Consider the following 72,089-nt stretch of genomic DNA (forward strand, 5'->3'; position numbering starts at 1 on the left):
TACTTTCCTAACGAGGTGTTTGATATGTATTAATGTTTGTAGAATTTATTTTCCAGTAGTCTTCTTTTAAGATATATCAGTTTTGATTATTAAGACTAATATTTGTTTCTCAGAATAACAACATATGCTACCCCTACCCCTTAATCTTGAGCTACAAAATGCACCATTTTCAGCCATTTTTGCCAAATCTAACCCTTTATAGAAAAAGTTCTGGTTTTAAACTTTTGTTCATATTTTGCATATCAATATGGAAAGGGTTGTTCTTTCAAAATCAGGAAGAAAAATTGGGGGTCCGCGTGCTTACTTTTTTGTCCTACTTGAATATTTGTTATTTTTCAGTATTTTAGAGTAAAAAATAAAAGTGCTCAAATTACCAATAAATGTAAAAAATAAAGTGAAAAAAGTGAATCATTTCACACATTAAGGTAGGTCCATACTTTTGAAAACCGCGCCAATTCAAATGACGCTATACCGGAAGTTTCGGAGGTTGTTTTGAATTCCGGAATGGTTTCCGATACGCCACGACATCCCACCTGGATATTTTTTCAATAGATGAAAATTGTCTACATATAATATGAAATGTTTAAAATCATCAAATAAATCAAATAAAAGCAGTGAAGTGAAAATTATATGCTATCTCAGAGGTTTTTGCGTTCCCTGTCGTAAATGGGAATGGATTGATTTCAAACACCGGAAGTGCAATTCGCCTCTATAAATGATAAGAGGGGATCCGGCCGGACCGAAATTCCGGAATTCTAAAAAAAATCGCATACGGATTTCCTTTAAACACAAAATTTGGAGAAAATCATAAAAACAAACAGACATAAACCAGATATACTATCACAAAAACATATGAACTGATGTGGAATGTTTTTTTGCTGCATGATTTTCAATTTTCAAAAAATAGTCAAATATGACCCATCTTAGCACTGGATGAAATGGGGGTAGGGTTGTGAGTTACAAACTTCAAGCTTACAAAATTGTGAAATTTTGATCGAGGACCCCATGTTTTTATATGATATTTGAAAAATATATTATCTTCGGCATATCATATACAAATATTGTGAAATTGACATGGGTTTTCATTTCCTTTTTGGCCTATTCATTGATTTTTTACGCGCGAAAATATGGCAAAACATGATAATTACGTATAGAAACGGTCCTGGAAAATAACAAAAAATAGTTAGCATTTGTAAAAATACAAGAGTTTTGTATATTATTCTATCGTTAGAAATTTTGGACAAAAAATCAACAGGATCGAGACAACATTCACCCTTATATTACAGAAAACATAATTTTATGAATTTTTCTATTTTCGGCCAACAAATTTGCATTGATGGTATATTTCAAGCTTAAATATCTCAAAAAGTAGTTCGAGAACACCCATTTATCTTTACAGAATTGAAATCTACATGAAAAATGCAAGAAAATAAGACCTGTTAGAAAAAAATGACATGGGTTTTCCCAAAAGTATGGAGCTACCTTAATGCTCAATATTTTAATTACCACGAACCAAGTAAAGATTTACAGCAAAAAATAGCTCGATACAGCTAAAAATGCTGGTGCAGTGATGATTTAAGTAAAATCAATTTCAGTAAAAAATGGTAAAACTTTGGCTCTACTCAAAGCGAAAAAAGACACAATTTCAAAATGGCCGCCAAATGGGCCGTTTCTTAAAATCCCCGTATAAAAAATCTGCTAAATTTAGAACTGTAATATTTTGACAAAATTTGCAACTGGCAACTTGCTACAGGTATTGATAAATTGTATTTGAAAATCTTAGAACTTCTTTGATCTTTGTCGAAACGAGACTTCAACGGGACTGAAACCTGAGAAGAATACACCCTTAACATTTTCAAATATAAATTAAACGAGCACTGGAAAAACCACGCCATGAAGTATCGACCATCAACCTAGGACTCAAGTTGTATATCATATACAAGCCTAGGGCTTACTATTAAGGTTTTAGCCTCTAAAATTTATTAAATATTTATTTATTGTTAGATACTTTATCATGGTGACAGCAAGGGCCAAACAATCGTTTTTCAGTACCTTCAAAAAATGAATGATTTTTTTTCTTCAGTTTACCAAAAAATAAACAAAAAACATTTACCGTGCCCCATGTTGGAGCTGGAAGTAAACATGGCACATGATCTCGCGCAATATACGCTTACTATATAATCCAATTTTAATTAAGGTAGACCGTCCCTTCTAGTTTCCTCTCAGGGATTTCGTTCATTTTTTGACATATCGATTTTAAGTATATCGTGATCACAAACACCGCATAAAATAATATGTCACCGGGTAATTTTTTCTTCCATGGTTGCTTAAAGATATGTATTAACGACTTGATATTCCGGATTTTAAGGATTTTTGAAAAAATAATATTTCCTCCTTGAAACATCACTTAATATATCAAGCATATGCTCGTAACATCTTCATACCTTCAGTAGGTGATATATACTTCATATAACCATATCAAATCAGGGTTTTCCACGATAAAACAATATATCATTATTTTAAAAGTAATTCTAGACCCAATTTAGTGAAAAAAAATTGTCACAAAATAGTCATGTTTTCTTTTTTCTGGAAAAAAAATGATCTTAAGAAAAATCGATTTTTTTAGAATTTCTATGAAGATTGACCTATTTGCAATAAGAAAAGCCAATAAAAACTATACCTCACCGAATTATTTTTCAAAATATGACCGATTTGCTTTCTAATACCCCTTAAATTTTGTCCAGAATAGGTTAAAAATAGGCGAATCCTTAACACTTTTCAACGTTTTATGATGTTCATTTACTTAGATAGTTTTCTATATTTATTAAATTTTGAAGCATACAAAATAACATAATTCAATTTTGCTTGTAACGAGCATTTTCATTGGCTTAAAAATTTACTTTATCAGCCCATAAAGGAAAAAATGGCGTCGCCGTTTATAACGTTGCTTCTGATTGGCTGATATGACGGCGTAATGATTTCATAGACAAAAGAGTCCCATAATGAATTTTGAATATTGAAGAGATTATCTTTAGTAAATTGAATTATAAGGATTAATTTAAATAGATTTTTTATGTTATGGAGATATAACACAAAAATCTGAGTGTACTCTCATCATAAACCGCTTCGCGGTTTATTTAGAGTACACTTAGATTTTTGTGTTATATCTCCATAACATAAAAAATCTATTCAAGTTAATCCTTAAATAATTACATATCTTCATGATTTTTTTATCTATTATATAAAATATAACAAACTAGTAAGCTTTTTCTGAGACAAGTATTTTGCTCTGTGTGATACTGTATTAAAATGGATTATTTTCCGTAATAGCATCTTTCAAATCATAAGTATAGATTTTAACAAAAAATAAAGACGTAACGCGCGATGTTGGTGACATATTGCGTAACACATAAATGACGTCGTTTTGACGGTGTTTTTCTGACGTGTTAACATTATAATTCATATATTACCGTTATCCAAAATATACATGTACCATTAATAAAAGAATGATACACTATTATACATATCGAACATATACAGGCTAGGCTATGCATATACATGTAGGAGTGAATTTCAATTTCCTCATGACTATGTTCACTATTTTTATTGAGGCTTACTGGAACTTACGCAGCCGCGATGACCGAGTGGTTAAGGTGTACCGATCGGGACATACCTGTAATATCATCGCGTCGTCGTCGCGGATTTGACTATAAATATTAAAGCACTTATGACCGATATTGATAAATTTTCTTTCAATTTTATTGCAGATCGATTTCTAATCACGCTTTTTAAATGGCGTGCCTGAAGTTATGAATCACAAAAAAAAAAATCGGTAAAATTCGTATTCTACATGTACTCTGTACTCGTATAATACACCACGAAGAGAAAGAAATTTCCTGATTTTTATCTATACTCCTACACATCTAAAAAGGGAGTGTGGACACTCTGGTGTGTCTAAATATATGTATGTAATAACTGTTACTATATCTCAGATCCCTGTGTTATGCATTGAACGCTAAAATATACTCTTTTTATTCGCAATCTTTCTCTAGAGTTTAACACATTTCTAGTTTTCAACTCCAGACTCTCAGGTTTATCTTCTTCTTCAAGGCCACTTACATTCGGACAATCAAAAATAATTTTTACGTTAAATTGAATAAATGTTCACTGGCAAACTACACCGTTATGTCGCACCAGAAATGCAGTCACAAGGACATTTTCCAGCATTCATCACGCGCTTGGCAATTTTGTATATATTCTAGATTTCTTTACAAGTGAAATGATTGTGTTTAGAAGAAACATGTACCTGTATGACAACGCATATTTTTTCTACAAATCTAATAGTAGAATTGAGTCTTCAAATGTTAAGTAATTGTTTTTATGCAATCCGAGTTTAGCTAGACCTAGATGTAATTTGACATGTTTCAAACTGACGTTACGTAACGCGTCGTCGTGACGTTTGATCTTACGTCGTTTTATAAGTGGACAATTTACGGAATTTTTAAAATACGCAATTATTTTTTATTATTGATCGCACAATCAAAATAAAAAGTGTTATACAATTTTCAGTTGGGACATATTGCGAATATGATTTTATATCTATATTCAATATTTCCTAATATGCTGATAAATGTCCCTAAAATCGCTATATTTGCAAAAAGTAATAGAAAATCACTTGGTGGACAAATTACGGAATTTTTTAATTTTCTCTGTTTTAAGTGAAAGCGTCATTATAGCTGAGCTATATCATATGTGTGATAAATTCAATAAAAACACATATAGTACATTATTTCAAATACTTGAAATTACGTACAGTTTTCTCTCAATATTACTATGAAATTGAACATCGTTTTCTCTGGGTTAAGCGTTACATTTTGGCAAAGGCGAATAATGACGATTTTACCACATCGTAATTATCTAACACCATTGAAAGATCATAAATGTCATTTGACATATCATACCGCATCTTTGAATCATGTTTATTTATTTTTGCGTATGTTTTAGTGCGATTTTAGATCATTTTTAGAAACGACCACTCCGGTAAATGTTACGCGTTACATGCCGTTATTTTGGTGTTTTGGAGAAACTAAACATGATTAAAATGTTTTTATGATTCGCTTTTCCGCCTTTATTGCCAATAAAATCAAAGTACGTTAAAAACCGTTTTCAGTGATATATAATACGATGCAGTTATTTGAAAAGAAAAGAAAATCACAACGCTTTTAGTAAAGGATATGTGTATTTTGAGACGACGTCACCAATACCGCGCGCTACGTCTTAATGAAAATATGTTTCAGCAATTTTAATTCCGAAAATACATACCGGCATGTTACGATTCGTATCTATCGAAGCTCAAAACTCGAATGTTTGCATTTAAAACATCGCTAACTTCCTTCAGCATTGATATACCGTGGGAATTAAGATACAGCGCCATGACAAAAGTATTCGCGATTTTCCAAGATGGCGGACTTCATTTCATTAAGCATCGCTGACGGAAAACGTTATATAAACAACATTAAAATAATTGCACTTACCTAGTATTTTGTGAGGTGACCTTTGGACTTGATAACTACCAACAAACGGCGAGGTATTGAATTATATAAAGATCTGACGTATTGCAGAGTGAATCAGAGATTTATATAATTGGGATTACTATTTAATCTCTGAGTGAATGAAACCCATATATCGGAAATCGCTAGAAACAGCTGGTCTGCAGATCCGATGTTCCGGGCGTTGTTTTGCAAAGTCCTTTTGATTCTAAGCCACAAATTTTCAATAATATTAATGTCTGGTGATTGTGCAGGCCATATAATGGTTGGTATATTATTTTGCAGCTTAAATTCGTTTGTAACATGTGCCCGATGTACGGGGGCATTGTCGTCTTGGAATCTATATATTTTGTCGGCGAAATGCTGAGCGATAACAGGCCAAAGATTATCATCTAGTATATTTATGTATTTCTGGGCATTTATACTTCCGTCAACTTTACAAAGAGTTCCTACACCATAATATGTGATGAATCCCAACACCATAACAGATATCCGGCGCTGACGGGGAGGGCACATGTACTCTGGTAGAAAAGATTCACGGGCTGTTCTCCACACATATACACGGTGATTATCACCTATTACAACCTGACTTTCATCAGAAAATATTATAGTTTTCCAATATTGTTCCACACTAAGTCGTCTTTTTTCTAAACACCAGCTTAAACGTTTTTTACGATTTATTTCCGAAACAGCCATCTTTTTTCTGACAACTCTGCGCTTCAAATCCTTTTTATGAAGAAATCTTTGAACAGTTCGACTATTTACTGTATTTTGTACATCCAATCTTTCATTTAATTCATTAGTTATTTCTGTCAATACTTTGCCTCTGTTTATTTTTGTGTAACGAAAAAGCCATGTTTTGTCTCTCGTTGACAACTTGGACGGCCTACCTGTTCTTGCTTTGTTTTCCAGAGTTCCACTTTCCAAATACCTATTCCATATGGATCTAATCGTAGATTCTGGTATTCCTGTTGCCTTCACCAACTCTGAAGTTTTTGTATGTCCGTATGACTTCATTTCTATTATAACTTTTTTTCATATCAGACGAAACTTCCGCCGATTTCTTCCCCATCTTTACGTGGCTTTGTTTACGTTGCTATTTTAGTAAGCTGACGTCTGTCTTTGACAAATGACGTCAGTTACGTCATCTGCGCCTTCATATAAAAAAAATAGCCAAAAATATACATTTCTGTACGAGTTATACCCCTTTAATCGCCCGAAGCGCACAGCGGCAGAGCCGCCATTTTAAAAAATCGCAAATACTTTTGTCATGGTGCTGTATATCCTGCAAAAACATAGGTACATAGCATGACGGTCAATCTGGTGTTCAGTTACTAGGCCGAACTGATGCGGAGTTTTTCGTTTTGGGTTCCCGTCAATCCGTGTATTCCATGTGCTTGTTTAGCGACCATTATGATTCTTGGAATTTACTTCATGCACGAATCTTCAAAATTATACTATATTTACCGATAAGCACACAGTTCACACTTTTATATTGGTACACGTCAAGAAAACCCTCGGAAAGCTGGCAGATGAAATATTTGCGGATATCAGAAGCGAGTTATAATAGGTGGGAACGGAGAAATAAAATATGTTTGCCGGGATCCGGAAAGCGAAGTTACAAACGTATGACGTCACAAAGGGACGGTCTACGTTTATAACATTATGATATTCAATTAAACACTATACGTAACCACAGGAGTTTGACGTTCTATCAATAAATATAGTATAGTATACATATAAAAAATACCCCTATATTAACTATACTGTCGTACAATCATAAAAAAACATAAACAATAGTCCATTTTCCGTCATGACGGAATCGGACTCTCCGGTTTGGTTTTCACCTTTATAATCGCCAACACCAGACACAAGACACTTCCGGAATTACTTTGTTTACAAATGGCAGCGAGCAATGACTTAATATATTTAAGCTTTACATCAATGTACCTATCAGTTAGGGATCTCTACGTACAATTTTTAAAAAGTTGAGCTTAATGAACTGTGTGAGGCAGTGAAATCACCCGATCTATTATAACATTAGATCTAGATTTTACATCTCGATCACCAACATTTATCTTGTATGATATTTTTGACTACCGTTTATACACAATCGTCTGATTACTGACACAATGAGACTCGGAGCATATAGGAGTTGTGAGGTCTGCCGATTATTTGTTGACAGCCGGCATGCTAAAAGTTTGATCTTCAACATATACTGGCAACATTTGTATAATGTTCCTGGCTAAGGCGATATCAGATCTTCATGAACTGGAAGTTTTGCCATTTATGGTTTTCCATAAAGAAATCCACGGGAGAGGTCATGTCAGCCAACTGCATTTTTATTGACAGGTTAGTAAAAATGTAGACCAAAATAAAAAAAATATTTCGATTATCTGATAAAAACAATCATGTCGTTTTATAAACAGTAATAAAGTATATGTTTAAGAAATCATTTGCAAAATCAAAATATATGTTTATTAAATTATCAGCTTGGAAAAAAGCTCCTTAAACATAATAATTTCCTCAGGATGACTTTTGAAACCAGGCTGGAGCCTCTATTGCAGCCCCTTTTGTTGTATAACTTTTCCCAGTTGGGAGGTGTGGTGGTATAGTCATATGGAATTAGGTATTGATTGTGCAGACAACAATAGCAAAATAAATTATTGGTATATATTTCTTTTTGTGTTAGTTAGATGTAATATAAATACACATTTAATCTTAATTTTTTGTCCAAATGATAATAATTATTTACGCTCTGTCGGCGATGAAGCATCTTTAGTAATCAAACTTCATTTTCACTAGATTTTTTTTTTATATAGGTCATTGGTTGAAAGTACACATACAAATTTACAACAAGTATATTGCTGAAATGGATTAAATTACATCACTACTGTACTAACTTGTACTATAAATATATCTGTATTTTTCTTGGGTTTTTTTCAATATAAGAAAATGCATTACAGATGCATTTGGAACTGAAAAAAAACCATAAACCTGTAGAAAATGTATGCATAAGGTATGTGCTGAACTTATATTTATCATACTTTACAGGTATTCTAGCTGTATTGAATGATCTGATCATCATGGGGTGAGAAAGAATACTTTGGACACCTACGATCCATGTCTTGCCTGTGACAGAGAATCTTTGGACATAAAAACTTCACTGCGAAACTGAAACAGGTACAACGGCGGTATATGCAGGATTTTTTTTTATGCTAATAAATGCTAAGAAACAAGTTGCTAATTTTTCAATATTTGTTTTACTAAGGTTTGGATTAATCAATCAAACCAAAAGATTTGGTAACCTTATATGAAATCTTTTCATTATCAATGGGGAGGAGGGGGGTTGGGTGCAGTGGTCGAGTGGTTTATGTCTCGACATACTACTACAAGCCCTCTACCTCTGGTTTGCAAGCTAGAATCCCATGTGGAGCAATTGGTAGGAACTGACCACTTATCAGTGGCTTTCCTCCACAAATAAACCTGACATGTCGTTACATGACCTTGGTTATTAATAGGGTGTCAAACTAATAAAAACCAACTGTGAAGGAATCACATGATCAAATCTATAAATCTACTAACATGTTGTTTCATGGAAATTAAAGTGCTCTTATAGATAATTTATATATGTAATGTAAAACTAGCTATTCCTTACTGTATTGCAGTAAGTGTTGTTCCTACAAAAAATGTTTGTATGAAAATGTGTTAAGTAGTGAATGTACAGATCTAGAAGGACAGCCTAAAATCAAGTTATTTTATTCATATTTCAGCTGCATCCAGACACTCAGAAAATGGATATATTGTATGAGAATATGGATGAATCATTTGAACAGTCACAGAGGAATTAGACCACTTCATGTCTTGCCTATTCAATTGACAATCAGATTAAGAACATGAGTGATTTTAATTCAACCTTAGAACAATTGATAGAGAATTTTGGAAATTATGCACCAAAAATTGTTGAGGATATCGAGACCAGCCCCTGTGGGAAGTCTGGAAATTAAGTCTGGAAGATGATGCAATATGGCCGACTGACAGCTTTTAACTTCCACAAGATTTGTGAAGCAATAGATTGTCATCACTGTCCACAATCATTGCTGGAATCTATCATAGCAAAGTATGAACCAGGTGTCTCTGCATTTCAATGGGAAAGAAGAAGGAAAAAAGTACCTAGTTCTTCAGGACCTGTATATAAAATCATGTAGGTCTATTAAAAATAGTGCATATAGAGCAAAAAGGTCTATATCTGATGTGAACTTCCATATATATTGGTTACAGTGTAGATGGGATTTCCTCATGTAAATGACACAGAAAGAAAGTGATTGAGATAAAATGTCCATACTCAATGAAACACATGCATTCAATAGAGGTTTCATTGCATAAAATCGCATTAATAAGTTAACAATAAATCAATTATTTCTGAGAAATCTGAATATTACCGTCATATGACCATGATATTTATAATACACCCAAACAGGGATATACTCATTGGATTTGATAGATCATTACCTTTTTTCAATAGCATTTATTTAAACATTTAGTGTATGCTGTTACAAATAAGCAATAAAGCACAAACTTTTTATACAAATAAGTGAATAAAATGACAAATTTATTACAATTGAGTGATTTTTTATTTTTCCATGAATTGCTTCTCAAGATTGCACAAGACGTATTGCACCGCAAATTCAATTAGTTTGGTCCAAAATTGGCTTTACTTTAAAGGGTACAGCTCCTTCAAAATGTGAAAGTATTGAGATGTCACATTGTCTTTTCAACATGTACTGGATTCTAGTTTGGGCAATTTGTCATGTCTAAGTAACAATAGCACTAGAAAGTTATTTATTCAATATAAATTGTAAATGGTACTATTTAAATGACAACCACTAGCTAGAACCACAGAAGGATAAGGATGTAGACTTGGCATTTTGCTTGATTCTTAAAATATATTTTCGGACTGAAGAAGGCCCTATAGTGGCTGAATATATATTCCATAGAAATGATTTTGATTTTACTTTGAATTTATTTATTTTGACCTTTTATTTCGGATTATTAATATACTAGCTTTATACCGTTTTTCCTCATTATGCTTAAAATATATATACAGTAGTTTGACATGTTATAATATCTAGCACAAATGTATATTTATCACATAACTAATCAACTGGCCCGTTTAGCAATGCCATTAATATCACAACACACCTGTAAATTAAAAATACTATTGAGACATCATAGGTACAAATAATGACGTCATGATCAAAATATGATGTCACACAAGTGTCTCTGTTGACAAAAATGTCAACTCCAAGCTTGATTCCACCACTCTTGAAATGGAAAGTTGATAAGTTCTATCTAGATTTCCATAACACAATTGTACTGATCTGATATAGAATTGAATAGAATCTTACACTCATGGCTTGATAATATTAAATTTATTAATCTCCTTAAACGCTTTGATATGCCACTTTCCACAGTGTTCATAGACACTCAATCATGTCCAGAGAAGGGCATCAAAACTTATTCTGGGACTCAAAAACCTAACATACGAGGAACGCTTAGAAAGACTAAATCTTCCAACTTTACAACATCAGAGAACTAGAGACGACATTATAACTGTTTTTAAAATAGTAAAAAACATATATGATCATAGAGTCACTGAGAACTTTTTCCAAATGGACAGTACAGGCAAGAGAGGTCACTCTGAGAAAATTTTTAAGAAACGTTGCAATTTAGAATTAGAAAGAAAGAATTTCTTCAGTAACAGAATAGTAGACATATGGAATAATTTGCCGCAACATATTATAGATGCAGATACTGTATACAACTTTGAAGTAATGTTAGATAAACACTGGAAAAATATTTGTTTTAAAATCTAATAGTCTATATTGTAGGATCATAGCCATTGATATACTGGAATTTATTTACTTATTTTATGAATGCATATTGTTGATATGGATATAGAGGCTTCCAGCCTGCATCCATCAATTGTCCTAATAAATCCTAATAAAAAAAAATGTAAGTCTGATTAAGATCCTCTATCTATCATACATAAAACATTGTTATATATGTTATTGAGATATCATAAGGTACTCTAAAAGAGATTAAAATAAATGCTGCAGATATTACGATGCCTTAATTCAATATGAGAGTTACTAAACCCCTGTCATAGCTACATTTGTACGTGTAAGAGCTTAGGCCTACATGTCCATGCATATGTAGATCTATGGTATAAGTTGATGATGTCTTGTTTAGGTCTCCGTTTTGCTGCTTTTATTGCAATACATGATGTTCAACATGCAGGTTGGGTATCTGGGTGTTTTGTGGTCCTAGTTCTCCTCGCAACATAATGTTGTTTAACATATTTGTGTCGCTTTATTTACACTTTGCATCGTTCAAACTGCCGATTTGTCGTAGGGAAATTTATCAACGTGACCCTGTGGATTTATTCTTTGCTACTAAACATGGATTCACTATTGCAGATGCCCCAACAAATGTGTTTTACCCTATTTTTACTTCATTTCAGGCCAGGTTTCGGATTGTCTGCATGTAGTGAAAACCTACTTTCGCTTCGCGTATGTCTGGCATATCGCTTATGTCATTGAAGAAAATAGGCGCGCCGCTTAAGACTCGTACAATTGGAAAATCGACTATTCACAATATTCATACCACAGCAAAAATATAAATCACAAAAAAATTATGAATTAACATTAGGCCTAGAACTCACATAATTCATACAACAACAACAATAAAAGTACATGTAACAGCCACAAAAATAACAAGTAAAAATCATAAAATTTATTAAATAAAAAAAAACTCTACTGCAGCAAGGCTAAATAGAAGAACATATTTCTCAAAGTGACTGTAGCATGAATATTTTTCTCTGTACCTGATCTGATGCATTCTGCCAGTGTACCACCACAACTTGTTTTCTTGTCCATCAGTTCATTGTAGATAGTCTCGGTTAAATTCTTCTTTAACAATGACTTTGAACCTTCCGCCGCCTTCAGTTTACCCCACAGCTCTTCCAAAGAAGCCATGTCGTGTTATCAAAAGTAAAAAGAATTTGGAAACTGCAGCGTTATCAAAAGCGTCTTCGTTCTACCGGATGAAAACAAAGCGACTGTTGCCGATGACGTCATCAAAGTTGTGACGTACTTCCTTTTGTGACGTCTCCGATGCCCCTTTTCCCGGCAAATATAAGTTGAATCTGAAACCATCGACACTTTCCGTACAAGAAAGTATATATATATATATATATATATATAAAATAAAAGTCAACGACTTTCCTCTTGTACATTCACCATTTCATGATGGCTCTTCAGTATATATACCTATGTTTACACGAGTTATTCCGCTTTATCCAAATACGCATAGTGCAAAACAAAATACATTACGTGTGTTTATGAAGTGTTACACGTAAATTTACCATTTTGGGATTTATGATAGGCCTATTACACAGCCTACTTTCAGTGATCAATAACTTTACATATTAACATAGTCCAGTTAAGGATGTACTCCTCTGAGAAGTCAAAATTTTCTTGTATTAAACTTTTTTTCTCATATGAATTTTTGGAAAGAGGAGTTCATACCATGAAAGAAAATGGAAGAAAAAACATATGTCCGTGTGCTCGTTTTTGAGTTATTGTCACTCAAAGATACCAAAATGACAAAATAGTGGATTTTATTGGAATTTCGCCGTTTTGACCACATACACTAGAATTTAAAGCCATAATTTCCTAATGAGGTGTTTGATATGTATGGATGTTTGTAGAATTTATTTTCCAGTAGTCTTCATTAAAAATATATCAGTTATGATTAATAAGAGTCATATTTTTTCTCAAAATAACAACATATGCTACCCCTACCCCTTAATTTTGAGCTCCAAAATGCACCATTTTCAGCCATTTTTGTCAAATTTAATACTTTATAGAAAAAGTTCTGGTTTTAAACTTTTGTCAATAGTTTGCATATCAATAGGGAAAGGGTTATTCTTTCTAAATCAGGCAGAAAAATGGGGGGTCCGTGTGCTTACTTTTTTGCCCCATTTAAATATATGTTATTTTTCAATATTTTTGGCTAAAAAATAAAAGTGCTCAAATTACCATTAAATGTAAAAATAAAGTGACAAAAGTGTATCATTTCACACATTAATGTTCAATGTTTTAATTAACATGAACCCAGTGAAGATTAACAGCAAAAATTAACTCGATACAGCTGAAAATGCTGACGCAGCGATGATTTAAGTAAAAACTATTTAAGTAAAAAATGGGAAAACGATGGCTCTTCTCAAAGCCAAAAAAGACACAATTTCAAAATGGCCGCCAAATGGGCCATTTCTAAAAATCGCTGTGTAAAAAAATCTACTAAAATATAAATGTAATTTTTTGACAAAATTTGCTACAGACCACATGCTACAGATATTGATAAATCGTATTTGAAAATCTCATAACGTTTTTGATCTATGTCGAAACGAGACTTTAACGGGACTGAAACCACAGAAGAATACATCCTTAAGATAGGGTGTTACCCCAAAATAATTGCAACATAATTTTTTCTTCGTTTTTCATACAGATATGACTGTGTTTTATGCAAGAAAAAAAAGTCGCCACAAATAAAAAAAATTGAGAAAGTGTTTTTCTTGACCCCCAAAAACTCAGAAAAATAGTGATATTTGCATAATTTGCCAATTTTGAAGCCAAATATAAACTGACATGGTTATCACGAGACACTAGAAAATTACTGTATGGCAAGAACGTTATAAGGACAGCACAGATTGCCAAAACAAGTTGAAATCAACACAGGGAAAAAGTATGACAGCATGAAAATTGCATAATTATGTCCTTGCAACAGCCAAATATGCTTTTGTTGGATTGTTAAGATAAAAAATTGTTATCATCAACAATACGATTGATACTCATTTTGGTGGAATCTTTTTATATAAAACTTGTTGATAAAAGGCTTTAAAAGTAAACATTTTACTTTCACTACCTGAACTAACATGGTTGCTATAAGTTGGTCTTTTGGCATTTTCCTAGGATATTTTGAAGTCCAAATTGAATAAAATAAATTTTCATTTAACAAAATTTTCATTCAACAATTCAGTAAGTACCGTCTCGAGTGTTTAGATAGTTATAAGTTCACCTAAAAGAGACAACTATATCAAGATATCCCCAAATATAAAAGACGTGAGTTCGGTCAAATCCTCATGTAGTGCCAATTTGACTTCTCTAATTGGCTAAGTCCTTAAGTTGAAATATCAAAAATGTGAATATCTATTTTGTGACTAATCATATTGCAATATCCTTTGGCAGATATTACCACCATAATGAAGTGTTCTTTATAAAGTGAGATTGAAGTTTCTTTTTGATCAAATATTTTAATAGGTCAGTTTTTCATTTTTCCATAATGGAACCGGATGGGGGTTACATAATTTTCAATTAGATAAAGGAATAAAATAAAAGTTCAAGTTCAATTTTATAGCTGAAAAATCATCACATTTCTGATTTATTTATTGGCAAAATTTTATAACAAACGAATAAAAGCATACTCGAAAAATTAAGATTTTTGTATTGTAGATTTATGGACTTGGACATGTTTTGGTATTCAGCCAAATTAACGTGATAGGAAGTTTTTACTACTAAATAAGATGTGCATATTTATACCGTTTTTACAACAAATGATCAAAATAACAAGTACAAAATATACAAAAAAAGGATATAACATATTTGGAAGCATTTGCACTTCAAATTGGCACGATCAGTCAACTTGACAGGTTAATATTTGTTTTTTTTCCTAGCTAATGTATTATCGATCATGCATTGATATCAAAGAAAAAGTAATCCTTTACTACATAAAACATTAACTGATATTAATCAGGGTAAGATTTTATAAATGTTTGCATCTAGAAATAACAAAAACGGTAATGCTAGCTAAATCCAAACGGTTTTGAGCCGTTTTCATCCTTCTTTATTTCTTGGATTGACTGAAAATATTTTATCATTTTAACTTATTTGTACTAACCTAAATTTTGTCTTACTATATACCCGATTTCATATTTCAAGTATTGCAAAAATAGCAGATAGTGTATTAAAAGTGGTCAAAAGTGTAATTTCTTTATATTTTCTTATTTTTCGGGTGTTGAAAAAACGACTTTCCGAAGATATGATTTTTGGCGACTTTTTTCATGGTAAAATACTAAGATCCTTCAACTAAAAAAGCAGAAAACAAATTTTGTTGCAATTATTTGGAGGTTGTGCCTCTAATTTTCGTATTTTTACTGGACTAACAGTGATAACGGGAACTTACATTTAGGATGCGCATATTGTAATATTTTGCAGTATTTCGAATTATAAAATCTGTACGTGATCTATCTTGATCTCTATGGGCGTTGTGGATTCGGACACCCACGTAAATCTGATAAATCGCATTAGTATTTACTGTAATTTTTAGATATATGTTGACCTATCCTGTAGTACTTATCACAAGTGGGGGGCGGATTAGGGTAACTGCAGTTACCCATATCCCACATGGTGACGGCACAAAAACACAAGAAAATCGTGCTGTATGTTCACAGAATAGACGGGTAGATTCTGGCATTACCGCCTTTGATCGTGTCTTCTAACAACAAATACACAGATCTAGAGGTTCACGGACGTTGGAATCAAGCATTTGGCTGAACATCTGGCTGAAAGCTGCATCAAAAGGAAGCTTGCCTGGGCTTGTGTAGATGCATCTTGATTATCATGTCTCGTAGTAGATATGGTTGTCACTTAGTGGATAACTTCTCTACTTATATGAAAAATTGCGTATGACTAGGGTAACTTAAAAAATGTCAATTTTGTCGTGATTAGAGTTAACTGCAACATCGAGAATCGGGTAACTCAATGATACATTTTTGATAGATAAAATTATAAGGTAGTCTAATAAATAGGATTAATTTTACCAACTACATATATGTTTAATAATATAAACATTCTTAATATTGGTATTTGGTATGTTAGTAAGATGAATTTACTGCTTCGCTTTTTTAATGGGACCATCCGTCTATGAGTTCTTATTTTCATATATATAATTGATAATAGACTCAGACTCGTATCCAAATCTACGAGTTTGATCATTACTGCTGTTAGGGTCAATGCACGTTTTTTTTCTCAAACTATAGCCACCACCTCACCGCGATCTCCTGAAATAAATCCTTATGATTTCATATTTGTCCGCTCTACAAACGCTGCTAAATTATGCAGTGATTATATTCCCTTTATAGTATATTCTTAGCACTCACATCGTGCATAAGTCATCGTGTCATATGATTGTGAATTGGCGATATGAATTCACCTTACTTGGTGCAATTCAAATTTTCACTTTGTCTTGGTCGTTTGATCAATTTGGTAGAAGAAAAGAAATAAAAATCGCGTTATTACACAGAACTTTGATGTTATTACGCGAAACTTTGGTGTTATTACGCGAAACTAGAGACGTTATAACGCGAAATTTTTGGCGTTATTACATGAAGCTATCGCGTTATTACACGGAACTTTGATGTTATTACGCGAAACTTTGGTGTTATTACGCGAAACTAGAGACGTTATAACGCGAAATTTTTGGCGTTATTACATGAAGCTATCGCGTTATTACACGGAACTTTGATGTTATTACGCGAAACTTTGGCGTTATTACGCAAAACTTTTTTTTTATTTTGCATAACTAGAGGCGTTATTACGCGAAACTTTTGGCGTTATTACACGAAACTTATGCGATATTACGCTAAACTGCGTAGCACTTCTAAGGTAACGCATACATGAAAATAATGAATAATTTAAAATTCAATCCTACACACTAACAGCTTCAGTTTGCGGCCGCCATTTTTTTTATTCACTGTAAAAAAATCCCATCAGCGTGAATGCGATGCTTGAAGTCAGCTAATTATATAATCAAGCGATTCAAACGCTTTTAAGATCCGACGAACGTAATCTTCATTCGGCAGAAGCTCAATGCTGTTACTCTTTATTTGCAAGCTTTCAAGTGATAGACTACAGTCCAATATAATCACCTGACCAAAAACGGCATATCTGTTACGGAAATAAAAGTTTCTTTCTTCTCTTATGTGGGTTTCCTTCTCAAATGGGGGTTTGGGGACAATGATAGAATGTGAATATACGAATAAAAAATAAACAGAAAATTTGTCTCCGTTATTTCCATACACTGAACTTTTTAACATTGCAAAATTAATGCTTACTGAAACATCTGGCGGCGCCCTTTAAGGCATTGCCTTCAGTCATATTACTATATATAATTAAAAGTATAAAAAGTATAAACTTTATTTATTTTACATCGATTACGAAACAAATTATACAACTTATGCAAATCACTCTCGATGGCCCAGATATAAGCGCGCGAGGGATCTTAGTGTGGGAGGAAACCGGAGGGCCTGGAGAAAACCCACGTAATCGGGCAGGTGACTTCTAACCTTTTGACGTCCATGCCGGGGATCGAACCCCGGACGGCTAGGCTTAACTACTACACCACCCGATCACCCGAAAAGAAAAACGATGATCAATCCGTACATGCTGTTTATCAAAACAATTAAAAACAACAACCAAACAACGCATAGGAAATGACCGAATGCACATTTTTCTAATAATATTGATTATCTGAAGCGTGTCACATGTGACGTCACCGATTGGAGAGTGTGATGTCACATGCGTGGACTGTAAACATGATTGGAGTGAAATTCCGCCAAAAATTCACCAGACAGATCGGACGAGTTTATCATGTGAGAATTCCCTGAGAAAAAATACAGCAGTTGAAGTGTTGAAGAAGCCTTCATTTCATGTTGAGGGTTTCTTACAGAACATCCTAATTGTGCCTTCCTTTGGAGGAGTTGTATTTCACCATCAGAAAGTCTCATAAAACATACAGTGTGTGAATAATGCCGTTGTCTAGTTTGCATTCACACTCACATGATATGCCAAGTGAATGCTGCTTGTGAATGTTTTATATTTGATTTTCAACACCACTAAATACCGATACCATGTCATGCAATGGGAACCTAACAATTAGACAATGGCAAAAAGTCCGTGGTGATCAAAGCACGGGACAAGTATACAGGTTTAACAATTTATGTTTTCTATAAAGAAAAAACAAGCAAACCGCAAGTAATGTATAACAACAATTCAATATCTAAATCTCACATCCAAGAATACCGCTTAAAGCTTGTACGTTCTGGACGTGCCGCCCACAAGTCGCCACAAGCCAGCGTTATACTGTAGTGGTGATGGCAAAAGACATAAATCACACGTAAGTTTAAAAGTTTCTTATTGGCACTATTACAGCAAATCTCAATGACTTTTCACACTGTCTCTCAATTTCTGCTGACACACTGTGATATATAATTGTTCAAAATGTTTATGCTTTTCGGCCAAATCTTCCAGTTGGGCCACTAGAACCGTCCAGTTTCCTCTCCTCGGCAATTACAGCCTCGACACCCTTCCTCATTTCCTGTACAGCCTCGATCTCGGTGAGACCCAGCCTCCTTTTGTTTGAGATGTCGTACACCCCACCAACGCTCTCGGTGTGTTCACCATGGATACCTGTAATCAAAACCAAATTTCACAAGCGTCTCTTAAATTCATCTCAATGAATTCAGGATTGGTAAAAATTCTTACTTATATAATAAGATTAAATCCTCTACAATAAAAAAAAAGAAATCTCTAGAAAGCATAAACCCATCGTCGATACTCCATGGCCCAGGTTACTATCTCATGGTGAAACTGGAGACAACAGAACAGAACAGGCAATCTATATCAAAAGAATGGATAACAGTACACTGTGGTTGTCTGTGAAGCTTTGAAGTTTTCAAAGGTAGTCTTTGCAGGCCTGTCATTGGTCAGATTTTTTCTTCTGAACTTCCATCAGATTTACTATAAGATAGTCCAGGGGTGGGTATAACGTCAGTAATAGTAACTCAGGGAGATATGAGGATGGTATAAACCATGAAACTAATTTCAAACTGATAAAAAGGAATTGTACATTATTTCTGTAAAGATTCCTGGTTTGCCAGGCTGAGTTTTCTGGACATGACGTGATGAAACCTACCTCGAGCCTGAAGGTTGTGTCTGTCACAGAAAGCCTTGAACTCTGGACTGTTGGACAGTCTGGGGATCCTAATGTGAACACTGGCCCTTAGAGTAGTTCCTAAGTTAGTTGGACAGAAAGTTAGGTAGCCGAGCTTGTGGTGATGGGCGAATTTCAAACCACTCTCCTCCATTGCTTTGACGGCCTATAAATGCACAATAGCACAAACTATTCAATAATAAAGTTAACATATAATCAAACTTAAATTGGGGTGATGGTCTCACCGTGAAGGAATTGATATAAGCTCCGATCCCTTGAACTCATAAATCTACATTTATGTTAAAACACATTAATCTACTGAATGAAGAATAACAACAACTAAACAAGGATTATCGCCCCTTGAACACGATATACTATGATCTCAGATTTTTAACAAATATTGTAAATTTTCGGGATTGAGGATGTTGAACTAAAATAATCATTCTTACATTGACCACAGACACATCATTTTAACTACTTAATTGTTTTTTTTCACAGCAGTACGTACATTGACTAAACGTCTGTATACGGCAGCAAGATCCCCTCCCATCTGCATAGAGATTAACCTGAGATGGTCTTCCTCATTAACCCATACCAGGAAGGTTTTCTGGGGGTTGTGGAAGATGCCACGTCCCACGGGCCAATAGTCATAACCGCTAGCTTCCTTCAGGAACCTGATAACGAAAACAAATTATAGGTAAAAAAGTATCACACAATGTAGGAATTTCTCAGATGATTTGTCAATAAGAGCGTTTCAAAAGTTCTTTTGTATTTTTTGTAGATCTAGGTCTGTCTGGTTTCATTGATCAGAATTCATTTATCCATTATTTCTTTAGAAGGTCCCCTACGATTATAGAGTGTCTTACATTTACAAAGGTTGATAAAAGAAAACCAGTCTTTCCTTTTAGTCGAGTTTAAAGTGAGATGCGGCATGTCTGTCACTAACAGTAACAGAGTTGCCAAACTTGGTCATATAGAATTTCACGCCTCACGGTTTCAAAACAACAAGTGCCTGTGGTCGGAACTAAGATATCATTATAAGTTCCTTGTGATCAATACTATTTAGATAATACAACCGGGGTCTATTTTCCCCATTACGTTGTTTTCCAGAGCGCGTTGAGACGTAAATTATCTCCTGTGCTTTAAGGCCTACCTATCTCTATCGTTGAAGAGAAAGTGGTCTTCGGTCAGCTGTCTCTGGACTTCCGCGCTCATGCCATACAACGGGTAGTAAGTTCCTTTGAGTTCACCTGTCAAGGTTTTGAACGCCTTCTTATCCATCTCTTCCATTGCTATCCTGTCCTGTAAGCATACCAACAATACAATCTCTATTCTGTTCCTGTTAGAGTTAGTATACTATCCATACAATCTCTATTCTGTTCCTGTTAGAGTTAGTATACTATCTATATAATCTCTATTCTGTTCCTGTTAGAGTTAGTATACTATCTATATAATCTCTGTTCTGTTCCTGTTAGAGTTAGTATACTATCTATACAATCTCTATTCTGTTCCTGTTAGAGTTAGTATACTATCTATATAATCTCTATTCTGTTCCTGTTAGAGTTAGTATACTATCTATATAATCTCTATTCTGTTCCTGTTAGAGTTAGTATACTATCTATATAATCTCTGTTCTGTTCCTGTTAGAGTTAGTATACTATCTATACAATCTCTATTCTGTTCCTGTTAGAGTTAGTATACTATCTATATAATCTCTATTCTGTTCCTGTTAGAGTTAGTATACTATCTATATAATCTCTGTTCTGTTCCTGTTAGAGTTAGTATACTATCTATACAATCTCTATTCTGTTCCTGTTAGAGTTAGTATACTATCTATATAATCTCTATTCTGTTCCTGTTAGAGTTAGTATACTATCTATATAATCTCTATTCTGTTCCTGTTAGAGTTAGTATACTATCTATACAATCTCTATTCTGTTCCTGTTAGAGTTAGTATACTATCTATATAATCTCTATTCTGTTCCTGTTAGAGTTAGTATACTATCTATATAATCTCTATTCTGTTCCTGTTAGAGTTAGTATACTATCTATACAATCTCTGTTCTGTTCCTGTTAGAGTTAGTATACTATCTATACAATCTCCATTCTGTTCCTGTTAGAGTTAGTATACTATCTATATTATCTCTATTCTGTTCCTGTTAGAGTTAGTATACTATCTATATAATCTCTATTCTGTTCCTGGTAGAGTTAGTATACTATCTATACAATCTCTATTCTGTTCCTGTTAGAGTTAGTATACTATCTATACAATCTCTGTTCTGTTCCTGTTAGAGTTAGTATACTATCTATACAATCTCTGTTCTGTTCCTGTTAGAGTTAGTATACTATCTATATAATCTCTATTCTGTTCCTGTTAGAGTTAGTATACTATCTATATAATCTCTGTTCTGTTCCTGTTAGAGTTAGTATACTATCTATACAATCTCTATTCTGTTCCTGTTAGAGTTAGTATACTATCTATACAATATCTATTCTGTTCCTGTTAGAGTTAGTATACTATCTATAATCTCTATTGTGTTCCTGTTAGAGTTAGTATACTATCTATATAATCTCTATTCTGTTCCTGTTAGAGTTAGTATATTATCTATACAATCTCCATTCTGTTCCTGTTAGAGTTAGTATACTATCTATATAATCTCTATTCTGTTCCTGTTAGAGTTAGTATACTATCTATACAATCTATGTTCTGTTCCTGTTAGAGTTAGTATACTATCTATAATCTCTATTCTGTTCCTGTTAGAGTTAGTATACTATCTATAATCTCTATTGTGTTCCTGTTAGAGTTAGTATACTATCTATATAATCTCTATTCTGTTCCTGTTAGAGTTAGTATACTATCTATATAATCTCTATTCTGTTCCTGTTAGAGTTAGTATACTATCTATATAATCTCTATTCTGTTCCTGTTAGAGTTAGTATACTATCTATACAATCTCTATTGTGTTCCTGTTAGAGTTAGTATACTATCTATATAATCTCTATTCTGTTCCTGTTAGAGTTAGTATACTATCTATATAATCTCTATTCTGTTCCTGTTAGAGTTAGTATACTATCTATACAATCTCTTTTCTGTTCTCGTTAGAGTTAGTATACTATCTATACAATCTCTGTTCTGTTCCTGTTAGAGTTAGTATACTATCTATATAATCTCTATTGTGTTCCTGTTAGAGTTAGTATACTATCTATACAATCTCTATTCTGTTCCTGTTAGAGTTAGTATACTATCTATATAATCTCTATTCTGTTCCTGTTAGAGTTAGTATACTATCTATATAATCTCTATTCTGTTCCTGTTAGAGTTAGTATACTATCTATATAATCTCTATTCTGTTCTCGTTAGAGTTAGTATACTATCTATAATCTCTATTGTGTTCCTGTTAGAGTTAGTATACAATCTATATAATCTCTATTGTGTTCCTGTTAGAGTTAGTATACTATCTATACAATCTCTATTCTGTTCCTGTTAGAGTTAGTATACTATCTATATAATCTCTATTGTGTTCCTGTTAGAGTAAGTATACTATCTATATAATCTCTGTTCTGTTCCTGTTAGAGTTAGTATACTATCTATATAATCTCTGTTCTGTTCCTGTTAGAGTTAGTATACTATCTATACAATCTCTGTTCTGTTCTCGTTAGAGTTAGTATATTATCTATACAATCTCTATTCTGTTCTCGTTAGAGTTAGTATACTATCTATATAATCTCTATTCTGTTCCTGTTAGAGTTAGTATACTATCTATACAATCTCTATTCTGTTCCTGTTAGAGTTAGTATACTATCTATACAATCTCTGTTCTGTTCCTGTTAGAGTTAGTATACTATCTATACAATATCTATTCTGTTCCTGTTAGAGTTAGTATACTATCTATACAATATCTATTCTGTTCCTGTTAGAGTTAGTATACTATCTATATAATCTCTGTTCTGTTCCTGTTAGAGTTAGTATACTATCTATACAATATCTATTCTGTTCCTGTTAGAGTTAGTATACTATCTATATAATCTCTATTCTGTTCCTGTTAGAGTTAGTATACTATCTATATATAATCTCTGTTCTGTTCCTGTTAGAGTTAGTATACTATCTATATAATCTCTGTTCTGTTCCTGTTAGAGTTAGTATACTATCTATACAATCTCTATTCTGTTCCTGTTAGAGTTAGTATACTATCTATATAATCTCTATTCTGTTCCTGTTAGAGTTAGTATACTATCTATACAATCTCTATTCTGTTCCTGTTAGAGTTAGTATACTATCTATATAATCTCTATTCTGTTCCTGTTAGAGTTAGTATACTATCTATATAAGCTCTGTTCTGTTCCTGTTAGAGTTAGTATATTATCTATACAATCTCTATTGTGTTCCTGTTAGAGTTAGTATACTATCTATAATCTCTATTCTGTTCCTGTTAGAGTTAGTATACTATCTATACAATCTCTATTCTGTTCCTGTTAGAGTTAGTATACTATCTATACAATCTCTATTCTGTTCCTGTTAGAGTTAGTATACTATCTATACAATCTCTGTTCTGTTCCTGTTAGAGTTAGTATACTATCTATATAATCTCTGTTCTGTTCCTGTTAGAGTTAGTATACTATCTATATAATCTCCATTCTGTTCCTGTTAGAGTTAGTATACTATCTATACAATCTCTATTCTGTTCCTGTTAGAGTTAGTATACTATCTATACAATCTCTGTTCTGTTCCTGTTAGAGTTAGTATACTATCTATACAATCTCTGTTCTGTTCCTGTTAGAGTTAGTATACTATCTATACAATCTCCATTCTGTTCCTGTTAGAGTTAGTATACTATCTATATTATCTCTATTCTGTTCCTGTTAGAGTTAGTATACTATCTATACAATCTCTATTCTGTTCCTGTTAGAGTTAGTATACTATCTATACAATCTCTGTTCTGTTCTCGTTAGAGTTAGTATACTATCTATATAATCTCTATTCTGTTCCTGTTAGAGTTAGTATACTATCTATACAATCTCTATTCTGTTCCTGTTAGAGTTAGTATACTATCTATATAATCTCTATTCTGTTCCTGTTAGAGTTAGTATACTATCTACAATCTCTATTCTGTTCCTGTTAGAGTTAGTATACTATCTATATAATCTCTATTCTGTTCCTGTTAGAGTTAGTATACTATCTATACAATCTCTGTTCTGTTCCTGTTAGAGTTAGTATACTATCTATACAATCTCTGTTCTGTTCCTGTTAGAGTTAGTATACTATCTATATAATCTCTGTTCTGTTCCTGTTAGAGTTAGTATACTATCTATACAATCTCTGTTCTGTTCCTGTTAGAGTTAGTATACTATCTATATAATCTCTGTTCTGTTCCTGTTAGAGTTAGTATACTATCTATACAATCTCTATTCTGTTCCTGTTAGAGTTAGTATACTATCTATACAATCTCTATTCTGTTCTCGTTAGAGTTAGTATACTATCCATACAATCTCTATTCTGTTCCTGTTAGAGTTAGTATACTATCTATATAATCTCTATTCTGTTCCTGTTAGAGTTAGTATACTATCTATACAATCTCTATTCTGTTCCTGTTAGAGTTAGTATACTATCTATAATCTCTATTCTGTTCCTGTTAGAGTTAGTATACTATCTATATAATCTCTATTCTGTTCCTGTTAGAGTTAGTATACTATCTATATAATCTCTGTTCTGTTCCTGTTAGAGTTAGTATATTATCTATACAATCTCTATTCTGTTCCTGTTAGAGTTAGTATACTATCTATACAATCTCTATTCTGTTCCTGTTAGAGTTAGTATACTATCTATATAATCTCTGTTCTGTTCCTGTTAGAGTTAGTATACTATCTATACAATCTCTATTCTGTTCTCGTTAGAGTTAGTATACTATCCATACAATCTCTATTCTGTTCCTGTTAGAGTTAGTATACTATCTATACAATCTCTGTTCTGTTCCTGTTAGAGTAAGTATACTATCTATAATCTCTATTCTGTTCCTGTTAGAGAGTTAGTATACTATCTATACAATTTCTATTGTGTTCCTGTTAGAGTTAGTATACTATCTATACAATCTCCATTCTGTTCCTGTTAGAGTTAGTATATTATCTATATAATCTCTATTCTGTTCCTGTTAGAGTTAGTATACTATCTATATAATCTCTATTCTGTTCCTGTTAGAGTTAGTATACTATCTATACAATCTCTATTCTGTTCCTGTTAGAGTTAGTATACTATCTATACAATCTCTGTTCTGTTCCTGTTAGAGTTAGTATACTATCTATACAATCTCTATTCTGTTCCTGTTAGAGTTAGTATACTATCTATATAATCTCTATTCTGTTCCTGTTAGAGTTAGTATACTATCTATACAATCTCTATTCTGTTCCTGTTAGAGTTAGTATACTATCTATAATCCCTATTCTGTTCCTGTTAGAGTTAGTATACTATCTATATAATCTCTATTCTGTTCCTGTTAGAGTTAGTATACTATCTATATAATCTCTGTTCTGTTCCTGTTAGAGTTAGTATACTATCTATACAATCTCTGTTCTGTTCCTGTTAGAGTTAGTATACTATCTATACAATCTCTATTCTGTTCCTGTTAGAGTTAGTATACTATCTATACAATCTCTGTTCTGTTCCTGTTAGAGTTAGTATACTATCTATCTATACAATCTCTATTCTGTTCCTGTTAGAGTTAGTATACTACTATATCTATTCTGTTCCTGTTAGAGTTAGTATACTATCTATAATCTCTATTGTTCCTGTTAGAGTTAGTATACTATCTATACAATCTCTATTCTGTTCCTGTTAGAGTAGTATACTATCTATATAATCTCTATTCTGTTCCTGTTAGAGTTAGTATACTATCTATAATCTCTATTCTGTTCCTGTTCCTAGTTATGAGTTAGTATACTATCTATAATCTCTATTGTGTTCCTGTTAGAGTTAGTATACTATCTATACAATCTCTATTCTGTTCCTGTTAGAGTTAGTATACTATCTATAATCTCTATTGTGTTCCTGTTAGAGTTAGTATACTATCTATACAATCTCTGTTCTGTTCTCGTTAGAGTTAGTATACTATCTATACAATCTCTATTCTGTTCCTGTTAGAGTTAGTATACTATCTATAATCTCTATTCTGTTCCTGTTAGAGTTAGTATACTATCTATACAATCTCTATTCTGTTCCTGTTAGAGTTAGTATACTATCTATACAATCTCTATTGTGTTCCTGTTAGAGTTAGTATACTATCTATACAATCTCTGTTCTGTTCCTGTTAGAGTTAGTATACTATCTATACAATATCTATTCTGTTCCTGTTAGAGTTAGTATACTATCTATACAATATCTATTGTGTTCCTGTTAGAGTTAGTATACTATCTATACAATCTCCATTCTGTTCCTGTTAGAGTTAGTATACTATCTATATATAATCTCTATTGTGTTCCTGTTAGAGTTAGTATACTATCTATATAATCTCTATTCTGTTCTCGTTAGAGTTAGTATACTATCTATACAATCTCTATTCTGTTCTGTTAGAGTTAGTATACTATCTATACAATCTCTGTTCTGTTCCTGTTAGAGTTAGTATACTATCTATATAATCTCTATTCTGTTCCTGTTAGAGTTAGTATACTATCTATATAATCTCTATTCTGTTCTCTGTTAGAGTTAGTATACTATCTATACAATCTCTATTCTGTTCCTGTTAGAGTTAGTATACTATCTATACAATCTCTATTCTGTTCCTGTTAGAGTTAGTATACTATCTATATAATCTCTATTCTGTTCCTGTTAGAGTTAGTATACTATCTATATAATCTCTATTCTGTTCTGTTAGAGTTAGTATACTATCTATACAATCTCTGTTCTGTTCCTGTTAGAGTTAGTATACTATCTATACAATCTCTATTCTGTTCCTGTTAGAGTTAGTATACTATCTATATAATCTCTATTCTGTTCCTGTTAGAGTTAGTATACTATCTATATAATCTTATTCTGTTCCGTTAGAGTTAGTATACTATCTATACAATCTCTATTCTGTTCCTGTTAGAGTTAGTATACTATCTATATAATCTCTGTTCTGTTCCTGTTAGAGTTAGTATACTATCTATATAATCTCTGTTCTGTTCCTGTTAGAGTTAGTATACTATCTATATAATCTCTGTTCTGTTCCTGTTAGAGTTAGTATACTATCTATATAATCTCTATTCTGTTCCTGTTAGAGTTAGTATACTATCTATACAATCTCTATTCTGTTCCTGTTAGAGTTAGTATACTATCTATAATCTCTATTCTGTTCCTGTTAGAGTTAGTATACTATCTATACAATCTCTATTCTGTTCTCTGTTTAGAGTTAGTATACTATCTATACAATCTCTATTCTGTTCCTGTTAGAGTTAGTATACTATATCTATATAATCTCTATTCTGTTCCTGTTAGAGTTAGTATACTATCTATATAATCTCTATTCTGTTCCTGTTAGAGTTAGTATACTATCTATACAATCTCTATTCTGTTCCTGTTAGAGTTAGTATACTATCTATATAATCTCTATTCTGTTCTCGTTAGAGTTAGTATACTATCTATACAATCTCTGTTCTGTTCCTGTTAGAGTTAGTATACTATCTATACAATCTCTATTCTGTTCCTGTAGAGTTAGTATACTATCTATATAATCTCTGTTCTGTTCCTGTTAGAGTTAGTTATCTCTATTCTGTTCCTGTTAGAGTTAGTATACTATCTATACTACAATCTCTATTCTGTTCCTGTTAGAGTTAGTATACTATCTATATAATCTCTATTCTGTTCTCGTTAGAGTTAGTATACTATCTATATAATCTCTATTCTGTTCCTGTTAGAGTTAGTATACTATCTATACAATCTCTATTCTGTTCCTGTTAGAGTTAGTATACTATCTATATAATCTCTATTCTGTTCCTGTTAGAGTTAGTATACTATCTATATAATCTCTATTCTGTTCCTGTTAGAGTTAGTATACTATCTATATAATCTCTATTCTGTTCCTGTTAGAGTTAGTATACTATCTATATAATCTCTATTCTGTTCCTGTTAGAGTTAGTATACTATCTATATAATCTCTGTTCTGTTCCTGTTAGAGTTAGTATACTATCTAGTATAATCTCTACTGTTAGAGTTAGTATACTATCTATACAATCTCTATTCTGTTCCTGTTAGAGTTAGTATACTATCTATATAATCTCTATTCTGTTCCTGTTAGAGTTAGTATACTATTATATCGTATATAATATCTTATTCTGTTCTGTTCTGTTAGAGTTAGTATACTATCTATATAATCTCTATTCTGTTCCTGTTAGAGTTAGTATACTATCTATATAATCTCTATTCTGTTCCTGTTAGAGTTAGTATACTATCTATATAATCTCTATTCTGTTCCTGTTAGAGTTAGTATACTATCTATATAATCTCTATTCTGTTCCTGTTAGAGTTAGTATACTATCTATATAATCTCTATTCTGTTCCTGTTAGAGTTAGTATACTATCTATATAATCTCTATTCTGTTCCTGTTAGAGTTAGTATACTATCTATATAATCTCTGTTCTGTTCCTGTTAGAGTTAGTATACTATCTATATATCTCTATTCTGTTCCTGTTAGAGTTAGTATACTATCTATATAATCTCTATTCTGTTCCTGTTAGAGTTAGTATACTATCTATATAATCTCTATTCTGTTCCTGTTAGAGTTAGTATACTATCTATATAATCTCTGTTCTGTTCCTGTTAGAGTTAGTATACTATCTATATAATCTCTGTTCTGTTCCTGTTAGAGTTAGTATACTATCTATATAATCTCTGTTCTGTTCCTGTTAGAGTTAGTATACTATCTATATAATCTCTATTGTGTTCCTGTTAGAGTTAGTATACTATCTATATAATCTCTATTCTGTTCTGTTAGAGTTAGATATCATCTATACAATCTCTATTCTGTTCCTGTTAGAGTTAGTATATACTATCTATAATCTCTATTCTGTTCCTGTTAGAGTTAGTATACTATCTATATAATCTCTATTCTGTTCCTGTTAGAGTTAGTATACTATCTATATAATCTCTTTCCTAGTTCTGTTCCTGTTAGAGTTAGTATACTATCTATATAATCTCTATTCTGTTCCTGTTAGAGTTAGTATACTATCTATATAATCTCTTTCTGTTCTGTTAGAGTTAGTATACTATCTATCAATCTCTGTTCTGTTCCTGTTAGAGTTAGTATACTATCTATATAATCTCTGTTCTGTTCCTGTTAGAGTTAGTATACTATCTATAATCTCTGTTCTGTTCCTGTTAGAGTTAGTATACTATCTATATAATCTCTGTTCTGTTCCTGTTAGAGTTAGTATACTATCTATATAATCTCTGTTCTGTTCCTGTTAGAGTTAGTATACTATCTATATAATCTCTGTTCTGTTCCTGTTAGAGTTAGTATACTATCTATATAATCTCTGTTCTGTTCCTGTTAGAGTTAGTATACTATCTATAAATCTCTGTTCTGTTCCTGTTAGAGTTAGTATACTATCTATATAATCTCTATTCTGTTCCTGTTAGAGTTAGTATACTATCTATATAATCTCTATTCTGTTCCTGTTAGAGTTAGTATACTATCTATATAATCTCTATTCTGTTCCTGTTAGAGTTAGTATACTATCTATACAATCTCTATTCTGTTCCTGTTAGAGTTAGTATACTATCTATACAATCTCTATTCTGTTCCTGTTAGAGTTAGTATACTATCTATACAATCTCTATTCTGTTCCTGTTAGAGTTAGTATACTATCTATATAATCTCTATTCTGTTCCTGTTAGAGTTAGTATACTATCTATATAATCTCTATTCTGTTCCTGTTAGAGTTAGTATACTATCTATACAATCTCTGTTCTGTTCCTGTTAGAGTTAGTATACTATCTATATAATCTCTATTCTGTTCCTGTTAGAGTTAGTATACTATCTATACAATCTCTATTCTGTTCCTGTTAGAGTTAGTATACTATCTATATAATCTCTATTCTGTTCCTGTTAGAGTTAGTATACTATCTATATAATCTCTATTCTGTTCCTGTTAGAGTTAGTTAGATACTATCTATACAATCTCTATTCTGTTCCTGTTAGAGTTAGTATACTATCTATATAATCTCTGTTCTGTTCCTGTTAGAGTTAGTATACTATCTATATAATCTCTGTTCTGTTCCTGTTAGAGTTAGTATATTATCTATACAATCTCTATTCTGTTCCTGTTAGAGTTAGTATACTATCTATATAATCTCTGTTCTGTTCCTGTTAGTGTTAGTATACTATCTATATAATCTCTATTCTGTTCCTGTTAGAGTTAGTATACTATCTATACAATCTCTATTCTGTTTCTGTTAGTGTTAGTATACTATCTATATAATCTCTATTCTGTTCCTGTTAGAGTTAGTATACTATATATATAATCTCCATTCCGTTCCTGTTAGAGTTAGTATACTATCTATATAATCTCTATTCTGTTCCTGTTAGAGTTAGTATACTATCTATACAATATCTATTCTGTTCCTGTTAGAGTTAGTATACTATCTATAATCTCTATTGTGTTCCTGTTAGAGTTAGTATACTATCTATACAATCTCTATTCTGTTCCTGTTAGAGTTAGTATACTATCTATACAATATCTATTGTGTTCCTGTTAGAGTTAGTATACTATCTATAATCTCTATTCTGTTCCTGTTAGAGTTAGTATACTATCTATACAATATCTATTCTGTTCCTGTTAGAGTTAGTATACTATCTATAATCTCTATTCTGTTCCTGTTAGAGTTAGTATATTATCTATACAATCTCTATTCTGTTCCTGTTAGAGTTAGTATACTATCTATACAATCTCTGTTCTGTTCCTTTTTGAGTTAGTATACTATCTATATACTTTCTATTATCTATCTTTGTTTATATCTTGTACATAGTTTCGGTTTGCGTTATATTTGTACTTAAACAACACAGAAGAATGTTAACTTGGAATGTTTCAGTGCGATGGAAATGCAATATCAATAACGAAATATTTTACCCAAATATGCAAAAATTGTTTCCCCTTTCTTACGCTTTTAAGATAAACACTTTATTAAAGCCAATCAAACCATTGCCTTCGATCTTGAAAATGCTCGAAATTGCTTGCAGAACATGCTGAATCGTTTTTCGTGTCACACAATTTATCTTTAAAACAATTTACTTTTCATGTAGATAATACTGTGAGCAAACGTGTGCAAAGATTTGTTGAGAGCGTAAATTTTGGTTACCAACATTCATAATCGCCAACAACTTTTGGAAATTGGTAAAAAACTTACCTTAAACGTTGTGGTAGGAGGAAATGGGAAACCGGCCAGTGAACGCCCCACGCGCACACGTGTTGAAATGATGTACTTCTTTGAGGGGTCAAGGTCACCGAAGCCGAGATTGTTCACATCTCCGAAGTCAGGATTGGGATGCTTCACCTCGTCAACTTTGTGATAGTCTTTGATGACAGGGAACAGGACTTCAGCGAACACATCGTATCCCTCGGGATCACACGCATAGATACCACAGCCACTGTCCAAGTTGTTGCAGCCTTAAAACAGTGAATGCGATCAAATAATTTCTTCAGATTTGCAAAAAAATGCTAAAAGTAACGCTACGATACCTCTTAATTGATCCACTTAAATGTTTTTCTTAGTGGCTTTAAATTTGTTCCATTATTGTAATTTGAGAGGTTAAAGATTGTTCACTTAACTGGAATCATTGCTTTTAGACTTTAAACAGTCCAGTGAATGAATTAGATATTTAATTTTAGTCTGCTCATATAACATCGTCATTAGTACGGATATCGCCATATGTAATTTCCCCAACGATAGTAAATTGACACTTCTGTTACACATACTGATTTAAAATATAACTCAACGCTATACCCAAATTGGTACCTTACAGAAATTGATACACTTTTAATATATATGAAGCAGAATTTCAGTTTACAATATAAACTGAAAATAACTGTCCTGAACAAAATTAAGGTGCTTAAAAGTAACTGTGACATGTTTTCATATATCATTTTCTTTTCTGTTGCTTGAAAATAATGAAATTGTGGGGAAAAAAATTCGGGAAACGACGTCGTATGACATTCCTAAAAACACTATATATTTTAAAAGGGAAACTATTGCTGAATAGGATATTTTTGACAGATATCTGACTTAAATAAACTAAAAATGTTTTAACTTTCCTTAAATGAATTAAAACATTTTTATCATGTCTATTTATTTATAAACAAATCGAATTTAGGAGGTGTACTGTACCATTTTGGGTACTCAAACCTGCTGAAACCAGGGCTGTACCGTGCATGCTTCAAAGCTCTCTATTTATAAATATATGCACTGCTGACAAGTAAACAAATTACGAAATTAAAACTGAAGGCATCCATTTGTGGAATATTAAAAGAGAAATCTAGATTCAAACATACGTTGGAAAATTCTAGCTATTATCTTCAAAGGTGTGCCAATTTGTGTAACGTCACGTTAAATGTTTTTATTATATTATGTTTTTAAGACGGTATCACAAAGCAACATAACATAGGGTAAATGGGAAATATGATCTTCAAAATGGCTACTGGCAAGCGACCAGTTCTCGCCGAGTACCTATCGGTATACAAGATTACAGACGTTGAAAGAGATACTACTGGATACAATATTTCAAGCAGGTCAAGGGGGGCAGGTGGTCGCTACAGCCAAAGATACTTCGCGGTCGTTACGTAGCAACTTTGAAGAAAAACTTGACCCACGCATATTTGGTCGCAGATGGGACATCGATTTATTGATTTTATAATTTTTTAACATTGCAACTTACATTTGTGATTATTTTTAGTTGATACCGTGGTTTTAATACGTTCTCAACTGAGTTTACTAATAAACGCCCATCCCCAATTTTAGAGGCAAACAATGGCCTACATGTATTTTACCAATGCCCATGCGTCATGTCCCACCCCCTTCTGACGATTACACATTCGATTTATCAACAGACTAAACATACAGAGTTTATACTACGTGACACTAATAAATGCCCATGTACCCTATCTATTGCTTGTTTGGACATAGTAAAACACGTAACAACTAAATAACTTTGTAATTCAATATACATGAACAGTGATTAAGTGCCTGTGCATTCGAACGATCATTCGAAGTCCGTCACTTACATGTATGTTTTTGGTAGACGAAAGATGAAGAGCTTGTATCATTATCTTAGCTCCGGATTTTGAATTTCCGCCCGAAGATGTTTTATCGGGTCATTTACAACAGATTTTAATTACAGATGTAATTAAACAGCAGACAGACGTGGAAAACTATGTCAGATGCCAATACGTAAAAGAACTGATATCCAGTAAGATGGCATTCAAATTATGATTAGCTTTAATTTGAACCATTCCATTTGAACTTGAATTTGGCCTTACCTGACCTAATGCAATCAGCTAGAGTTCCTTTTAAGTATGTAACTTTGTTCTTTAGTTTGTTGTAGATTGGTTCAGTCAAATGCTTCTTCAGCAATGAGGGTGAATCGCCATTCTTCAGTTTATTCCAGAGATCTTCTAAAGACATGATTGCTTACGCTTGGAGCGAACAAACCTACAGAAAAGAATCATAAGTTAGTCAACGTCTGGTGAGAGATATGTATACATAATGACATACAACCCTGTATGTTACTGTAGATTCAACGAGAAAACAACACTTCAAAATTCTTTTGTACCAAACAAAGTTTAACTTATATCTTGGCCAGTAAAAGAGTTCAAATTATCTTCGAATAAGGATTTATGCTTACCAATGTCTGCCTAGGCGAATAACACTGCGTCTAAATATTCGTATGGTATCTAAACTGTGTACAGATTACGTAATAATGCCTTTATTGTTTATGACGTCATCGAAATGTGCGTTCCGTCAAATTTGCGATATTTTACATTTGACTGTCATTATCTGTTTTTAGTACAACAGTTTCAAATAAAGTGTTCATTGTCTTTCGTCCAAGCTTCTGCGTCATATTTTTCCTTTTTTGTTTGTTTGCCTTGCTGGTCCCAATTAGAAACCAAACGTCAAAATCATTGAAATAACGACACCATGCTAAAAATTGTCAGGCAATTATATGAAAGCCTGGAAGTATTTGTTTAAGCTGCTAGGTGACAAGTTGTTTCATTATTGCATATTGAACAGGATGTACATATTGATTTATCTTCATTAAGTTATTTGAGTGTATTAATTGCATAACACGACTTGAATGTTGATTTTATCTTCTTTAAGTTTGTTTATGTGAAATATTTACATTGAGCAACTAGTAAACAAATTGTACTTTATATTGATATATAATAAGAAATGTCTCGTTAATAAAGCATATTATGAGTAATTTGCATACATTTAATTGTTACAAAAATATTTGACATGCATGAATGATGAATTAAAATCCATAAGAGATCGAAGATGTTCCATTGTTATCATCAACAGTATGATTACTGTAATTACTATACGTGTGCAATGTACGTTTGTTTATGCGATATATTCACAAAAAGCGACTAGTATAATTTAAATTGATATAGAATGAGACAATTCTCCTTATTAAAGCAAATTACTCGTAATGTACTTACATGTAATTGTTACAAAAATATTTGATATGCATGAAAGCTGTAATTAATATACGTGTACGCATTCTATAGACAAATGATTACGAAGAAAAAATTTTGTTTAATGAGGGTTGAGAAAACAATGATGTCATGGCACATATGTTTTAATTATGCAAGAAGACGTATATTACATGTATATAGTTTATTTTCTTCTTTTTTTTCACATGAGTCACATTCAACTTCAATGGTATATTCTTTTTTCAAAAGATTGCGTATAGAGAAAGCACAAATAATATTTAAACATTCATATACACACAGCAAATAGTATGAAAATATACCATCTATTTTAACCCTGTACACGTACATGCCGTCTATTACACATATGAAGTTGGCAAACGTATATGTATTAACATGCCGGCCGGCGTATCTAATCACGTGACCGTCTCACCTGTACGTGTATGCTTTCATTAGTCTTCATGTATTTATTTGAAATAAGGTAAATATCAATGGGGAACTTACAAAGAAAAACTACACGAGAAAATACTAATATTACATTTCAAAATGTAAAACTTATATATAACTTAATTATATCATGTTTAATCTGACAAGTTACCGTCATACCGACTATTTTGACAGGTATGATTTCAAGGACATGCATTTCACATTTGAAACAGGAGAATAAATTCACTAATTTTGCATTATTTTATTTTTCGCAAAGTCGAAACTACTTATTATTTCAAAGCGAAAATAATTAAAAGTTGATAAAATATTTCATAACCATTTTAGTATAAATTAAATGAAATAATTTACCTGGTGCAGTTTTGCTGACAGCGGTTTATCCTTGTGGGCGACTAGGCTGGCACGTAGTTGGAGCTGGTGACTAAAAGGTAAAAACCTTCCAATCTAGTTTGTAAACCCCCCTCCCATTGGCTAGAGCCGATACATATGTGTATTGCCTTCTCCTATAGATTAAACACTAATCCCGTTATCAATACACGAATATATTCGTTTGAATAGATTTTGCAAGTCTGCATAAAAGGTACCATTCCATTGTTTGGTGCCGTCTCAATATACGGAGTTCGTATGTATTGGAGTTTTAATACGTATACACACAAGGAACGTACACGTATATTGACGCGATTTATATTAACTAACCTTAAGTATTGTTTGGATAAAGTTACAAGGACATAGATTTGTCCGCGAACAGGTAGCCAGTCGTTATACGGCACATGCGTAAAACTGTGGGCTAGTTCAAACATGGGTGTCAAATGCTTCAAAGCTACCGGGGACGTTTGTGTCATACATGTACATTATTGAACTAGAAAAAAAGCAATCGATATTGACTTGGTTTTCACATGTATGTTAAGACATCCAGAGACCCATTTACACTCTCAGCATGCATGTAGAAATAGTTAGTAAAGCCAAAGGTAAACTATAGTAGGAGGGCTATTGAAATACAACATGTTTCAGAAATTACGGAGTTGGCAGTTACTAGAAAAAGGAACACGCGGGGAAAATAATATTGATGGAAAATAGCTGACACATGGTGAAGGGCTATCAAATGATGTAATGATTATTTGTCTGTGTACAAACTTTGTTTTGAGAGGGTTTGGAATCGGCCTTGTATAATTTATGTATCAATGTATGTATTTATTTATCTATTAGTTCAATTGAAATTTGTATGAGCTGAAATGAAATAATCACTGTAAAGGACTGTTAAATCCTTACAGTCGAACGATTATATATATACTTTCCTGCAGGTAAGGAGTTCTAATTTTACCTGCTGTTCCTATTGCATGGTCTTAGAAGGTGACTGAATTTGCGATATTACCCTTTCTCTATTTTCTAACTTAATTTCGTCTTCCTAACATCTCCCTTGACAAGCCTCACCTTTGGCCTAGGATTGTGCACTCGCCCCTGTGAGGAAGGCTCTGGGTTGTGTCCCCTGGCCGAGACACACCAAAGTCTAGAAAAAGGTAGTAGTTTTTGCTCTTGCTTAACGTTTGAAGTATTAAGGAATAGGACGACTGGTTCGCCCGTTGTCAGTATAACGTAAACGGATGTGGTGTGATTGTTCCGAGTCTATGGCCGTATGCTTCTGTGAGATAGTGCTATAAAAATCAATGGCACAGGTCCCACTAATGATCTATGTCACCACTATTACAAAGAGGCACAATACAAACATACTGCATACTCCCAAAGCGCAAACGCACGTCACACAGATACATTCATTGCTGGTTATTAATCATATATTAACCATCGCATGTTAAACTTTGTGTTCAAACGAAGAAAAATACTATTTGTCGCTATTTGGTATGAAAGCCAATGAATTGATTAAGCAATCAATTACATGTATATGCTGTACAATGGAAAATTCAATTGTCCTACATACCCAACCATTACATTCAACTAGTTAAAAACTAAGCATTTGTCAAAACCAATGTGCTGTTGTCTTATAATGAATTTTGGTTAATTGTACCAGCAATTACCATTTGACACTATATCTTGTACATAAGTAAAGCGACTTTAAAATTAAATAGAAATATTATGAGTATAGAAATTCTGAAGTCGATATCAATTTAAGTGTAATTATAGCACGAACTCTACTAAAGTTAAGACTCTTTCTTTTAATTGTCATTATTATATAATATACTCCTAAATGATGTCGCCATCGTAATTCAATATCGCTGATCCATATATTGAACCCAGTTGAAGACTCGACCCCCCGGACGTTTATTTAATTCCCCTATAAATTGATCGTAGGGCACCTAGCGACACAGCAATCTAACACTCACATTGCCATATCTATTACAAACAATTGCTGTACAAATACAATTAAACTTTGAATATTTCTCTGATAATAGTTTCAGACACTATCGTCGCAAAAGACTTATATGTGATCATATACGTGTATAACACGCCATGTGACCGTGTATACATGTATGATGCCATCATGTGACCGTGTATACAAGTATGATGCCATCACGTGCCGTATGATGCTACCATATGTCCATGTACATGTATGACACCACCATGTGACAGTGTATACATGTATTATGCCAACATGTGCCGTATGATGTTACCATATGTCCGTTTACATGTATGATACCACTACGTGACCGTGTACATGTGTGATACTACCACGTGACCGTGTACATGTACATGCATGATACCACTACGGCACCGTGTACATGCATGATACCACTACGTGACCGTGTACATGTGTGATACCACTACGTGACCGTGTACATGTGTGATACCACTACGTGACCGTGTACATGTGTGATACTACCACGTGACTGTGTACATGTACATGCATCATACCACTACGGCACCGTTTACATGTATGATGCCATAACGTGACCGTGTACTTGTATGATACCACTACGTGACCGTGTACATGTGTGATACTACCACGTGACTGTGTACATGTACATGCATCATACCACTACGGCACCGTTTACATGTATGATACCACTACGTGACCGTGTACATGTGTGATACTACCACGTGACTGTGTACATGTACATGCGTCATACCACTACGGCACCGTTTACATGTATGATACCACTACGTGACCGTGTACATGTGTGATACTACCACGTGACTGTGTACATGTACATGCATCATACCACTACGGCACCGTTTACATGTATGATACCACTACGTGACCGTGTACATGTGTGATACTACCACGTGACTGTGTACATGTACATGCATCATACCACTACGGCACCGTTTACATGTATGATACCACTACGGCACCGTTTACATGTATGATACCACTACGGCACCGTTTACATGTATGATACCATAACATGACCGTGTACATGTATGATACCACTACGTGACCGTGTACATGTGTGATACTACCACATTGCTGTGGACATGTATGATGCCACTACGTACGTGACCCAGAGGAATCCCATGTGGGGCAGTATATGATAAAGTGATATATGGTGGAGGGCTTGTCCCGACATATTACCACAAGCCCTCCACCTCTGGGATGCGGGTTCGAATCCCATGAGGGGCAGTATATGATAAAGTGATATATGGTACCACCATGTGACCGTATATGACCTATTTTGTTATCTTGTCGATGAGCTACCATGAAGATGACATTGTTTTATCTGTTATTCCTGATATTGGCCATTCACTTTCAACTCTAACACTCCGATTCTGTAACACTCCATTCTTTTCAATACTTCAGACCGATTTAACCGTCTCTCACTAGTACTGTTGATTTATTTATTAGATCGAACTAATTACTTTCACGTTGTTACCGTGACAATGATTTAAAGCGACCCATTCACCTCATTTTGATTATTTTTATAAATAGGGATATACCAATTGAAATGATCGTCAAAGCTACAAAAAAATCATAAATAGGAGATATTTTGATGTAAACCCCCCAAATCAGCATTTCGAACACTGCTTGGTTTCTGTTTAATTTAGCCTACTAAATTAAAAATTAACTACATGTAAAACATGGTAAACTACATGCTAAACATATAAAGTAATTGATAAACAGTAAGTATCTGAACAAAACCATATTTCTAGTTTTTTGAAATGTTATATACAAAGGCGGTATTTCACACATCTGATATAATTCGTTCCTTTATATATATAAGACGTTTTAAGAGCCTAGATAAAAATCACTCAAAAATATACACTAAGCGGATCATTGTGGTAATACCACGTAACTTCCTCTTTGAAGGTTTAGAAATATGTACCAATCAGCTATACATATGTATGTAGAATCCCAAACTGCATGTGGACCATCGCGCGCTTAAAGTCCAGTGCTAGCTACAAAATGTCGTAGTGTATTGCCTAGCGACGCTATCTGTAAGGTCAAAGGGCACTTGTTAATATAAACCACAAGTCAATCAACTGCAGTGTTCCGGATCACTGGTCTAAATTAATGCTAATCTCATTGTGACGTGGTTAATGTAAAACAAAGCCCTGACAATAGATATATAACAACTAAGATAAGGCGATAACAGAAGTCAAAACTAAGTCAAGCTAATTATATATAAGTTGACAGCTATATTCATGTAAAGTTCATCTTGCACTTTATGTTTTTTTCTGCCGTTTATCGATAGATTAATTATAATTTTCGTGTAATAAAAGCTAGAGTTTGTATGACATCTACGATAAAAACAATATGATGAGTATTATTTCACAACACACTTCATAATATGAAAGGTGTCTTTTTCAATGCAAGTAAGAGTGGATTAAAATTTACATTTGATTCAAATAGTTTCGCCAAATAATACTCAACTTGACTTGAAGTGTACAAATTTATTTTTTCTATCTTTTCTTTAATTCAGATTTCATTAAAGCTATTTATGCTTGCTGTTGATTAATTAAATTATGTAGCCTATTCTAAAAAAAACCCACACAAAACGATATCACGTGACGTCTGCCACAATCTAAAAGGTATTCACCCTGCTTCCTAGTACAACCTACTAGGGTATAATAAACGTAGATCGAAATGTCATTATATAGCGTGTGTGTGTCCGTACATTTAAACGTTTGCCGATAAAACCATTATAATCTTATCAGAAATCACCAAAAACACAAACGAATACTTCTTTATATGATAAATGGATGATAGTGTGTCGGACTGATCTATGGGTTGTCCAATATTATCCAAAATTATACGATCGATATTTCATTTACATCTAAAGAAAAGTCTTTTTTTTTTCTTTTAACACTTTTCATGTAACTTTTTAAAATCCGTAATATATAAACATGCCAACAGAATTCTTTCTTAGATATCGGTCGACATGCATTCAGGTGCTTGCTTTGACCTAACGATAACGACATGCACGTTGGTATAACATGTGTATTAGCATAATTCCCATCAAAGCATTCCTTATAAACTCACATACACAGACATGTTAGATGCTAGAAGGAAAGCGAAAAGTCGTGATTGTAAGTATGAATACAATTTCTTTATTTATTATATACAACAATCTTGGTTTACATATCCATATCTGTTAAAACGTCCACCTCCCAATCAGTTCTATAAATCTTTACATTGCGTATCAAATAAATAAATAGTATGTGTTATAGTTTCTAACTATAGTTGTCCTTTTCATTCGGAAGAGTTATACATTCAGTCCTATTGTTTGGAGTCATTTTGTCTATAACCATGTTCATGTACAGTGTTTTAGTCACCGGCAATTGAACATACTGCAGTTAAATAGCCAATCAATGACCAATAGTCGTTCACACATGCGAATTGAAACTTCCGGGTATTCTACGCAACTTGTACTGTAATGGTTAGAACCACCATGGCATGTATATTTATACATTTGTTAATACCATAGTGACATTAAGTAAACAATATGTATCTTTGTAAAGAATAGAAGGGTAGCATGTGACATGTGCACAACGACTTCCGCTGGTAACGATTAGCACGACAGTACCTGTAACTATGTCCTACGGGTTGAGAATTTTGTGAAAACTACGTCTAAGATGAATGTTAACATTTGGCACCGTTGTAAAGGAAAATATCTATAATACTTAAGAGAGAAAATCGTCCCGTCCGAAGTTTGACCCTTGTTCGCGAACCCTCAACAACTACGAACATTTCATTGGCTCACACACATTATATAAAGTACATAAATACTATTTACAATCTCCTTCCATACTGGCAATACATAAAACTGTATACATTGTACGTGTCCAACCACGGATTTTCACTCCCAGGAAATTATAGACGTATTAATGTGAATATAAACGAATTACATTTGAGAAACCAAAGCATGATGTTGTCACTAGACGTGGACGATAAATCCATAAATGTAATTTACTTGAAAACGATTTCATCTGTTTCAAACATTACCCTCATTCACGTCAAGAAACATTTCTTTTCATTGTCCGAATATGAAATGTCCTATTGTATAAAATCTCGGTCACCTATTATATGTAAACTTTTCCTGGTGCGTCATGGAAGGATAGAATTGATGACGTCAGCAGTATGTCTTGTATTGGTAGATGGCATATTGAATTAGTTGAGAAAAAATGTTTTTGCGTGTCTATGATTACTCCAATTCCTTCTCTATCTCCATAATTTTCAGAATTCCATTTTTCATTTCTGTGAGAGCCTCGAATTCTGTCAAACCCATTCTCCTCTTGTTGGAGATATCGTACACTCCTCCTACACTCTCCGTGTGTTCTCCGTGGATACCTACAAACAAAGGTTTGTTCTTTAATTATCTTTGGTAAAAAAAAACTATTGTTGGCACAGCGTAATAATTGACTCCTTAATTAATTAAGTCCCAAGTTTGAATACTGTCATAAAGACAAACAAACATAATCATATCGATAGATTGTGCTCATCACTCAAAATCTTTAATATACTCTTCTTAGAAAACTCCCATTAGAATAAAAATAGATAAGTAATGATGTACACCAATGCTTCTATCTACGGAGTAACTATAGCCTAAAACAGGTTATCTCTCACAGTGTTTGTCAATCATCATCACAAGGAATGTTTTCATTGCTAGTCACACCTGTCATGTCAGTTATCAAGGACTGGCCTATTTCATATATCAATTTTTAAACCTAGCAATTTTACTGAATTCATTTTTCAACTTTACCCCCAAAACTTCCAAACAGTTCCATACTATACAAGTATGATATTAATAGAATTAATGTGATAGCAGAGAATAAGAACATATGGTCGAAACCAGATAAGGTATCAAACTCCAACTTCTCATTTTAGTATAGTGCAAAACCTGAGGCAAAAACTAACCAAGGTTGTGTGTTAGGCCATGTGGCTGGTCTTTAGTTGTATATTAGCTTAATTTTCTTTAAGAATAATCACTTAATTATGAGATATGTAGAGGTTACAGTGATTGTTGAACATGTAGTTAATTTCACTGAAGTAAGTTTGGGTTGTGTCTTTTGTAATTAAAAAAATCCATACTCAAAAACCACGAGTTTGTGTGCCTGTCTCTACCACAACACATTTGCTTGGGAAATCAAAATGACAGCCAGTTTGTGTTTTTTGTTCGCACTCTATGATATAACATGCATCTAGTATCTGATAACCATACAGGAATAACATCATCACAAATGTGTGAAAATATTATATATTTAATATCAAAACAAGAAAACGCCCATTTATTTATTTAAAAGCAGTGAAAATATAGAACTGCAGAAAAATATATCTAACCACTCAAGGTAATACTATGTATAATTTAATGTGCAATAAACATGTCAGTGTGTGGTTAAGCAGTCTGCAAGAGGTGACCAATGAAAAAAGAAATCGATTATTAAACAATCAAAAATATTCCCGGTCAAAGGTCTAACTGCAATCCAATCAGAAAGTTGTCTAACCTGAGATTTAAATAAACATTTACCTCTTGGCTGTAAGTTAAACTCTTCACAAACTTCATCTAGACGTGAGCCCTTGCCTTCCGTTGTACGCGGGGCTTTGGCCAGCTTTGGAACTTTGATGTGGACACTGGCCCTGCATGTGGTACCAAGGTTGGTCGGACAGAAGGTCAGGTATCCGTGAGCGGAGTCCTTGGCGAACGTCAATTTCTTCTCCATTGTTTTAATAGCCTATTTAAAAATAGGTAGTTTTATACAATAATGACAAAGAGTGATGTTAGACCCTACAATATTCCCTAGGGTGAGTTGTAAAACCAATTAGAATCCAGGAGTAGTTCTAAAGAACGTGGATCGAAGATGACATTGATCAGTGCATAATGTAACAATAGAGCAGCCATAGAATAGGATATTCGAATTGATTTAAGCCGTTAGTTTACCTTCATCTGCATAAATTTCAATCTAAATAACAACGTAATACAAGTCTAACAATGTCCTTATCGTTACATGTCTAACACTTTCCTTACTGTTACATGTCTAACAGTGTCCTAACCGTTACATTCTAACTCTGTCCTTACCGTTATATGTCTAACACTGTCCTTTCCGTTACATATCTAACAATGCAATTACCGTTACATATCTAGCAATGTCCTTACCGTTACATGTCTAACAATGTCCTTACCGTTCCATGTCTAACACTGTCCTAACCGTTACATTCTAACTCTTTCCTTACCGTTATATGTCTAACACTGTCCTTTCCGTTACATATCTAACACTGTCCTTTCCGTTACATATCTAACAATGTCCTTACCGTTACATATCTAACGATGCCCTTACCGTTACATGTTTAACACTGTCCTTACTGTACATGTCTAACACTGTCCTTACTGTACATGTCTAACACTGTCCTTACTGTAAATGTCTAACACTGTTCTTACCATTACATGTCTAACACTGTCCTTACCGTTACATGTCTAACACTGTCCTTACTGTACATGTCTAACACTGTCCTTACTGTACATGTCTAACACTGTCCTTACCGTTACATGTCTAACACTGTCCTTACCGTTACATGTCTAACACTGTCCTTACTGTACATGTCTAACACTGTCCTTACTGTACATGTCTAACACTGTCCTTACTGTACATGTCTAACACTGTCCTTACTGTACATGTCTAACACTGTCCTTACTGTACATGTCTAACACTGTCCTTACTGTACATGTCTAACACTGTCCTTACTGTACATGTCTAACACTGTCCTTACTGTACATGTCTAACACTGTCCTTACTGTACATGTTTAACACTGCCCTTACTGTACATGTCTAACACTGTCCTTACTGTAAATGTCTAACACTGTTCTTACCATTACATGTCTAACACTGTCCTTACCGTTACATGTCTAACACTTTCCTTACCGTTACATGTCTAACACTGTCCTTACCGTTACATGTCTAACAATGTCCTTACTGTACATGTTTAACACTGTCCTTACTGTTACATGTCTAACAGTGTCCTAACCGTTACATTCTAACTCTGTCCTTACCGTTATATGTCTAACACTGTCCTTTCCGTTACATATCTAACGATGCCCTTACCGTTACATGTTTAACACTGTCCTTACTGTACATGTCTAACACTGTCCTTACTGTACATGTCTAACACTGTCCTTACTGTACATGTCTAACACTGTCCTTACTGTACATGTCTAACACTGTCCTTACTGTACATGTCTAACACTGTCCTTACTGTACATGTCTAACACTGTCCTTACTGTACATGTCTAACACTGTCCTTACTGTACATGTCTAACACTGTCCTTACTGTACATGTCTAACACTGTCCTTACTGTAAATGTCTAACACTGTTCTTACTATTACATGTCTAACACTGTCCTTACCGTTACATGTCTAACACTTTCCTTACCGTTACATGTCTAACACTGTCCTTACCGTTACATGTCTAACAATGTCCTTACTGTACATGTTTAACACTGTCCTTACTGTTACATGTCTAACAGTGTCCTAACCGTTACATTCTAACTCTGTCCTTACCGTTATATGTCTAACACTGTCCTTTCCGTTACATATCTAACAATGCCATTACCGTTACATATTTAGCAATGTCCTTACCGTTACATGTCTAACAATGTCCTTACCGTTACATGTCTAACACTGTCCTAACCGTTACATTCTAACTCTTTCCTTACCGTTATATGTCTAACACTGTCCTTTCCGTTACATATCTAACAATGTCCTTACCGTTACATATCTAACGATGCCCTTACCGTTACATGTTTAACACTGTCCTTACTTACATTGTACATGTCTAACACTTTCCTATTCGTTACATGTCTAACACTGTCCTTACCGTTACATGTCTAACACTGTCCTTACTGTACATGTTTAACACTGTCCTTACTGTACATGTCTAACACTGTCATTACCGTTACTTGTCAAACACTGTCCTTACCGTTACATGACTAACACTGTCCTTACCGTTACATGTCTAACACTGTCCTTATTGTTACATGTCTAACACTGTCCTTACCGTTACATGTCTAACACTGTCCTTACCGTTACATGTCTAACACTGTCCTTACCGTTACATGTCTACCACTGTCCTTACCGTTACATGTCTAACACTGTCCTTATCGTAACATGTCTAACACTGTTCTTACCGTTACATAACTAACACTGTTCTTACCGTTACATGTCTAACACTGTCCTTACCGTTACATGTATAACACTGTCCTTATCGTAACATGTCTAACACTGTTCTTACCATTACATGTCTAACACTGTCCTTACCGTTACATGTATAACACTGTCCTTACCGTTACATGTCTAACACTGTTCTTACCGTTACATGTCTACCACTGTCCTTACCGTTACATGTCTACCACTGTCCTAACCGTTACATGTCTAACACTGTTCTTACCGTTACATGTCTAACACTGTTCTTACCGTCACATGCCTAGCACTGTTCTTACCGTTAAATGTCTAACACTGTCCTAACCGTTACATGTCTAACGCTGTTCTTACCGTTACATGTGTACACTATCCTTTCCGTTACATGTCTTACACTGTTCTTACCGTTACATTTCTACCCCTGCCCTAACCGTTACATGTCTAACACTGTCCTAACCGTTACATGTCTAGCACTGTTCTTACCGTTACATGTCTACCACTGTCCTTACCGTTACATATCTAACCCTGTCATTACCATTACATATCTAACACTGTCCTTATCGTTACATGTCTTACACTGTCCTTACCGTTACATGTCTAACGCTATGCTTACCATTACATGTCTAGCACTGTCCTTACCGTTACATGTATAACACTGTCCTTACCATTACATGTCTAACACTGTCCTTACCGTTACTTGTCTAACACTGTCCTTACCGTTACATGTCTGACACTGTCCTAACAGTTACATGTTTGACACTGTCCTCACCGTTACATGTCTGACACTGTCTTTATCGTTAAATGTCTTACACTGTCCTTACCGTTACATGTCTACCACTGTCCTTACCGTTACATGTATACCACTGTCCTTACCGTTACATGTCTAACACTGTCCTTACCGTTACATATCTAACCCTGTCCTTACCATTACATATCTAACACTGTCCTTATCGTTACATGTCTAACACTGTCCTTACCGTTACATGTCTAACGCTATGCTTACCATTACATGTCTAGCACTGTCCTTACCGTTACATGTATAACACTGCCTTACCATTACATGTCTAACACTGTCCTTACCGTTACTTGTCTAACACTGTCCTTACCGTTACATGTCTGACACTGTCCTAACAGTTACATGTTTGACACTGTCCTCACCGTTACATGTCTGACACTGTCTTTATCGTTAAATGTCTTACACTGTCTGTACCGTTACATGTGTAACACAGTCCTTACCGTTACATATCTAACACTGTGCTTACCATTACATGTCTGACACTTTCCTTACCGTTACATCTCTAACACTGTTATTACTGTGATATGTCTAACACTGTCCTTACCGTTACTTGTCAAACACTGTTCTAACCGTTACATGTCTAACACTGTCATTACCGTTACTTGTCTAACACTGTCCTTACCGTTACATGTTTAACACTGTCCTTACCGTTACATGTCTGACACTGTCCTTACCGTTACATGTCTAACACTGTTATTACTGTTATATGTCTAACACTGTCCTTACCGTTACTTGTCAAACACTGTCTTTACCGTTACATGTCTAACACTGTCCTAACCGTTATATGTCTTACCCTGTCCTAACCGTTACATGTCTGACACTGTGCTTACCGTTACATGTCTACCACTGTCCTTACCGTTACATGTCTACCACTCTCTTTACCGTTACATGTCTAACACTGTCCTAACCGTTATATGTCTTACCCTGTCCTAACCGTTACATGTCTGACACTGTGCTTACCGTTACATGTCTGGCACTGTGCTTACCGTTACATGTCTGACACTGTGCTCACCGTTACATGTCTGACACTGTCCTTACCGTTACATGTCTAAACTGTCCTTACCGTTACATGTCTAACACTGTCCTTAACGTTACATGTCTAACTCTGTCCTTACTGCATTCTCCATACTCCAGGGGTTCAGATTACTTACGATTACTTGTAGAGATCGTAAGTGATCGGAACCCCTGAAGTATCGAGGATGTCCTTACAGGTACAAGCCTAGGACTGTCTTTAACGTTTTGATCATAACACTCCGTTACCAGTCTAAATATATCCTTACCGTTACAAGTCTCTTCCACACAGTCGCCAAATCGCCACCTTTCTGCATGGAGATAAATCGGAGATGGTCCTCCTCGTTAATCCAGGTAAGGAACTTCTTGTCATTGCTGAAGTAGATACCACGTCCGATCGGCCAGTCGTTATAGCCACATGCTGATCTTAGACACCTTTAAGCAAAAGACTGACCATCAACATATATACACGAAGAAGGTTTGTGTTTTTGTAGTAGCGTTTACTAACAAGGTAAAATAACTCTATTGATATAGATAGCAGACATTGCTTTTCCAATTTATGGTTTAATTAGGCAGTCATAAGCAGCCAGCAATGTGCAATGGGCACTCACAAGGAAACAAATACAGCAATAATAAATAGACAAGCTAGAAAATAAACAAAACAAAAAGATAGAAAATAAACAAAACAATAAGATGCCATGGAACAAAATAAAATGCAGAAAGATACAAACAGAACAGTGATAAAGGTAACAATATATACATCCGATAACAATGAAACAAGCAATAAACAAACAAAAGGGAATGCATGGTGTAGGGGATGCACGTACTTATCATCATCTTTAAACAAGAAGTGATCTTCCACTAGTTGTTTTTCCTCTTCCTTTGACATCTTCTCCAGGGAGAAGTACTTGCCCTGTAGTTCACCTTCTAACTGTTCCAATGCTTCTATCGTCTTCGCCTCCATTTCACGTCGTTTCTGCAAAAGAGGGTTGGTTATGGTCTCATTAAGAATCTTCAAAATCTTTAGCACACATTAAATAGAAATTATTGATAAAAATTGTTGCAATCTATTTTAAGGTAGAGATCTATGGAAGTGGATTCCGGTGTGTGACCAAGTTCTTGCATAGCAGCAATTTCTTCCCACTAAAGCAATGGTTTTTGGTAAGAAGGGTCAGTCTAAGGTTAGGCTTGATTAGCCCAAGGATATTGATTTCGGACCTAATTAAATCAGTTTCAAGTAAGCACTTTTGACTAGGAACAAGAGCATGAAATTGTGATTTGATCGATTAAAGTGAGCATGAGATCAGAATTATTCTAGGTGCCATATATACAACCTTACCTGCTCATTAGCGCCGGGTGGGAACGGGAAGCCTTGGTGACTCCTCCCAACACGGACACGTGTAGAAACGATAAAGTCGCCAGAAGGATCAAGATCTCCGAAGTCTAAGTTGTCGATGTCGCCGAAGTCCGGAGTGGGATGTTGTACTTGGCTTATTTTGTGGTAGTCCATTATAAGGGGATCAAACAGGGACTTAAATACCACATATGCTTCCGGGTCACACGCGTATAATCCCACACCACTGTGCATGTTTTTACATCCTGTCAAATAACAAAGTTATATTTACAACACAACAAAAATATATAAAAATAACAATAAACTATAAATTGTCATAGACAATTTGCCGGGCTTTTCACTATATTTAGTTTACAATGTCATCATTGCCGGGTAAGTTAAGAACAGAAACGCCGGTTTTGCAATATGAGCCCATGATCAACCGGAAGTGACATTTTAAAGAAAAATGTACAATTACAAATTATCACCAGATACTATTTTACGCAACATAGAAATTGCACGATATTGGCTGAGTTGGTTACGAGGTACGGATGCTACAAAGAGACTATTTTTCACTTGGTAATTTTCGCACGTGTAAAATCACATGAACTCTGCGGCCTTGAATGAGGGTCAAGGTCAGCCTCGTTCTGTCATTACAAGGGTTCTGAAAAAGACCTTCACCTTCCGTATAAAAGCTAATTATAGCACACTCGAGTATTTGACTGCCCGAGTAATAACTTTGTTGATACGAGAGTTGCCAGTTGAGGTAGCCAGGGAGGTATCACCAGTATACCAAGGTACCTATACAATGTGTACACTAGTGACGGTATACCGAAGTACCTGTACAATGTGTACACTGTTGGCCGGTTTACCGAGGTACCTATACAATGTGTACACTGGTGGCCGATATACCAAGGTACCTGTACACTGTGTACACTGGTGGCCGGTTTACCGAGATACTTGTACAATATGTACACTGGTGATCGGTATACTGAGGTACCTGTACACTGCGTACACTGGTGGCCGGTATACCGAGGTATCTGTATAATGTGTACACTGGTGGCCGGTTTACCGAGGTACCTGTACAATGTGTACACTGGTGGCCGGTATACCGAGGTACCTGTACAATGTATACACTGGTGGCCGGTATACCGAGGTACCTGTACAATGTGTACACACTGGTGATCGGTACACCCAGGTACCTGTACACTGGTGACCGATACACCGAGGTACCGGTACAATGTGTACACTGGTGACCGGTACACCGAGGTACCTGTACAATGTGTACACTGGTGACCGGTACACCGAGGTACCTGTACAGTGTGTACAATGGTGACCGGTATACCGAGGTACCTGTACAATGTGTACACTGGTGACCGGTACACCGAGGTACCTGTACAGTTTGTACGCTAGTGATCGGAATACCGAGGTACCTGTACAATGTGTAGACGATGTAAGTAGTTTTATTTCATGTTTCAATGAAACACAGACACGTCACATTCAATTCATACTTGAACAATCTAGAACATCGATTGTTTATTACAAAAATTATGTTTGCAAATATCTCAGCTAAAGCGTTTTATACGAAAGCTGTGTTGATATGATACGACTTGCCTTTTCATTAACATAAACGTTCGTAAATAAAAGTATTGATTTTCTTATTTAACATCTTCGTCATATTGGAAAGTATTGTATGGTTTATTTGACATTTCGATGATTAGTACGAGGCGTAGGAAGATGAAATGTAAAGGGGGGGGGCAAAGGTCCTCAATAATTTTACGAATTCGAATGGCTGAAATGAGTTTGATGAATTTGCGAGCGTCGAAGGCGCGAGATTTTTGTTGTTTGGGGTGTCAATAAAATATTTTGAAATTGAAATATGTCGAAAGTAATAAAAGAACTGGACTGAATTATTTTTACGCTATTGAAGTAATCGAAAAGGTACATATTTAGGTATACTATGGATTTTTTTAATTTACTTCAAATTAAGAGCCAGAGAACTAAGTGCCCTAATAATCCTCAACTCTACCCCAACCTGCCGCGTGTTTCTTAATCCGATAATCCGTCTGCGTCATAAGATTGAGAAATTACGTTAGGACTGGTCATTATATAGCGCGAGTGTTTACAATACCCGGTAATGAACACTTAACCGGATAATAACGAATTAGTCTTACTATTCTGGGACAAGACATTTAGCTGCAAATGCAAGTCACGTTTTGAAAATGTGACACGTTAAGAAAAAAAAATCATTTGATGATGTTAAAAAATTAAGTCTAATTAAACAATGAATTCTTAAATTAAGGTAGGTTTATTTATGAAATGGCCATCTACGTGTTCCATTATACTGAAAATACAATATTCAAAACCGATTAGAATCAATAGTTGATATGATTCATTAGAATTACGTCAGCCAGTATCATTCACGTCCACGTATATGTAATAAAGACACTTTCAGCTCACCTGAATTTATGCACTGCGCCAACGTCCCACCAAGAGATGTTTTCTTGTCCTTGAGCTCATCAAATACCTCCTGTGTCAGATACTTCTTAAGTAGAGAATTTGTTTGACCTTCTTTGAGCATTTTGTACAGCTCGTCCACATCTCCAACCTCTTCGTTGACTGATAGTTTACTTGGAGCTTGACCACACATGATGAGAGCAAATGTGAACTGTACCTACTTTAAATTTCCGCTCAACTTTCTACCTGTTTTAATCTACCTACAGTCCCTTTACTTATTGCCCTACCTGTAGCTTTTTTACCTGAGAGCGTTTGTGAATGATTACGTCGGAAAGAACAACACAGGTTTAGCACCATCGCAACCGTGCTTTGTGTAGGGCAGAGCAGTTCTGGATCATGTGAGTGCTTGCATGGTTCAATATCTTTATACCGCTAATCACTCGCATGAAATATTAGATCGATTCGTATTATCTCCTTGTAGTCATACAATGGGATTAAATTCAATACCATACGATTTAACGTGTGAAATTATAAGATTGGATAGGGGCATAAGTCAATGTTGTCGGAATTTTGTATTAATTAATGACATTTACTTTAAATCACCTGGGTTTTTTTGTTCACAAAAATGTCCACAGCTTTAGATTATATCATTTAAAATCAATTAGATCTTTATGTAACAAAGCGGAGAAATCAGTAAAACTTGATTTTTTTGTCTCTCAAAATTTGATTTAGATCTAATACATAAAGTGAATATGCAAAATAAGATTTTACTTACAAATGTATAAAATAAGCTCGTGTAAGGGAAAGGATAAATCTGGATACCTTAGATGTTCATACCGATATTGGAAGTATATTATAAATACAAGACGTCGTACAGTTATAGAAATATTTTATTAACCAAACTTTAAACTATCTCAGTCGATGTATTGGGGTTCGACAAAGATATACCCGGAGAAGACCTACAAGTTTTTATCTACTTGAGGACGGCGGTTGTTGGTAACTAATAAACATAATCTGTTATTCGATACGTCGAGACGTGCATGCCAATTAGTGTCTCTCCACCGCATGCATATAACTATATATATATATTATATACACACGTGCCCCGTCCTGCCGTTATATACAAAGTCCCATATATCGTCCTACAGAAGATACTCTATATGGGGCATGACCTCTCAGGGAGGCGATCGCGAGATGGCATTGCCGGTGCTCGTTATACTATTCAGGTAAAACTATACTTGTGTATTGGCTGAGGAGATATATCGGAGATTTCTTATTCGATAAAACGATTAACTATAAAAGACGTGGGTGACTGACAATGGCAAATCAACGAGGAGTCGATTTGATTCTAACCAGCGGAATTTAAATTCATTCAATAGAGAGGGGACACATTGTATTCAATTGAAAATCTGTTTATAGTATAGCAACGGTCGTATATGGCGTTAAATCATTGTCATTTAAATGTATTTAATATCAGGTGTTAATTAAAGTGTTTATTTGACAATTTAGTTAAGTGACTGCAGTATTCTCTCCAATGAACAATTTATACCGAATTTATCTCGGATTTGTATCACAGATTTGTAAGTTGACGTAAATCTAAACCAAAACTTAGTTTACGTATACAACAAACTTCTCATTCAAATCTATGCGATTTATAATGTTCTTTTCAAAAGTTGTGAAATACCTTTTTAGATATCTATACATGATTCCACAATTAACTCTTTGATACGAACAGCTAGTGAATGTCGTGCATGTATACGTTATTCAATTTAACATTTAGAAAACATGAAGGCTAAGTGGCACATTCCTAAACATCATCAATTTGTTAGACATGAAAGTATGTTTAAATGATCAAGGTAAGATACAGCCTAAATAAAAAACACAGATTTTGTTAACTACAGCAAAATTCCTGAATTTACACGGGATCCCAGGCAGGTATCACAATGATAACTAAGTAACGACCCCGCCACGTCTCTGTTTTTCCGGACCAGTCTAAGCCCACCTGTTCATACCGCGGTTGTTTAAACTCTCCAAGGCGTTTTGTTGCATGTGGTGTGATAAACACAACTTCATCTCAAACAACCATCTTTATAAGTTACCGGCTTTTCTTACATTAAGGGGACATGTAACGGTCTTTCAAACAAGGGAGATAATTTGAATCGGGAACGGTTCGAAAAGTAATATGGAATCGGTTTTTATGGATCTTTTAATCGTTTTGGGTTTAAAAATGAGAACAGATTCAAAATAATCTGGACAGTTTGCTTGTGTTACCTAGACAGATAGATGTGAGTTGTTTTGCGGTATAAATATGGTCGGGATTCGGTAGGGTTTGTGACTTCCTGTCTTTAGATCTTTTAAACAATGGATGTATTGACAATAAACTCGTATGTTTACCTGTCTCTAGCAGTAACAGCCAGGACACCACTTCGTCAATATTGGTTTTAATGCACTCAAACAATTCATTCAAAACGCTAACGTACTTCACCTGTAGCAGTTAAAACATAAACCATGTAGGGGCATCGCGGTGAATTGTATCACATAAATTTTCATTATCTACAAATATATATAACATACACGTCACTGTTCAAGGTAATTCGGAACACGTGGTCAGACACAAAAGGACATAAAGTATCTGAACCGGAGTGTATAAAACGAATCGAAATATATTGTAAAGGTAAAAATGTTCAAAAGAAAGGTTGTATGCAGGTAACAATATCTGATACAATTGTAGGTATAATTATGGTCTACGTGGCCGAGCGAGTCGAACACTAAATGTTTAGTTATGAAGATTAAAGTGTCATTAAAATATTAATGGGTGATGTAACACCAGTGTTTAATGCACCTTCATAGAATACTGAAATACAATGTAACCTGTCCAAGCCGGCCCTTGTCTTATTCAGATCCATGTCTATTCCGTCTTAATTGGAAACTGTTTTGATTCTTAAATATAGTTATTAAAACCTTATAATCTGGACACCAGCATGACCATTGAAATAAATTCGAAGATTTATACATAAGAGATTAATGAACTTAACACTAGGGATCAATATGATATTAGACATTAATGAGTTATGTATCACCAGAGATTTACATCAGGAATTAACGTAATAACATCAAGGATTAATGTAACATCAGAAATTAGAGTAACATCAGAGATCGATATAAGATCAGGGATTGATGTAACATTAGAGATTGATTTAACATCATATATTGATGTAAATTTCATCAAAGATTATTGCAGCATCAGGGATTAACGTCACATAAAGGATTGACGTAGCATCAGGAATTGACGTAACATCAGGGATTGATGTATCATCAGGGATTGATATAGCATCAGGGATTAATGTAACATCAGAGATTGATATAACAGCAGGGATTGATATAACAGCAGGGACTGATGTAACATCAGAAATTGATGTAAGTTTCCATCAAAGATTATTGCATCATCAGGGATTAACGTCACATCAGGGATTGATGCAATGGCGGGGTTAATGTAACATCAGGGATTAACGCCACATCAGAAATTAAAGTAACATCAGGGATTAATGTAACATCAGAGATTGATATAACAGCAGGGATTGATATAACAGCAGGGACTGATGTAACATCAGAAATTGATGTAAGTTTCCATCAAAGATTATTGCATCATCAGGGATTAACGTCACATCAGGGATTGATGCAATGGCGGGGTTAATGTAACATCAGGGATTAACGCCACATCAGGGATTGATGCAATGGCGGGGTTAATGTAACATCAGGGATTAACGCCACATCAGAAATTAAAGTAACATCAGGGATTAATGTAACATCAGAGATTGATATAACAGCAGGGATTGATATAACAGCAGGGACTGATGTAACATCAGAAATTGATGTAAGTTTCCATCAAAGATTTTTGCATCATCAGGGATTAACGTCACATCAGGGATTGATGCAATGGCGGGGTTAATGTAACATCAGGGATTAACGCCACATCAGAAACTAAAGTAACATCAGGGATTAATGAAACACCATGAATTAAAGTAACATCAGGGATTAATGAAACACCATGAATTAAAGTAACATCAGGGATTAATGTAACATCAGAGATTATGTCACACCAGGCATTGATGTATATCGGTGACTGATGCCATGTCATTATGCAATGTCATGGAGCGATTTAATGTTATCCAGTGTTAAATACAAATTAAAGTCACGTCTGTCTGCCAGAGAGACTTGAGAAAAATATCCAGAGTTGGTATTAATGTTAGAAACGAACGATACACATTTTCAGACTCCTACTTTGGACGTTTCGTCCCGTTTCCATATATACATATACGTTCTCCGCAGGTTTGCAGGAACCATTGGACATTTACAATTCCATCAGACGAAGGTAGTCCGTCTGATTACCTTAGCTTAGGGCAGTCACACATATATACCGTCAGATTATTAGGAAGTGGTATTGGATTGTAAATGGACAACTAGCTATAGACCAGTTTTATCTTGCATACACACATTCCTTTAATGTTTCGTTTTAACTATTTTCAGTTCGTTAGTCAAAGTGAAAATTAAAGCATTGCGTAACTTTAGTGAACCTTTCGGTTAGTGACATGTTTTGTTCGCCTGACAGTCGCTCTGGTTTACTTGCTGGACTGTATTGCTACGTTTCATATCGATTCCTTTGAATTCCAATAAACGTTTTAGTCAGTTCATGTTTTCGTGTGAGCAATTTTGAATTACAAATCAGATTTAGCGAGTAAGCGGCCTTTGATTGTGCGGGAATCCCATTGTAGATAGTGTAAGGTGTAGAAACTAAATTACATACAACGAAGCTACATTATGTATATTGTTACACTCATTAGTGGCAGAGGTCTATCTCACGAGAAAAATACTCATATGTAAAAATAAAAACAAGTTGTAAATATCAATCTGTATAGATCCATCTAATAAAGAGCAAAGACAACACAATACTAATGTACACCTAGTACTGAAGTCTTCCCATTCTGATGGTACATCACTTCGTGTTTTATTGTTAAAACTTATAAGTTTTAATGTGTGAGTACATATGTTATTGATAAAGTAACAACATGGACGCGATAAACATTACACTTTATATATAAATGATAATGAGAGAGCTAACGGATCTCCCTGTCGAATATTTTATTGGATTACAAATTGAATTATTACCGACCGTTACATCAAACACAAAGGCACTCATCGCGGCAACGTTGGCAGAGATAGGGTGAGAAAATGCTGAATTTGTGTTTAAAGTTGTATTTCTTGTAATTTTCACCATCACAAATTGTCATAAAACATACAATGTGTGAATATGGATGCTTATATATGATGGTTCAAATCCATAAAAACACCAATGTATACTATTGACATAGTGGTGAATGTGGCATGAAATATCACACGTTTTGAAAGAACCGCCACAGTCAACGCCATGTTTCAACCTTTCGGGTAATATCAGAAAATCGAGTTGCATCATGTGACCAACATCGGCAAATCGCGACATCTCGGAGTAATTTCCCTGAATCTTCGGATATCTCCGAAGATTACCGGAAATTTCTCCGAGGGGATCCGATTGCAACATCGGCGATACACCTACGTGTATAGATTGGAACCTCCCGAGTCGTATCACGTGGTAATACCCGTACAACGTGTACACGTTAAAATCAATATTTGAATTTAATTGGTTAAAGTTTAAAACTTAGAGAGGCGGATAAAAATATGAAGAACATTTTAGATACTGTCAAAAATACAGCAAGTCACAGACCATACAACTATATGCGTGGGTGTGCTATTCTATTTGATGACGAAAACAAAACCAAATTTTGACTGGGCGGGGTGGATTCACTCAACTTCACACAACTTGATCAATCTGATTAGATTCTGATTCGATCAGATTGACAACTAGATGTAACTAACAGAAACGGAAGTAGGGGAACATGGTGGGGATGGGCAGGTAGCACAAATGTCCCTTGACCCGCCCCCAGATGTCATACTGGGATCGCTAAAACATCCTTAACTTACCAACAATTTGATTAAAATAAATTAAATTTTAATTTTCATAACGCGGATCGTCTTATGCTTCCTGCTGTCGTCCTAATTACCACGCGTTAATCTATGACTATCACTTGTAATAAGGCAAAACAGCGAAATGATTAATCACTGTCTAACATACACAGAAAACCTTGAATTTGTTTGGCATGATGACCTCATTTTAGGCCATCAATATTTATATTTTTTTTATCATTATTTATTTTTAAGAAACTTTATTTTTGTTTAGGATACATAATGGGCCTTTAAAACACACATCATTATTGTGTTGTTGTATGCTGATGTTGGAAGAAGACCAACAACAGGAACAGACAGTACATTTGTAAGTGTCTTTGTGGCTAAAATACCAAAATTTGTCGTATAAGGGAGGTAAAAAGTATCTTGCGATGTCTTAGCCGTACGAGTTATCTTCCACTTGAGAATCATTTTATTGTATCTTTTGTTTGCCCATTTGTTGTAAAAAGGCTCATTTTGGGAAGAAATATTTAACGGTATTTTTTGGAATTTAATGATATACAAATAAACGAATCTGATATAGGTAGGGAAAATCTACAGTTGTAATACAAGTTTGTTTGCAGCTTATTGAGATTTAATAAAAACTAGATATATGATAGCCGAGTCGATATTGACCAGTACGTAGCATAAAAGGTTTTCTTATCGAGTTGTTTAAAGTCGGAAGAGTTGTTTCCCATCTAGCAGCCGAAACTTGTCGTTGGATTTAACAAGTCATTGATTTACCGAGCAGCGTAGAACAAATCGGACTTGCTCTAAGGTCTCTGTCCGAGCTAATGCCTATAGACCTCCGCACTGGCTCCTGTCAATCCTGGCCCCTGTCAACCCTGGGCCAAGTTTCACAAACATACCTAAGCTTAAAAAAACGCCACATAGGAAAGCATCACAGATTTTTAGGAAAGCATCACAAATTTTTAGGATAGTATCACAGATCTTTAGGAAAGTATCACAGATTTTTATGAAAATATCAGATTTTTAGGAAAGCATCACAGATTTTTTGGAAAGTATCATTTTAGGAAAGCATCACAGTTTTTTAGGAAAGTATCACAGATTTTTAGCAAAATATCACAGATTCTTAGGAAAGCATCACAGATTCTTAGGAAAGTATCACAGATTTTTAGGAAAGCATCACAGATTTTTAGGAAAGCATCACAGGGAGTTTTAGGAAATTATCACAGTTTTTTAGGAAAGCATCACAGATTTTTAGGAAAGTATCACAGATTTTTAGGAAAACATCACAGATTTGATTTTTAGGAAAGCATCACAGATTTTTAGGAAAGTATCACAGATTTTTAGGAAAGCATCACAGATTTTTAGGAAAGCATCACAGATTTGATTTTTAGGAAAGCATCACAGATTTTTAGGAAAGCATCACAGATTTTTATGAAGGCTAAGCTTACTTAAGGTTTTTCCAATAACTTGTGTAATGTTTTCCTTACGGGAAGTTAAAGTTAAGGAATTACATAAAGTTAAGGAATTACATAAATTTAAGGAATTACATAAAGTTAAGGAATTATGTTCATAAAGTTACAAAATGTTCGTGAGACTGGGTTATGGGTAGAATTTTAACTCTGACCCTGGTTGGATGATTAATTATGAATTAAGTAACATCGGTGTTTGACAGTTAATTAGCTGTAGGTAACAATGATATGAATTTGGAAATCCAGATTGAAATTAGCTTTAGAACCATGACAATACTAAAATATTATTCAGCTGTTTTAATAATATATTACAAAACTTTAACACTATGGTCTATGTAAAAGCAGTGAATTGCTTGGTCTCCGGTATAATTGCCAAACCATACAGATGCTTTATGCTATTTAAAGTTGTATGGTCTATAACTTTCGCTCTTTTGGTCATAGTGAAAACTGTTTAAGTGTTATACATATTTTTCTCCGTCTGCCTGAGGTTTAAACTTTCTAATTTTACCACTTTTTATAAAGTTGCAGCACTGGAAGTATCTTTAATTATTAAAGTAAAAAATCTTTTTAACGTGTACACGTAAAAAATAGGCTCGAAAGATGCCGAATCATTCCGAACTCTTCCGAACATCGTCGCGACAATCTCGAAGTAAAACGAGAGTTGTGAAACCAAGAGAAAATATCAACATTTTTTCATAAACAAAATATGTGGTCGACCTCATCAGACTCTATCTACAAAGAAAATAATGCTCGCACATTACAATATTTGATACACACAACATTTTACGGTAATGTGTAAATTGGATGTTTCAAATACTCAATCTGTGGACATATACCAGCATGATTTGCTCATATAGGCCAGAAGGAAAACGTAAACAAACACATGTGTGCTTACGCTAGTTACCTGGCTCACCACGTGCAGGTCGTGTCGAACGTCAGTCACGTGATACGATTAGGAATCCGACAAAACCCGAAGTCACTGAACATGGCGGTGATTGAAGGCGCTTTATTAAAAACCAGGAATATATGATTCCTAGATTTCGGCTCTCTTATAGGCCGACATATGCTTTTGGGGAGCTAAATCATCAAGTTACATGTCAATGTTTGAATATCAAATGTTTAAGTTACATATCGTTACAGTGAAATTAACAGCAATACAACTTTAAGGCAATTTTATTCCTATTGCTGAACCTAGAACGGACTCTATAATCTCTGACGTACCAGTTACCGTAAATGCCATAATTGACATCCTCAAATCATGAAAAAGTGGGAAAGCAGTAGGACACGATTCAATTAGTCACATTATGCTAAAAAACACTGCAAGTGCAGTAGCCTACCCTCTTTCTATTATCTTCCGTACCTCATTAGAGACTGGATCCTTTCCTACACAATGGAAACGTGCATTAGTTATTCCTATATTTAAAAAAGGTGACAAACAAGATCCTTCAAACTATAGACCCATTTCATTATTATGTACAATTGGTAAAGTATTTGAGAGACTAGTCGCAAAATATTTACATAATTATTTGTTAGATAACTCGCTTATTTATAAATATCAGTCTGGTTTTCAACCTGGCCATTCTACTACTCATCAACTCATAGAAATCTTTCAAAATATATGTGATAATTTGGAAAAAGACAACCAACCTGATAAGTGTTCTGTGATATCTCTAAGGCGTTCGACAGAGTGTGGCACAGGGGATTGGAAAAAAATTAACTAGCTATGGTATATCGGAAAATTATTGATATGGTTAGCTGATTATGTTAAGAATAGGTCGCAACAAGTATGTTTGGGGAATGCTAAATCTAATGTTATTACTATGGCAGGGGTGCCTCAAGGGTCTGTCCTAGGTCCCCCTTTATTTATTCTATATATTAATGATATTACTGATAATTTAGACAGCGTATCTAAGCTGTTCGCTGATGATACTTCTCTTTTATGCACTGATAAATCCCCACAAGTTATAGAACAAAAAATAAATAATGATCTCTCGAATATCCAGTCTTGGGCCGATAAATGGTTAGTGAAATTTAATCCAGTAAAAACACAGGCTATCCTCATTTCGAATATTGACCTTAATTATGTAATTGATATTGTTTTTAATAATGTAAATATCGACTTTGTTGATAGCCACCGACATCTTGGAGTGTATATTGATTCCGAGTGTAAGTGGGGCAGACATATAGACCATATCAGTAAAACTGTTACGAAACAAATAGGTGTTCTACGGAAATTAAAATTCATTCTCTCTAAACAAACGTTAAGCAAAATTTATAGAACTTTTTTTCTTCCTATATTGGAATATTGTTGTGAGTTGTGGGACGGTTGTACGGTCGCTGAAGCTGAAATCTTAGAAAAATTACAATTAGAGGCAGGTCGCATTGTTACGGGGTTACCATCGTTCTCAAGCAGAAACTCTATTTACTGTGAAACTGGGTAGGAGCCCTTATCTAAGAGACGGTCTCGCAGAAAACTCCAACTCTTTTATAAAATACATCATGGGCTAACCCCAACCTATCTACAAACACTCCTTCCTTCTATAGTTGCTGATAACACCCAACACCTTCTTCGTAATGCAGAAAATTACACACTTCCTAATAATAGACTTGAATCTTCAAATATATCTTTTCCACCGTCTACCGTTCGTTTATGGAACCAGTTGCCTATAAACACCAGACATAGCGAGTCACTCTCTAATTTTAAACATGCTATCCGGAACCAAGACGTACCTGTAATACCCGACTTTTTTTATTTTTGGAGACCGTAAATTAAACATTATGCATACAAACTTAAGAAATCGTTCAAGTTCATTACGTAGCCATTTATTCAGAGCAAATATTGTAACAGATCAAAAATGTCATTGCGGTTTCCCAGTTGAAGATCCACAGCATTTCTTTTTTAATTGTAATTCATATAATGACCAAAGAATCATTCTATTTCGACAGCTAAACTCATTTATTCCACTCTCTGTCAGTTTATTACTTTTTGGAAATATGAACTTAAGTACACAAGAAAACGAATTAATCTTCATGCACACTCAGCAATATATCAAAGATACTCATAGATTTTAACTTCGTCCTTCTATTAATATCAAATATTCCCATATCTGCCTTACTCCCAACATCTTTCTGGTTTTGTATTTACACTTAAATTATATTTGTATAACCCTCCGATACTGACGACAAAAGAGAAACGAATATTCAAAGAAAGCCTAGAGTGACCAGGAGAAAGACAAACCGAAGACAGGATGATATGAACATTGAGAAGTCGAAAGTTAAGAAAAGTGGTTTAGAACTTCTGTCGTCTTTATCGGAGGGGTAGATTTTAGATTTTAAAATAATAGTATAATACAAGTTGAAACCAACACCTTGAGGAGCATACTGGTTATAAAATAGCTCTCTCCATCCCCCACCTCTCTCTTTCTCGCTCTTCCCTCACTGTCTCCCTCTCTCTCTGTCTCAAATACAACTTTACATATTATGTATATCTTTTCTTGTAAATGCCATCTTGTCTATGTAATTTGAATGTTTTATTATTTTTGGGAACGGGCTTTATATAAGTTGTATAACTTGTGCTCAATCCCATTGCACATTTTGCAATAAAATATGTTTAAATCAAAAAATATTTAAGGCAGGAGCTGTCAATGAGTCCACTAACACACAATCAACAAGGAAACAGTTTTGGGGATGAACAGTTTATTTCTTCTGGTTACCAAAGTACAAGCTTTATTTGAGTGTAAATTTTCATCATTTAATATATGCATATCAAATTTTATCAAAACTATATAAAAGACAACAACTAAGCATTGAAATAAAAATGAAACACAACACACACATATTTTCATTTGACCACCGTCGTCCCGGCATTAAGTTGGCGAAGTACCTCTAAAATATAGATTCAGATGAAACATTCTCAACAGACAGAAATGTATTGGAGATCCATGAAGGTTGGTTCGCCCACTTAGTTGGGCTTTATCAGAAAGACGAAAATATAGAATTACATAGAGACATATTGAAGACGTCAATTTTAAGTATCTTTGATTAATCGATATTTAGAACATTCACTTGTCATTTCTCTCAAGGAAAACGATTTGGTTTGTTTGATTTGTTTAGTTTTACGTCCTATTAACAGCCAGGGTCATGTAAGGACGTGCAAGGTTTGTTGGTGGAGGAAAGCCGGAGTACCCGGAGAAAAACCACCGGCCAACGGTCAGTACCTGGCAACTGCCCCACATGGGATTCGAACTCCCATCCCAGAGGTGGAGGGCTTGTGGTAATATGTCGGGACATCTTAACCACTCGGCCACCGCGGCCCCCTGGAAAACGATAGGTAGTCACAATAGTCTTTCTTTAAAATCATTATTTGATAATTCACAGTGTAATTTTTTTCAATGGAAATAAATATTACATATTTACAAATCACATAGGTTGATCAGATTCTCTCGTACATCAGTATATAGGCTGATTGACTTGATAACACAGTGCTTTCTTCCTCTGGCAGAACAAGTGAATCGTTGATATAGTACCACTCAGCAGCAGTGTTACCCCACTCAGAATCACCGGAGAAATCCTTGTCGCCATCACCATATGTATCATATCTTGAATCAGATGTACTATCACCACGTGTTTCATTCCATTCCTTGCTTTCTCTTTCAGGGTTTTCCTCCAACATTTGTCCTTCTTCAATATTTGCCTCCGCATTTTCATCTTTGTTATCTGTTTTTCTAGATTGGTCATAACCATTGTTTTTCATTGGAGCATCATCTTCATCACCATCCGCGTTGAACTCTGTTTTAGGTGGTTCATCCTCGTTTCCGCAGTTACTACCGTGATTCCTGTTTAAACTGTTGTATCTAGCATCAACCGCCAATTCACCCGAACCCTGTCTGACTGATCCGTATGTGTCTTGCTCTGGTGTAAAATAAACTTCATATAGATATGAAAAATTGTCATCACCATCCATGTCTACGCCTGTATCTATGTCGTTGTTTGTTTTCTGTCCTTGGTCGACCTTATTTCCATCAGGAAAGCCATCTATGTATTCTTCCATTTGGTATTCAGGATTTGATTTTCCTACAAGTATAATATCGTCGTGTCTTCCCAAATTATCCTTCATGTTTTCTTCAGAGTTATCTGCCTCGATCTTGTCTTGTAAACTTTCGCATTCGTCTTGGTGCGGATCATACCGCTCTTTCCTGTGACCAGAGAGAGCGTTCTCGCGTTCCATCATTTCCCGTTTCGGATCAGACCATGCCGCTATTCGTGCCTCAGACAATCTCTCCATTCTAACAACAGGGTTCATGTTTTCCCCGAGAAGAGGAGCCTTCCCGTCGTTCTCCGGACACTCGTCACCTTTTTCTTTAACATTGGCTATTGCTCCATCCTCCTCAAGATCATTATCAGTACTGCTATCCTTCTGGTTGTGTTGGATATGCTTTTCTTGTTTTATCATTCGTTGACAGTCGTCATCAGCATGTTGACTTTGCTTGCTGTCATGGTTATAGAAAGATTCTGTCTTCTCTTTTTCCGGTCCTTCTCTCAGGTGTTCAGAGGAACATTCTTTGTCACACGTGTATTTCGAGAGATCATGTCCTTGTAGGCCGTATTCGTTCTGAGGACAATTATCTTGTGAGGCATGTAAATTGTTTCTTGGTGTGATTCCAGAAATCTGTTGGTCCGATAGAACGTTTAGGCATTCTGGAGAACTCTGGTCAGATGGATGTTTCTGGTTATCAGGACCCAGATGGCCACTACATTCCCGGGCAGTAGGAGTTCGTGGGTCCTGTCCTTCAATCTCACTAGAAGCCTGTTGGTCGTTTGGGTCATTGGTGAGGCTGGAATTCTGATCGTCTACGGGGTCTTCTCTACTAGGATCTGTCTTTGTGCTGTTGACGCTGTCTTCATTCAATTTACGCAGTTTCTCTCCAGTCGGATGGAAATTTCTTCCCTCTTGCCATATACCTTCCAACTGTGATTGTATCCTAGATGCGATGGTCTCGGGGTCTTTCCACGAGTTCCTGAGGAGATTCTGTATGATTCCAACATCTCGTGGCTTTGTTTTTATATAGACAGTGTAATGTCCTCCAGCCATCGTCCCCCGATGGTTCACCACGCCGAACAATGAGTATTTCTTCTGTGGTCCTTTGTCGTGGTGTGGTTCTGGTTCTGTTTGCTACAAAATAAGTTCCAGTTCTACAGTAAGAGTTTTTCGTGTGGATTTACGACAAAAGCAGAAAGATACCTAGACTATCAAATGGAAGAAATTCTCACAAGAAAAAATCCAGAGAATATATACATGAACGAATTTGTTTCGGAATTCGATATTATGCATACGTTATATATTATGTAATGTAGTATGTACTATTCATTTAGTTGTGTAACTTATAAAAAATCTTAATCAGCTTCAAAATATGTAATTACCTCCAACGCTCTGCAGCAGTAGCTTGTCATATCCAAAATCTTAGGATAAGATATAAAGTCCGAAGCCTTGCTCAAACGTCTTCCTGTCTGTGGTCAATAAAACATGTGTTCATTAAAGTCACATGGCGAGGCTATCGAAACTCGAATAATGGTTTTATTACTCTCCTGGGTACCATTCTAGTGTTGCATGCCATCTAGTAAATCACGCTAGCATTAGTTCTGTATGTATATTTACTAAAGTATTAGTTTATTAACGGTTGCCAATTAGAGATTGTAAACGATTTTAATTACCTTGGTATTCTTCTAAATTTTAACGGTAAATTCAGGAAAGGAATTTCTGAACAGGGTAAGAAAGCTCTTTTTGCAGTATCAAATGTATGTAAGAAAAACTTTTTAAACATTGAAACACAACTTCATGTATTTGATAACTATGTTGCTAGTATTTTAAATTACAGTAGTGAAGTATGGGGGTTTCACAAAGCACCAAGTATAGAAAAATTGCACTTGAGGTTTTGCAAACGATTATTAGGAGATAAGAAAAGTACAGCAAATTGTATGGTATATCAAGAATTAGGCAGATTACCAATGGCTATTGTGAGAAAATTAAGAATGTTTAAATATTAGATTAAATTAAAGACTTAATATAACTGTATTTTAAATGCTATCTATCAAGAAATGCTTGAGAAGGGGAGTGATTGGTTGGATAGTGTCAGCGATGAACTATACAAAATGGGGTTAGGTTATATTTGGCATAGTGATAAAATAATTGACAGAGATATTGATATCATCAAACGCAGAATGTATGATATATTCCAACAAGACTGCAGTGAACAGATAGAGTTATCTTCTAAGTGTTCATTGTACAAATATATTAGCGAAGGTTTTGGTCTACAGAAATATTTAACAAAATCTATAGGGACTCAAAATTTGAAAGAAATATAAAAAATTCGTATGTCGTCACATAAAGAGCTATTATTTTCAAAACGCTAGTATGTTTAAATTTGTGCAATTAATGAAAACAGATAATATAAAAGATTTTTCAAATTTAGCCAAATTTATCAGATTGAGCAGCAAAAAGAGAGAAAGTTTAGCATAAAGTAATGGCAAATTGTATCAATATTAATGTACATGTACTATCAATGCGTGGTTGTATTAAATATGAAGGTTTTATTTGAATGATTAAATTAATGTGTTAATAATACATAATATAATGTTACATTAATATGTGAAAATACGAATAATATAATTTGAGTAATGTAAATGTAATATTATGCGAACAAGATCATATACGTAATGTAACGTAAGAATGAGATAACATGAAATATTATTAATGTAATGTGCTAGTAGCGTCTAATTATTATAATATATAGTTAATACAATGTAACGTATCAATGTAATGTGCGCTGGTTAATAAATGTAAGATGAGTGACGTTTAGATGTAATGTAAGATCATTATTGGATATAAATCGAGTAACGTACAAATGTAAAATAGGATTATAAATGAATGTATTGTGAGTAAAATAGAGATATAATATGAGAACAATAATAATAAAAAAAAACAAGTTTTTCTGTAAGTAATGTATAAATGTAATATGAGAGTGTTAAAACGTGTTGTGTGACAATAATATATTAATGGTATATGTTAATAATGGATGAAAATATAATAGGAATGTTAGAAAAATAAATGTGACGAATGAAAATATATCGTAATGTGAGATGTCTCTCTACACTACATACGTGTACACTGCGAGTGTGTTGTGTGTCTGTACTTTTTGTATTGTTTTTCCTGTCTGCACTGTATATATATATATGCAGTGTACTGAAAAACCAGGTGGTTTAAAGTAATAAAGAACTGAACTGTTAAATAACTCGTGTAAACGTTACTGCAGACTACCACGAGGTAAACATTTATAACGAGGTATGTTTGGATAACATTTTTCAATCAAATGACTATCGAATTAGTCATTAATAATAGTTCATACGTACCCAGGTAAATCTGTATCAGTGCAGTTTTTACCTTAAATTGAGTACAAATAAGAACAATGACAACTGAACAATTTCTAATTATCTTTCCATAAATTTATGTATCTGCTTTGAGATAAACAATGGCATCATTCCCATTCACTGCTACATTACCTGTTCAAACCTGTTGATGTGTAGAACCAGGGTAGATGGAAGGGCTACGATTTTGTTGTGCTTGAACACGACTCCACCATTCCCTCCTGCTGAAACATCGAAAGACAATATAATAACAGGAATGGCATTGAACACACGCCGGAGAATTTACAAAAGTATAATAATGGATATTAGTTAGAGAGAATTTAATTACAAATTAGGTTGCCGTAATAACATTAACAAGTGTAACGTTTACCTGTATTTCGTTTTTGCATGTTACAGATTTATCTGCCCTTACGAGAATCTACTGGAGGTGATTCCAAAGACGGAAAATCGCGTATGTATCAAAAGTATGATACAATCAAGAACTGTTTATTTTGTTGTTACGCACAAAAATGTTCTACCTTTTTGATCGTTACACGTCCGACATGGTATATCGTCTGCCATCATCTTTTCCATTTGAGCCCACTTATCCAGTCCGAGTTCGAGACCTGTTCTCTTGCATTTTTTCTTGCTTTTGCCGAGTCGCATGTTATACAGTCTCCGGGCGTCATCTGGATACTTTGCCTGCAGGTCTTCGTTGGTTTGTGTCGATGGTTGATTGACCTCGGTTCTAGACTCCATTCCGTCATCATAGCAAACCCCTTGTGGTTGATTAGAGTATGTCTCACGCGTACGACAGTCCGATTCATACGGCACAACTAGTCTTCGGCAAGACGGTCTGGTTAATTTGAGGTGTGGTAAAGTGTCGTGAAAGCGAAGTGGCGTGGCATGGTCGATCACCTGACTGTGGAATACAGTTGGTCCGTACGATCTGTACACACTGCTCCGTTTATCCATTATATTAGTGTTTTCATCACTGACACGGGTCGGCCGATTCAGAGTCGGTCCTTCTTCTTTCTTAAAATCCCGATACCTTGATTTTTTTACCTACAAAAATAAAAATATAACTGTGTGAAATCTTGATCTGTACTTGCTCGACTGAAGTTTGTAAATCAAAAGAAAATTATAATAGTCCTTATCCAAAAGAACAAGGTATCGAAATATGACGTATCTCAATTCGCCGTATCGTAATCAAATACTCATCTAAACTGATTCCCCTGAAAATCTATGTGTTATAGTGGTAGATACACTGACGGTAGAATTAAGGATTTTAATGTAGGATTCATCATCACATAGCATTAAAAAAACTCTATTTCATACTATCGCCTATTAAGTTGGTGAGAATCATCACATGACATTCAAAAACTCTTTTTCATACTGTCGCTAATTAAGTTGCTGAGAATAACACATCCTATGTGAGAAGTCAATCATCGAAGAGTCTTTGTTATTGACATAGACTTATCTTGCACATGGAAAGCCGTTTAATGAGTATGTAAAATTAAATCTTGAAGATAAATTCTTCAAAGTACAATAACGTATCTAATTGTATATACAGATATGTGCATTAGGATTTTTTTTACCTTTTCAGACTTTTTGTTCACAACAAGGGGAAGACTCAAACTTGTAAATCGCTGAAATACTGGTTCAACCTGAGAAAAGTGCAATATAAATCTACTTAGAATCTTAGTTATATATTTAATCACCATTTATTATGTCTATATCAAGCAAATTGTCGATACCATAACAACTTTGGAAAATGGCTAAAATGCTTGAGTTTAGATCTTCCTTACTGATGATATGAAGTATCTTATGTATACGTCTCTTGCTTACTACTACTTAAGGGAGCGATATCAAATGATTTGTAAACAATGAGCCACAAAGCTTGGCATTATTCCACACGCCCCGCAGTTGGTATTAAAATCCAAATACATAAAAATCAAAGTAGCAATTATTTAAGTATAACTTTAAATGTATGCGTGTATTGTAAAACTAGACAAAATAACAGCAGGTAACAAAAAGAAACTGTAATTTGGTATTTTTGACTGAGTATCCATGGTAAAAGAAAACGAAATCCAAACATTGAAGGTCCGCAACAGCAAAAGGCACTACTAGGGCACTTGTCATATATATACATAACGCTTCAAGGAGCTACATTGAACGGTTTTGGAGTTATAGGACGGAAACAAAAGGAAACAGATATTTAATATCTTTGATTAAGTTTCAGTGGTAACGGAAGAAGCATTCACAAAATGGAAGGTTCGCAATTTTAAAGGCACAACTAGGGCACTTGTCTGATGTATACAGAAAGTTTCAAGGAGCTGTGTTGAACGCTTTTTGAGTTAAAGCCCGGAAAAAATAATCTCGGATGGACGGACGGACGGAGCCCAATTTAATATCCCCCTCAAACACGTTTCCCGAGGGATAATCATAATCTTTGACCAATATCAGTGGAATTTTGTATTAAAAAAAAAATAATAACAGAAAACCGTTGCTTGGAATCATACACATATGCAATGTAGTGACCATGCACGATATAGAAGACAGTCATTTTTAGATTTAAATAATCGTTGCTGAATTGAAATCCCTCTTTTTAGAGAGACCATTATGAAGTATTTCGTCACTACATGTCTGATAATTTTACCAATATTTGTATTTATGTACACTAAACACTTACATGACCACACTGCTTGTAACAAAGCAATGTTACAAAAGAGCCCCCGAACAGCCTCGTCACATCACACGTACACATGACGTGTTCTGTCACTATAAACAAAACAAATCAAAATTATACGACATATCTTTAGCCAGTAATAAGCACTTCTATTGATTTTGACAAAATGTAATCGGTCAATGGGAATGTTGGGACGTATATCATAGAAAAGTTGTTCAATACTTACATGTGGCTGAACCTTCTGGTTGGAACTAAAAAGACAGAAATAATCGTAATTTGTATTAAAGAATACGTTTTCCAAAGTGATGAAAAGAGTATTATTTTAGTATTTAATAAATACTAGAGAATGTTATCCCCTGCGAACATTATTAAAATAAAATGAATCTCACACATGAAATTGAACACAACGTAGTAAATAGTGGAAGAAGTTTGCTATATTAATGGTGCCTTACATTCAAAATTCATAACGATCTCCCATCCCAATCCCCTTCAGATTAAAATAGGGGTGTTAACGTGGCTGTTTTGTTTTTGTTTTTATTTATTATTTCAGTTAAAAGTTTATCATTTTATAATACATATGACATTTGTTTACCGGGCAATTTTCCAAGGCTTCGTCTTCCAAATCACTTAACAAGGTGGTGAAAAATTCAAAACTGTCTTGCTGAGTCCGACCATTAAAAGTATCGTTTCTAACAATGAAACAGTGAAAAAAAAAATCAATAAAATCACAAATGGCCATTGTATTTAAAACTTCTGTTTGTCGACATGGAATAGTAATGTTTAGTGATTTTTTTATCAGCAAAACTACCCTGCTTAATTTTTTTTGTTTAACTCTTTTAATTATGATTACTATATAATAATATATTACTTTTAGCGCTTTTTTGTTTAAAAAAAATCTATAGTTGCTTGAAATATACTACTCATTATGGTTTCAAAGAGTTGAGTAACACTTCCTACTGTGGTCGAAATGTACAAAATTAATGTAGGCATGCATTTGTCCTATATCTTGTGACATTGTCTTGCTTAAGTTATTTTACTTACTGTTTCGCCATTTCCTTGCAGAAATGTCTTACGAGCTGCATTTGGCTCATCATTTGGGCCTCTGCAATAGCTTCCCTTTCCTTTTGAGGTTCCGACTCGATGCCATACTGAGTGCGATTCCGTTGTAATAGTTGTTGCAGCGCTTTAGCCAGATTGGCTTTATTGTTATGTAACCACTGTGAACGACGACAACACAAAGGTGAGCAGATCCATCATTAAAGTTCTCTTTTCGGTATTTGACTATATGTTTTTTTTTATATAATAACCTTATGACAAATGACAAACAAAAGTGCTTCATAAATCACAATATTGAAGTATAGGAAATGTATGCATACAATATTAACACTTTCGATTCATTGATAAATATGGGAGTATGTATATGTTTTATTTTTGATAATAAATTGTATAGGCGTTTTGTATGTAATTTCAGAAGAAAAAATCCTAAGAAATCATAATTAATTTGATATTTACGTCCTCGTCCCATTATTTTCACGATGTTTTAACATTTAAAAAAGACAAAGATTTTGAGGATGTTTC

The 72,089-nt window shown here is 34.4% G+C and overlaps 2 protein-coding genes and 1 long non-coding RNA gene across 6 annotated transcripts in view; 1 reads left to right on the plus strand and 2 right to left on the minus strand.

The window, feature by feature from the left end:
- Nucleotides 1-7,337: 7,337 nt before the first annotated feature.
- On the plus strand, nucleotides 7,338-10,984 carry LOC138335965 (uncharacterized). Its single transcript, XR_011210371.1, has 3 exons — nucleotides 7,338-7,901; nucleotides 8,604-8,732; nucleotides 9,323-10,984. It is a non-coding gene; the product is annotated as an uncharacterized lncRNA (long non-coding RNA).
- Nucleotides 10,985-18,704: 7,720 nt separating this feature from the next.
- On the minus strand, nucleotides 18,705-52,313 carry LOC138335969 (taurocyamine kinase-like). Its single transcript, XM_069285199.1, has 14 exons — nucleotides 51,951-52,313; nucleotides 49,497-49,756; nucleotides 48,985-49,133; nucleotides 48,427-48,592; nucleotides 43,689-43,893; nucleotides 42,370-42,511; nucleotides 41,323-41,328; nucleotides 36,857-36,867; nucleotides 34,159-34,308; nucleotides 32,033-32,292; nucleotides 20,815-20,963; nucleotides 20,170-20,335; nucleotides 19,644-19,827; nucleotides 18,705-19,138 (listed from the first exon to the last, which is right to left on the minus strand). The coding sequence occupies exons 1-14, from the start codon at nucleotides 52,138-52,140 to the stop codon at nucleotides 18,954-18,956; spliced, it is 2,223 nt and encodes a 740-aa protein (XP_069141300.1). The 5' UTR covers nucleotides 52,141-52,313; the 3' UTR covers nucleotides 18,705-18,953.
- Nucleotides 52,314-63,101: 10,788 nt separating this feature from the next.
- The window catches only part of LOC138335977 (uncharacterized), an 11,700-nt gene continuing 2,712 nt past the window's right edge, over nucleotides 63,102-72,089 (minus strand). For 3 of the 4 annotated variants that reach the window (XM_069285225.1, XM_069285209.1, XM_069285233.1), the window contains 9 exons: nucleotides 71,553-71,728; nucleotides 71,104-71,200; nucleotides 70,738-70,762; nucleotides 70,515-70,603; nucleotides 69,421-69,489; nucleotides 68,362-68,887; nucleotides 67,979-68,067; nucleotides 65,843-65,929; nucleotides 63,102-65,594 (listed from right to left, as the gene is read on the minus strand). In XM_069285225.1, coding sequence (XP_069141326.1) covers nucleotides 63,855-65,594; nucleotides 65,843-65,929; nucleotides 67,979-68,067; nucleotides 68,362-68,887; nucleotides 69,421-69,489; nucleotides 70,515-70,603; nucleotides 70,738-70,762; nucleotides 71,104-71,200; nucleotides 71,553-71,728 — 2,898 coding nt within the window. In that variant the 3' untranslated portion in view covers nucleotides 63,102-63,854. The remainder of the gene's footprint in view (nucleotides 65,595-65,842; nucleotides 65,930-67,978; nucleotides 68,068-68,361; nucleotides 68,888-69,420; nucleotides 69,490-70,514; nucleotides 70,604-70,737; nucleotides 70,763-71,103; nucleotides 71,201-71,552; nucleotides 71,729-72,089) is intronic. The other variant, XM_069285216.1, reaches the window with a different exon arrangement.

Source organism: Argopecten irradians, chromosome 1, assembly GCF_041381155.1.
Source record: "Argopecten irradians isolate NY chromosome 1, Ai_NY, whole genome shotgun sequence".
Classification (NCBI taxonomy): Eukaryota; Metazoa; Mollusca; class Bivalvia; order Pectinida; family Pectinidae; genus Argopecten; species Argopecten irradians.

Excerpts from the sequence above, each read along its gene's own strand:
- LOC138335969 (XM_069285199.1), bottom strand. The coding sequence starts at position 52,140 with ATGTGTGGTCAAGCTCCAAGTAAACTATCAGTCAACGAAGAGGTTGGA. Across the intron at positions 32,293-34,158 it reads AGCTGATTGCATTAGGTCAG|GCTGCAACAACTTGGACAGT; the intron begins GTAAGGCCAAAT and ends CACTGTTTTAAG. Across the intron at positions 19,139-19,643 it reads ACACAACCTTCAGGCTCGAG|GTATCCATGGTGAACACACC; the intron begins GTAGGTTTCATC and ends TTTTGATTACAG.